The sequence below is a fragment of the Diplotaxodon limnothrissa genome, linkage group LG18 (genome assembly GCF_057381915.1).
Source record: "Diplotaxodon limnothrissa isolate DT_005_m linkage group LG18, D_limnothrissa_male_GT1.1, whole genome shotgun sequence".
In the NCBI taxonomy this organism is placed as follows: domain Eukaryota; kingdom Metazoa; phylum Chordata; class Actinopteri; order Cichliformes; family Cichlidae; genus Diplotaxodon; species Diplotaxodon limnothrissa.
Window position 1 is genome coordinate 22266270 of NC_140613.1, and position 71607 is coordinate 22337876.

General features: G+C 41.6%; 4 protein-coding genes across 9 annotated transcripts in view; 2 read left to right on the top strand and 2 right to left on the bottom strand.

Moving 5' to 3' along the window:
• Positions 1 to 3028: 3028 nt before the first annotated feature.
• LOC146613586 (nuclear receptor ROR-beta-like) lies at positions 3029 to 14685 on the bottom strand. 2 transcript variants are annotated; one of them, XM_085378936.1, is made up of 10 exons: positions 14216 to 14685; positions 8609 to 8694; positions 8356 to 8497; positions 7152 to 7676; positions 5999 to 6120; positions 5404 to 5536; positions 4805 to 4912; positions 3979 to 4089; positions 3356 to 3468; positions 3029 to 3270 (listed from the first exon to the last, which is right to left on the bottom strand). In XM_085378936.1, exons 1-10 carry the CDS (start codon positions 14220 to 14222, stop codon positions 3109 to 3111), a joined length of 1509 nt encoding a protein of 502 aa, XP_085235062.1. In that variant the 5' UTR covers positions 14223 to 14685; the 3' UTR covers positions 3029 to 3108. The 2 variants fall into 2 exon arrangements, with proteins under 2 accessions (XP_085235062.1, XP_085235061.1); XM_085378935.1 differs by lacking the exon at positions 14216 to 14685 and having other exon boundaries at positions 8609 to 13561.
• A 12695-nt stretch (positions 14686 to 27380) lies between these two features.
• On the top strand, positions 27381 to 28271 carry LOC146613587 (G protein-coupled receptor 35). Its single transcript, XM_085378564.1, has one exon. The coding sequence runs from the start codon at positions 27381 to 27383 to the stop codon at positions 28269 to 28271; it is 891 nt and encodes a 296-aa protein (XP_085234690.1).
• A 5654-nt stretch (positions 28272 to 33925) lies between these two features.
• sema6ba (sema domain, transmembrane domain (TM), and cytoplasmic domain, (semaphorin) 6Ba) lies at positions 33926 to 49418 on the bottom strand. 3 transcript variants are annotated; one of them, XM_085379087.1, is made up of 17 exons: positions 49304 to 49409; positions 48274 to 48385; positions 46649 to 46709; positions 46485 to 46547; positions 43797 to 43895; positions 43621 to 43711; positions 43249 to 43368; positions 42585 to 42673; positions 42287 to 42504; positions 42072 to 42203; positions 41686 to 41835; positions 41349 to 41525; positions 38384 to 38524; positions 37711 to 37788; positions 36261 to 36322; positions 34115 to 34908; positions 33926 to 34057 (listed from the first exon to the last, which is right to left on the bottom strand). In XM_085379087.1, the coding sequence occupies exons 1-17, from the start codon at positions 49407 to 49409 to the stop codon at positions 33926 to 33928; spliced, it is 2625 nt and encodes an 874-aa protein (XP_085235213.1). The 3 variants fall into 3 exon arrangements, with proteins under 3 accessions (XP_085235213.1, XP_085235214.1, XP_085235215.1); XM_085379088.1 differs by having other exon boundaries at positions 33926 to 34005; positions 34081 to 34908; XM_085379089.1 differs by having other exon boundaries at positions 33926 to 34908; positions 49304 to 49418.
• Positions 49419 to 68593: 19175 nt separating this feature from the next.
• Positions 68594 to 71607, top strand: part of LOC146613589 (alpha/beta hydrolase domain-containing protein 17A-like) — a 4908-nt gene continuing 1894 nt past the window's right edge. Inside the window, exons 1-3 of one of the 3 annotated variants that reach the window (XM_085377862.1) lie at positions 68594 to 68754; positions 70299 to 70780; positions 70953 to 71147. In XM_085377862.1, coding sequence (XP_085233988.1) covers positions 68662 to 68754; positions 70299 to 70780; positions 70953 to 71147 — 770 coding nt within the window. In that variant the 5' untranslated portion in view covers positions 68594 to 68661. Of the gene's footprint in view, positions 68755 to 69495; positions 69552 to 70298; positions 70781 to 70952; positions 71148 to 71607 lie in introns of those variants that run through there. The other 2 variants (XM_085377860.1, XM_085377861.1) reach the window with 2 other exon arrangements.

The following is a 71607-nucleotide window of genomic DNA, read 5'->3' on the forward strand; positions in this document are numbered from 1 at the left end:
AATTCTAGCAAATCGATTTTTGTTGTAGATCTATGGTTAATGGCATGTGGAAACTTTAGAGTGTACAGTGTACAAGATCAAGTACAACAATGCTCTTGGCTTTTCACGTTTGGTTTTAGCCCACACCGAACGGTAACCATATGCAAGAACTTTTTTCATGCAGCACTGTGAATTTTCTTTAGGTTCTAGTCAGAATGTATTTATCAATTATAGTGCATGAATTATTTTTTTTAAGTGGCAAATTACACTTTTTTTTATATACGCAAATTAACCTTACACCAGCACATTCTTGCATCTTGGTGAGCTCACCAGTGGATTTAGGCTGTCTGGATTGCTTCTTTACATTCATGTAATCCCAGTCTGTCTCCATTATATGGTGATCAAGGGTCCGTGGGGATCAGACCATCTGCTGCAACACTCCTAACTCTTCCAGCGGCTGAAGATAGCGCTTCACAACTCCCACTGTCTGGCATTGGGAGGGAAGGTTCACAGAAGCATGAATTTGGGACCAGTCTGAAGCCTCCCTGATAATGCTGTACAGTGGAAAACCGCCTATACATTTGCCTATATTCTTGTGCATTGACCTGTATAAATTGACACAAAAGCAAATAAATTACACAAACACTTCAAAAGAAAAAGAAACAATTTATTACATTCTTAAAACCACATATAATGTATCCCATTGGACAACAATATACTGTATATCGAGCTGTGTGACTCTTGGACTAGTAATATACCTCTTGTACATTTTGTCATACAGGGAAAGAGAAGGGAGACAAACATTTTTTTGTTTGAAGTTTTCTTTCTTCAATTAAAAAAAAATAGATCACTGACTTTACAAGACGAAAGTGGAGACACGTAAAGAAAAAAAAAAGTGGAGAACAGACAAATAAATGAAAATCACAGCAAAAGAAACATTAAACCCAATAACGAAATTCATCCTGAACTCTAACTTATTTACTTTATTTATTTTTTGTAATCCTATGCATCTTAAATTTAAAGTTACAATATTAGGACAAACGGGAAGGGCTTTGACACTTTGTGAGTAACATTCACAAAAATAACTTACGTCCACAGTGATTATGGTTATGCGTTTCATCTTAGGTGCAAAGGTGTGAGGAGTACAAGGCTAAAAGACGACACTGGTAATAAAGGGACAGGAGATCACAGCTAGCTCCCTGAGCAGCAGGCAGCAGGTCCTTGGACTCTGCTCGACAACCATCGCCCATCGTAAGACATTTATCCCCATCTCTATGCTAAAATAGAACCTTTAGAACGTGTGTTATTTATGTACATCAAAAAATGTAAACAGTTATGGGTGACTTTTGTGTGACAGGCTTCTAACAAAAGATACAAATAGCTCAACAGATTAAATGAAGTCTTAACTGGCATTGAAGCCCAACTCAGGGGGGCAGCTGGTAGCTCTGTCTGGCCTTAGACTAGTGTCCAATGAGAACGAGGAAAAGTATAAGTGCTTCGTAATAAGACAAGTGTCGGGTTTGGGACTACAGGAGGAGAGAGGAACAGCAAATGTACAAAATAATACAGTTGCACCAACCAGCAAAGAAGGTTAATGATACATATTATGGACCATCGTTATCCCGGCATTTAACCACCTGAAACACTGTGAGTGAAGACAGTTTAGCTGTGTACTGACTGCTGGTTAGAAACAGGTGGGCAGTCCTGGTCTGTCCGCTTGTGTTATGCAGTTCCTGAAGTCGTCAGTTGCCTTTTTGCATTCTCGTTTCCTTACTGTTTATCCTCTTGTCTTTTTAGGCAGAGGGGAGGGCGGAGGGACGGGACGCCACAGTGCAAACCGAAAGCTGACAGTTCAAATTCAAAACAATGTTTGTTTCGTTAAGTTCGAGAACACCGGCTCCGCTGCTGTGTTGCATCTGCAGCAAATGTCCAAACCGTCGCTTGGGGTGACGGCCGCGCCTTTGCCCGGTTGGGGTTGTTGGTTGCCGTGCAAACCTGAGAGTATTGTCAGGAGAGGAAAAATCATCCAGGCAAAAAAAATAAAATAAAAAAATTCCAGTCCAAATATCAGTTCTCCTCACGTATCCATCCGTTAAAAAAAAAAATCCTCCTCTCACGTCTTGCTATCCTCTTCTCTCTCCCTCTCATGCCAAACGGAACTCACACATTCTAACTCTCTCCATACACTTATATACTATTATCTATTTACATTCTTATTTAAAATATTTCTTTTATAAATGTGTATATAAATTAAAGATAATTTCATCATGTCCTGTCACTAAGTGGCATTTACAAGGAAGGGGGTGCGTGGGACTGAGGTTTGTCATTGCATTACAAGAGCCTACAAAAAGGCAGCACCAAACACTGTCTAAATAAGTGAGTGAAACTGGTACTTAGCTTTTTGAGTTCAGCCGAAGTTGTGAGTCATGGAGAAAAACCCCCACAAATTTTGACTCATGATCTTGGTCCCTAAGTGATGGTCAGTACAAGGATGCTGTCTGTATGAATACGCGGACGTACCATACTGAGATGCATGAATATCGACTAAGAGCTGCAAGAACAGGGAGACTTGTTACTTGATGCAACTTTATACAAACGCTATTTGTAAAACTCTGTCTCGAAAGTGGCAGGGTTGTACATTCTCTGTTGTTTGTTTCTCGCTTGTGCACTGGTGCTTATTGATTTTTTTTTTTTTTTTTTTTTTTTTTTTTTTTTGTGCTTATTGATGAGGTACATTCATAAATGGTTGGGTGATCCGCAGTGGATCACATGCTGAACATGTGTTAGAGCTTGCAGCTGTTACATGCTCAGTGGGCTGCTGTGGTATTATTATCATTATTATTATTACTACTACACCCATATGTGTGTTGTCAATGCTACAATATGCAGAGGACCGTGAGCATGTGTGGTCTGTAGTGTAAGGTGCTTTTGCCTGCTGGGAAAGTGGAGGACTACTTTGGGATCATGGGAGACGGAAAATTTAAAGTCCTGGATTGTCTCTTAACTGCTGGTTGTGGATCTTAAAAATCCTTACCCTTCTCTGTCTCTCTCTCTTCTTTTTTTTTTTGCTTCCCTACATCTTAATGCACTTTCTCTCTCTTTCTCTCTGTCTTTTGCCTAACTGCCTGTCTAGCTGTCAGTGGAGTCCGGCAGAGATATCTCGCTGCCAAACACTTCCCGGTACAGTGGTGGGAAACTGTAGGCTGTCTCTGGGTGGACCAAACGGAAAAACTCCAGTTTATCAATGTGGAGGTTACAGATGGACTTCATTACAGGCAGCCTGGACAGCATCTGTGGGGATGAAAAAAATACAAGGGTAAACATGTGAATGCGTAACTGTGCGTGTTTAAAAAGGGCAACGTTTGCTTAACCTTACATTGTCCAGTTTCTCGTCAGATGCGCCACTCTTTTGTAGACTGTGCTGCAGAGCCAGATAGACTTTCTCCTGGAGTTTCTGAACCTTCTGCCCTTCTGTCAGCCAGGGTCGGTCTACAGAGATGACATTTAGATATTAGCCACCTACAGTGTAAGTTCTAAAGATGAGATTTTAAACGAAAGCCTTGATAGAGATGTGAGGGCTAGCTGACACCATCCAATCGAATAGAAACATCAAGTGTCAGGATTTCTACACCTTCTCTCCCAGCCTGATACTGTATATATCCCCAGGAAACGATAAATAAGGTAGAGTAAAGCTTCATTTATGCAATTATGTCATGAAACTGATCTACGCTTTTGTCATCCGAGCAACCCACAAATGTGATGCTGAAGCTGATACACGGATGCAAGAAAACAAATTAAGGTTTTTTACTGCAAGTTAGCTTAATAATCAGTATTGCATTTAGAATAAACATCTAAAGCAAAACTAATACATGAATGTAAGTGTAACCTGTTTTCTGATTATCACTATTATTTTGCAGTCAAATGTGTAGCTCTTCTCAAGCTTGTTTGCTTTTATAAGTGTGTATGAGCGACAAGGAGATGTGCATGAAAGATAATCACCCGGCGTTAGAAGGACAGCAGCGCTAAAGAGAGCCATCTCGTCGTCGGACAGCTGTAGACGGCAGAGTCCTTTCCCCAGGTCAAACACTGCACTGACGAGATCATCACAGCCTGCACACATGCATTGTGTTTGATAAGTTAATTGTCAGAAATAATAATCATAAAGGTAGCACTGCTTAGAGAAACAGGACATGCATAGAGATTGAAGATCTCGGTCTCTCTTCCTGATTTGGAAATTTCATAACAGTTAAATGAGCTGCTTTCTTACTCAGATTACTGTGTATCTGATTTCTTAGAAGTATTTAAGAAAAGGGAAAATCCTTCCCCACTGACCAATCTGTCTTTTAAAATGAGACCTGAGCAGCATTCCTTTAAATGAGTTTAAATGTTTTTAAAGCTGATTTTTCTTCTGTTAGAGCGCACCGGTGATATCGCAGAGGCAAAAATGAGGCAAAAACTGGAAAATCCATCTGCAGGGTTTCAATTAGCCCTAATTAACGTTAATATCTGTTCTCGTTGTGACGAACTGCTGCTGATAAGAATAAAAGAGAAATAACTATCTTAGAGAAAAAGCATTACAGTGACATTTATGACTGTTATGTCATTTATAATAATGATTTGTGTTGATCAATGTAGGGTTTAGGTAACAGGTATAGAGGTGTTGGCTGTATTTCTTACAGTGGGATCACTGGCAGTTTTGAATGCACTAATGGTAGATTTGCATATTGCATTTAGAACAGATGTTTGATTATAAACCTTGCATAAAGAAAAAGAAATGTGATATTTCCGACATTTATTGTATTGTTTTTAATGCTCTGATACTCACCTAGTGCTTTGAAGAACTGAGCTGAAGCAAATTTTCCATTGAAGAAAATGGTGTTGTTGCTGCTGTTGAACGCTTGGCACATACGTATAAGGAGGACCTCCAGGCAACCTAAAAACGGAGCCACAGATAGAGCAAAAAAGATGGAGACAGAAGAAAGAAGGAGGGGAGGATAGAAAAAGCCCAAGATACTCCAACACGTACAAAACAAACAACAAGATGTAAGCAATTTTGACCCAGATTGAAGGACGGCATATATAAGACATTTTTGAACAGTTTTAAAGTGTTTTAAAAAGTTCAAAACATTTACAGAAATGCATTGTCAGATATATGCAGGTATTCAGGTAACATAAAATTATGTTTTGGGTTTTTTTCCCACCAGGATTGCGCAATTTGATGTGTTCGGTACAGTGTTCAGATCAGGAGCGTATAGTTTATTCAAACAAACGAACGGGTAGTTAAAACAAAAGGGAAAGGTAGAGTTGGAGACAAAAAAAAACAAAGCAGAAGGAATCACAGTTAGCAAGTTTCAGCCTTTGTTTACTTACGAAGAACAAACTCAGTGAACAGAGTATTTGCGCTTTCATAGACTGTGCACTAACCTGCTTTCAGCAAAATGATCTGATCGTTCTGACACAGATCCATGAAGCCTGCAATACGTTTGGCAAACTCCACAACGTATTGGATTGCGTTGGTAATGTGGTGTGCACACTGCTGCCACATCCACTCAGCAGACTGAAAAGCAAAGTGTGCAAGAAAGAAGAGATTTAAGTTCTAAAAGTTCATCAATGTCACAATGATAATGTGATGGACAGCATCCTGATGCCTAGCCTCCCATTAAAAAGAAATACGATCATTGATGCCCAAATATTAATATAGATGTAAATAGTTTTGTTTTTCTGTTAAGTATAGAAAAACTTGCATATTACAGTACATCTTATGGACACATGTGTCTTTCTAATTTTCCGACTGACTCAAAAAACCACAATATGGATGTTCATGGTTAAGAACATGCCAAGCAATAGTGTGGCTTACTGTGAGTTTTAGATGAGGACTGGAGGTGTATGCCACTAAAGAATAAGCTCCATCATGCTTTGACTATATAACCCATGCTCACTAATAGGATCAGTCTTCTTGGTTTAGGTCTTTTTTTCCTTTTCCTTATGATCCTCAGGAGGGCACGTGCGGATTATTTACCTTGTTCTGAAAAGTACGCATTTCTTCAGGTGTATATTGTACATAGTTGAATCTCTTCATATCTTCGGCGCTGTACTGACACGTTTCCAAGTGCGACTTAACAATACTCTGAGTGATGTGCTCTGTAAGACAAAACAGGTATATACACACACAATCAGTGCTGTTTATTTGCGGTAGCACCGATTTTGCGCTTTGGAAAGACAGCATTGAGCTCAGCAGAGTTACAGTGTAACACTGGTATTGTTTACACATCTACAGACCATGGCCATGTGACCTTGAATTACTAGATGCTTTGCACCACTCTGCTGTTACTGCTGACTGACCCTGACAGGAGTGTTAATGGCTCATTTCCTCACCTTATTTCCACAGCCGTTTGTCATTTTACCACCTCCTGCATTTATTATTCACAAGTGGTTTTTTTGGTTGATTTAAAAGTTCAAAAACCAAAACCCCATTCAATTCCTCACAGTCTGTTGTTGCAACACCTGTAAAGTGAAATGTGTTCACGCTCAAGATCTCCAGAGACCCGAAACACACCCATCCCTTCATCTGTTGCCGTTTTTGGAGAGATGATGTACTATATAGTTTGACTATTATTATTTTTTTGTGTTCTTTATAAAACTTGCCAACGTTCTTTGCTTTTAGATTTAGCATGTATGACTCAGATTCCTTTTATTAAATCAACCTTTTGATGAACCATGTCCTTGTCCTTGAATTGAATATGATTTCTTTTTTTGCTGTTAACTTTTTTTCATGTAGTATATTATACTTATTGCTCAACCCTTTTGCTTGTTGACAAAGAAATACTTTTAGCATTTCACTGTAAATTCTCAAAGCAAAGCCTGCATATTTTACTTGAAATAATGATCCAGACTGACTCTGCTTTGCTTAACCAGAATCAGTCATAAGCTTCACGAACCATTAAGAGTGACTATGTCAAACGGCTGAAAGAAATATTAACGTTGCATGAAAAGCATGCACTAGGAAAATACGGACTTCTAAATCACTCTTCTCTTTTATTATATCCTGTCAAATAAAGTCCTGTTACACATCAGCCACTGCTATTTGACATTTTGAGGTACTCCTGTACACACGGGTTTACGGGTGAAGAACAAGAACTTTTTTTTTGTTGTTTATTATATTAAGCACTCACCAAGGTCTGTTATTGAGCAGTCATCAGGCAGCTGGTCCAGCAGTGCATGTGTGTGTCCCAGAAGCGAATGTGTGTGAGAGTGCAGGAGCTGGATGCCATTACTGTCCGCGCCATCCAGCATGGTCTGCTGTGGGGAATTCTGATTGGACATAGACGAGGAAGTGGAAGAAGAAGACGATGAGTTGGAGGTGTTCCCGGCACTGGCTCCTCCGCCTCCGAGCAGCTCCAGGCTGCAGTATTCGCTGGCCTCCTCGGGTGTCAACGGCAGGTCAAACAGATCAGGCAGCGCGGCGATGTCATCCAGGTCACTGAGGGTGGAGCTGGAGCCGCCGCTGCTGTAGGACCTGCTCAAACCCTCTTCGCCATCTTCCCCACCGCTGCCACAGACTCCATCTTCCCTGGGTAAGGACAGAGTGGCAGAGCCCCCGCTTCCAGACCCCACACACTCTTGGGACTTCTGGTGCTTCTGAACCTCAGCGTAGAGGCTGTCGCGCTGCTTCTTTGACATACGGCCAAACTTCACCGCTGCAAAACAGAAATACTTTCATTATAGTAGACAAACAAATACATTTTATTTATTAAATGTACAGTATGTGATTGACTGTCACGTTTAAGCTAAGATACAGATAAAGATTATTTTATGTTGCTGCACAGTGAAAATGGAGTTCAACTCATTCATTCCACAGAATAAAATAAGTATAATATAAAATAGCAAATATAAAAGCTTAAATAAAGTTCTGCTGAAAAGATAAAAGGATATTGCACTTTCAAATTTTTTTTTAGGTTAATTCAAGAGCTTGTGTAAACATTTCTTCCTCAGTCTAATTGTAGGATATCTTACCTCACTTTGAATCCCCTATTTCTATATATGAGCACTGTATTACCCAGCCCTGGGTAGCAGACACATAATATTTGTCTTCTTTCTGCAGCCCACAGAACAGGTCTATATGTGACCAACCCTCTTACAACAGCTGATCTCGATCTTTACTGGTGAGGTCTTCAAATTCCTCTGGCATCAGCTTTGAAACCGATGACACCCACACGCCTTACGTGTCACTGAATACACACATATCTCTTTACTTCCCTTATTTAAGCAAGTCTCAGATTAACCAAATAGGTTGTGATAACTGTTAAAAGTTTAAAGACTGAGGAAGTTGGTAAGGTGGATAAAGTGCATGGTTTTTGCGTGTATTTTGTTTTTTACCATCTCGGCTCATGCCCAAAGCCAGACATTTCTGTAGGCGGCAGTGCTGGCAGCGGTTACGGTTGGTTCGGTCAATCAGGCAGTTCCTCTGACGGGAACAAGAGTACATGGCATTGTTCTGCTGGCTGCGACGGAAGAAACCCTAAACACACACAAGAAGACAAAATACAGACACTGCGAATGAGATGCAAACGTTCGATAAAACAGCTCGGTTAAAGTGAGATTTGATACCAAGGCGTTACTCTGGGCTCACCTTGCAGCCTTCACAGGTGATGACTCCGTAGTGGATTCCTGAGGACTTGTCCCCGCAGATCTTACAGGGGATGACCTCGATCTGAGCTGCATTGATGAAAAGAAACATGGAGGAGAGGTCAGAAAACTGCTCCTTAATGTGTCTCAAAATTAAGAGGAAAGCCGTGCTTCACATTAGGCTTTCAGACTACATATTCAGTCATACTTTGGCTTTAACATCCAAACACACAACACAAAAACAGGAAGAAAAATATTTAGTAAGACTTGCAAAAATAGTTTCATACAAGTCCATATTTGGCAAAGAAATGCTGTTTTGCGCTGGCTTTCCTTTCTCCTAAATAAGGAGTCCAACATCTGTTGTCCACACAGCCCTACAACTGTTCAAAATCTGGAAAAGTTTTAGTTTCACTCCCAAATTCAATCAGCTTAATACAATTAAAGCTATTCCTACATCTCTGTTCCCTGAGCCAGGCACAAATTTAGCCTTTAGACCGCGCTATCCCGATTTCTCTCCCAAACGCACCACTTTTACGCCTTCTGATCTCTGAACTTCTTTGTGTTGTAAACTGCTCGGTACACCATATGATTAACTGAAAACAATGCACCTCAGGCCTTTTCATTGGTATTGGTAAGAAATTATTACCGTATTTTGACGTTGACCCAGACCACTCAAAAACACATCTTGTAATTAGTCCACTGAGTGATCTCCACTATGTAGCACTGGCATCGATTATTTAATGTCAACAACCCCATAAACAAACCGTCCCGCAATTAGCACACAGTGTATATGAGAACTTGCCATAAACTGTGTTTGTCTGCGCCCTGTAAATGGCCCCCATGAGGCAACAGAGTTCACAACCACATATGAAATCACATGACACTTGCACATATGACACATACACAAAGACTCGTTCTCTTTAGGTCGCGGTAGAGACGACAAGCTCTATATCATATGATAGTTACAGCAGAGGTTTTCTGCCTGTACTATCCTAGATTGATTTACAAAATCACCCTTTGTGCCGCGAGGATCACGTATGGAAAAGCACTTAGGGATTGAGAAGGAATTGTTGCACTCTTAGGTACTGGAAAACACAACTTTCCACTTCTTTTTCTAATGACACAGTCGGCTGTCTCTTCTCTAAAACTGTTGACTGAAATACTCCAACTGATCAAGGCAGCTGCAGACATGCAATGGAAAAATATCACCCTCCCTCCCTCCCTTCCTTCTTCTCTTTCTCTCAGGTTCCCCTCCACCCCTCCCTCATCTCACGATTATATAACTCCTGTCTGTGAGCATTCCTAACAACACTCATTCAGCACGCTCACTCTAGCAACACTGACAACCCGCCCTGCTCAGCCTCTCTTTCTCCCACTGGCTGAGCTGCATTAGCAGCTTCTTGGTATTGGCTGAGTCATACGTCACTCGGGCGATGTAGCCTGTCAGCCCATGTGGACGGTCTGTCCTACTGACACACTTTCCCACTGCAGGGGGAGAGGGAGGCGAGCGCGATCCCGGCGCTGCGGAGCAGTTTTAAGGTGGAGCTGAACAATGCTCAGACTTCACCATAAAACATTTCCCTGAAGGCTTGTGGCCTGCATTAGCAAACTGGCTTGGTTACATAACAGCCAAATTTAACAAGAAAGGCAACGATAGCAGGCCTAGACAAACTGCACATTACCTAATATCCAACACAGGCCTTCACAGTTTTCTCCTACTTCTGTATAGATTAATTAGGGCTTCACCTTGCTTTTATATTAAAGATAAACTACATTTGCTAGAACTGTGACTGCCCTCTCTTCCTGTCCCTGGCTGCTGTCCATGCAAACCATACCATTTCTGAACTTGAATGTCAGTTATTCAGCCCCCACTCCTCTCCCAGGTCTTTGACATTGAGCTTCTGCTTCTATTCCTGTCCTGTGCTGAGAGCCAGAATAACACAGATGCCCAGCCAGCCACCCCTGTTGCTACAACCACACATACATACTTTCATGGGCCTCTTTTCTGAATCTGTGCAGACATCCAAGAAAAACCAGAGACAGAAACAGATGCATCTACTCTGTTCCCCTGTTTTAAAGTCGCTCTGAATAAGGAACAGCCATGCAGTTAAACTGATTAGATAGAAAACAAAATCTATACAGAAAATTAAGAGGTATGCCTTAAAAAAGAAGCAGTCAGTGGCAAAATAGATTTTCAAATAGCAGCTATTTTAATTACCGGTTAACTTTCTTCTGATTGGCTGGTTAATGTTTGACGTAAAAACACCACTAGTGATAGGATGGTGAAAAATGCCCCCTCAAATTGACGCATTTAGATTTTGGACCAACACTGTAAAAGTATTATTTTAACCATTATTAAAGACTATGAAGCCCATGCATGTATTAGAAGCCATTTTGTCCTAATTTTTGCAGACTTTTGTGCCTTTAGTGATTAAGGGATATTCAGATGTCAGATATTTGGCTAATCTTTACAGAATTATTGCTGTTAGCTAACTACCTGATAAAAATTCAGCTGCTTGAAATGCTGATAGCGACACAGCAACAGTGGCCACACTAAACTGCAAAAAAAACCAAACATGTACCTTTAACCCTGAAAACTAGTCTGAAGTATGTGACCTTTAGCACTCTTCAGACAGCCAGCTCTCCAAAAGGATCAAGGTAGTTCTTCTTCTCGCTAACATAGCTCATATATCCTGTAGCTTTATTACTGGGTGACACATTAACTTAGTAACAAATGATGAGAAATGACGCAAATGGCAAACGCAGAGTATTGTTTGAGTACGGCAGGTGTTTCGTCTGTAGGACTTTGGCGCACCCAAACCTTTTGCACAAAATAAACAGGGAACAGGCTCTTTAACGGTTCAGGCAAACACGTTGGCCTCACAGTGTTTATCAGGCAGCTAAATGTGTAACCTTGTTATCTCTAAAGAGGCTAATTCACTAGGGGTGGGGTATGGAGAGGCAAAGACAGAAACAGGAAATAAAATCACTGACTTTGAGCTTCCAGCAGTTCACTTCTCTGCATCTAACGAGGAACAAACAGTCAGTAATTCACCCAGGAGCCACCTGACTTATGGGTCAAATGGTCAGTATGTCAGTGTGTCAGTAGCTTAATAAAAGAGAAAGCTGAATTTTTACCTTCCACATGTTCCCTGAGACATACGTGCAAGAACACACGCACACATGCCACTTCTCGATGATATAATCATAAAAACTAAATTATAAGGAGGACAATTTGTTTGTGTCGGTTTATTAAAAGGGTTAAAATAACAAGTGATACACTAAGATTGATCCTAGTCTTTATAAAAGGCGGCGTGCCTTTAATTCTTTGCTACCTACTCATAATGACTGGCAGAAAATACCTTCAACAAAAGGTGGAGGCCTTGTGCTGGAGCTCTATACTGTACATACTGGAAACACTGAAGTGCTTGTTGTATCATGCTTTCTAATTGGGTGTAGGCTTACAGTGTTTCACAGAGCTGTATAACAACAGTCCACTGTGACTGTTCCTTGTTGCATTGGAACTACATTACATTGGAACCGTCTTAAACAACCTATGTGCTCAATTATATCTCTGATATATATTTATATTTATTAACTCTCTTAGAATAATACAACTTAAAACACAAGAACTTGAGACTGCAGCATGCATTAAATTAACATATACAATCTGGCCACCCGTGCATTTAGCTTACTTTATTTAAAAAGATGCAAAAACAAGCAAGTGGAGGCCCAAGTTGAGGCCCCACTTGGGAGAGATTAGAACAGAGCTAAGAAAGTCACGGACTTCCTACACTGGCTGTCAGCTTATGACACGAGTCTTGTGATCTTTCACTGTCTGCTAGGTTATAAATAAGTGGAACACATTTTGTAGAAGTGCTGTCTAGTGCAGCAAACGAGGGGAAGTGTCAGAAGCCCAGACATCACAACAGGCCAGAGCCCATCTGCATGCCTAAACATTTGGAATGACTCAACACTCTGAAATCAAAACGATTCAAGATGGGATAAAATAGCAAAAAATGCTGATGTGCTTTTCCAGTGAGGACACGACAGGTTGTGTGACTAAACTACATTTTGAGTGCAGCCAACTAAGAAAGGGCTGTGGATTGTTTACATTTGAATATCCTGCCAGAAAGGGAAACTCCCTCCACCAGATACCCCCCTTCCCTACCTCCCCACCTCTCTATCTTTTAAGTACAAGAGAAAAAAAAACGATCTTTCTTCCCCTGCCAAAAAACCCCCAAACTCCTTGCAGGTAATCTCCTTTCCTGTACATGATAGATAGTAATCCTTGCTCTGGCCAAAACTCCCAAATTGCCAAACAAACAGATCCAACCATCAGAACACTATCAGCCTCTTTAAAACCGCTGTAATTGGAGGGGGTTGTCTTATATGCTGCCTCTTTCCAACAAGTAAAAAGATTTCATATGAAAGTGATTTGCATTTTTTGCAAATCTGAGGACTAGTTTGATTTCATGTGAAATCGTATCTATCTTTAGTATTTCATTATAAAAGCCCCTTCCCTTTATCACTTGGAGCTGCCCTCTTCCCAGGCCAAGTTCAAGTTCAGCCTGTGTCAGGGAGCGACACCGTGAACATCGAGCCTGTAATCGCACATGAAGCCGCACGTCCGGGCGGCACGACGCTTCCCGGAGCCGCTTCCCCTCCTTCCGCTGTGTGTGCTGTATAACGTTGGGTGACATAACTAGGTCAGTGGAACAGCCAGGTCCGTCTCCCTCTGTAGACTCACACAGTCGGCCATGCTGCCACAGCCACCGCATCACAACAATAACACAACTACACAAACTGCTGCTCAGATCCGTGTTGTAACATCAGCTGCAAAAAAAAAAAAAAAAAAAAAAACCCACGAAAACACGCGCATTTGAAGGGCTCTTATTTTTCAAATATATGGAAATATTAACAAAATATATGGTTATAAGTTTACAAATTCAAGATTATATCTTAATTTATAATTATTATGATGTTCGATTGCGTGATTATTGCTAAATGTGGCCTATTTAAGCTTTAGTTTAGCCGATTAGACACCTGATAAGGTCAAATAACATCTCGATTACATAATTCTAGTTTTGGTTAACAACATCCTCCTTCCACGCCCCTCCCTCTCCTCATTGCATAACCCCAACATGGACGCCCTGGCAAAATTTACAGGAGTCTCAGGTGAGATCGCGCTCACACTTCTAAGTTTTCTTATTTATTTATTTAAAAAGGTAGGTTTGTAAGGTCTGTCACTGCACAAGTTACAAAGCACAAATGCGCATGTGTGCATTTAGGACTTGGTCTGATGTTATCATAATAAGCAGATGCATAGGAAAAAAGAAAGAAAGAAAAGTAAACATGTATAACATTTAGCATTTGTCACGAGTGAACGCCATGCCTCCAGCGCTGCGTCCTTTAGCTTTTGGCGTGCAGCTCTGTGCGCCTATAATCCAGTCATGAGGGATTAACGCGAACTGAGAGGAAAACAGGCGCACTCCTAAATCCCTGTGTGCACACATGTGGCTGTTCCTTACATAACCACAAAATACAAAGTTCACCCCCAAAAAACACACGCATTTATTGTGACATTTAAAAAAAAAAAAAGTAAACTTACCTCTCATTTTGGTGTTTTCTTATTTCTGGAAAGAACGACGAAGACTGGACTACATGGGTTTACTGTAAGTGACAGTGGGGAGAGAGGGGAATACGGCGCTGGAGCCAGAGTCAATTTACTCTGTAAATATTAACTTCGTCCCAGCTGCAGGCAGCTTTCGCAAACCACGGCAGGGGAAAGAAAAAAAAGCTATCCGAAACTCTTCTTTTTTATCGCTCGGTAAAGTCCGGGGAAAATAAAAGAGTGTACGAAGTCGCTTTGGTTCGCATCGTAACTGTCTCCGCGCACTGGTGAATAGATTTGGATCAACTTTTTTTTTTCCTCCTTCTTCTTGACAGAATAGTCCCACGGTGGAAGAGCGGTGCTCGGACCCCCCCTTTTTGCCTCTGTGACTTCTCCGCCTGCTTTCCTCTCAGTCTACCCTGCTAACCTACTTTCTCCAAGCGTGGACTCTCACATGATCTCACTGCCGACAGCTCCTCTCTCAGCTCTCGCGGGGACGCGCAGTCGGGAGCGCGTTTAAGGTGGCTTGGCGTTTGATTCACTAGTTGTTTCCCCCCCCCACCCCGACTCCTGACAGCACACAGTTATAGTGTGAGAAATAAATATTATTACCATCCAGCAGGGAAAAGGAAGGCAATTAAACCTGCAGTCAGTTCTGCTTTAACACACTGTTTCCCCTCATTTAAGACATAATTTACTGTAACAGCACAGGTTGGGACCTATAAATCAATGTAAATTTAATACCTGTCTAATCAGGCTCTTGCTGAAGATGTAAACAAGCGTCATGATGCTATCAAAAGGCTGTTGTTTACCAGAGAGTACTCCCCCCCTACACACACACACCATTTGTTGCATATTTTCCAGATTTGCATTAATGGTGTATGGAAATGTGGCCTCAATGAAATGCAAAAATGAAAGGCTCAAAATGAATATTTCTCCTGGAAACAAGCTTGACATTCAAGCTGATAAACTAATAATCAGTTGGGTGCTCATTGAAGAATAAAGTAAGTGACTCCAGCTCCTCAAATATTGGTTTCACGGTTTAAAGCATGAATAAAATCGCGCTATTTCTCCACTGACTCAACTTTTCCTAATTGTACAATGCCTCTTCTATTCAGCCTCTGTGCTTATGTCACCTTTTGCAGTTCTCGTCCCATTCCTGAACATTTATGAGCGACCTTTCTCCTCAAAGAGAGGGGGGGAGAGGGGGGGGGGGGGGGACAGAGGGGTAAAGTGGATTTAGATTATTGTGACAAGGACTGATAGACTTTGTGGGTCTGTAAAGTATTTATTTCAGCTTGTGCACTCAGATGAGCTTTGTTCCTCAGTGGTGTTCATCTGGATTTGGAAGAATAGATGGGAAAATATTCCTGGCTGTTTTCCCGGTGATTGCTCACCATCTCTCAGTGTATTCTCGGTGGAACTGAGCAAAGTTTAGACTCAGTAACCTCAGGTTTGCTTTGCAAAAGTCTGGTTCCTGTTTCGTGTTCATATTTCTGCACTGCACATGCAAGGGCATGCAATAGAAACCCTGTTATCGCATTTGCGTCTCATTTATTTAATCTCACTATCATGTCTCAACATCGCAACAATTTTTGTTGCAGATGCATGTGTTATTCTGTTGCTCTTGTGAATTGTTTGTTTTCATGGATTCTTTGTGTGGTTGTTATAGCAAATCTCTGTCTTTAACTGATTAATAACAATAAAAGGGATTTGAACTCTGATGAATATGTGTGCTTGGGAAAGTATGAGCCTGTGGGTGTTAATGAGGATCTGGGAGGGTAGAGGGGCAGGAGGAGTGTGTGTGTGTTGCCGTAGCGGGTGGCCTTATGATGCAATGCGCTGGCATCACTGTTATGAAACAGCATGAAGGCAGAGATTACTCAAACTAGGTTAGTGGAGCAGCTGAGCACAGAACACCTACAGCAACAGATTTTTTTTTATTTTGTTTCCTTGCTTTCCTCTATACACAGACACACACGCACAAACACACACATACAGATGTCCAGAGTCATTTATTTTTTCCTCCAGAGATCCTTTTCCTCTTCCCCTTCCTTGTTTTTCGTATGTTATCTTTTTTATTTATACACTTCCTCGTACTCATCGGTATCAGCCAGCGTGAAATAAATTCAAACTCCTCAGTATTTTTAATCCTTCACTCACGATAAATATCCTCTTCTTTGTGGCACAGTTTTTCTTTTTTCGTGTTTTTCATCGTGCGTGCATCTCCTCCGAAGCCCCCCTGTTCTGTGTTTCCCTTGACAACCGCAGCAACACTTTGACCTTAGCTCTTACGTAACGGCTGTGCTGCTCAGTTAGACAGCAGAGGAAGCAGAAAGAGAGACAAAAAGAGGGAGAGAGAGGGAGTTAGTGGGAGGCGAAGGGGGGCTTCGGCATTGGCTCTTATGTGGCAGACATTTTGTTGATAAAGTAAGAGGTGAAGAGGGAAGAGGCACGGAAGAAGAAGAAGAGCTTAGAGCTGGAGAAGACTTTGGAAGGTTGCCAGGAGAAGCATAACAGGATGAGGGAGCAGATGGGGAGGCCGGCAGAAGTCATATATAAATGGATGGATATTTATATCAGAGAGGTATAGAAAGGAGGTATGCAGAAAAATTGGCTCTCTGAGATGAAACAGGCTGTGAAAGAGCCCTTTGAATAATGTGTATAAGAACGTGTAGGATGGGGAACTGTAGCTAAACACATGGAAAAGCACAGTGTAGCTGCTTTTAGTTCAGAGTAATTGATTTTTCACATTTTTCCACCACCTACTGAATCTGCGCTTGCCACTGAATCTTTGAATCTCAGGCAAGCAAGCCTTTTTTGTCATACACAAGGTCTTGTTGTGAGGAATGGAATAAGGTTTCTCCTGACTGCCATCAAAGCCGGTATAACCTCGTGCCTGCCCAGGGTTGAATTTAAAGTCCTCTCACATCAAAGAGTCTTTGTAGGGACGAGGGACCAACTGTAACTGATTGGCTGCACATGGTTTCAATGGGGCCCCATGGGCGATCTCGCTCTCTTTCTCTCTCCTTGTGTTAGCAGCATCACCTCCCGTCGTTCGCGTCTAGCTCCTCATACACATTTATATGCAAACAGGGGTCAGTTTAACCAACATTTTTCATGCACCACATTCACCGTTTCATGCCCTTTCATTTCCTAATTTGTACAGAAATGCTTTCACCCTCAAGAAGGTTGAAATTTAAACACACACACATGCACACACTCAGTGTGTGCTGGGCTGTGCCAGTCAGTTGGCTGGGATTATTTCAGGTTCTGAGCTGTAATCCCTACTTCCCTCATTCAGTTAAGCTCCCTGTTTTCTTCTGTTTCGAGGCTCCGTTAATCCCCCCTCCCCTCCGCTCTAAAAAGCCACGGCTCTGTAATCTGGACTGTGAGCTTTGCTGCGTCACTAGGTCAATGTGTCAGAGAGAGTGCAAGCGCTGTTCTCTCCTGTCACAATCTACTTTTTTCTCCATGTTTCATACATATCATTCTCAGTTCTTTTTTTTCATCCTTTCAGCTCCTGTTACAGCTTTACACGTGTGCACCTGCTTCGTTACGCTTGATAGACCAAGATAATGGATGGGTAGGCTGGTGGTCTGCTTTGGCGTAGCTTTCTCTTCATATCTGTCTGTGGCTGGTTCTAAGTAGAGGCCCTCTTCGCTGCACTTTCCTGTGGTGTGCTGCAAGGTTTACTGTTTCTGTTATGTCTGTCCCCCCTTCAAAACATTTTGAGCCCTTTTAATGCCATTTCATGCCATCTTATTTGCAGATGACATTCCGTTATATCTATCTATCTATCTATCTATCTATCTATCTATCTATCTATCTATCTATCTATCTATCTATCTATCTATCTATCTATCTATCTATCTATCTATCTATCTATCTATCTATCTATCTATCTATCTATCTATCTATCTATCTATGTATGTCTTGTAAGCTGTCTTGTAAGCATCAGGATGTTTCAGAGTTAAAGATCTTGTGTGTGTGAGACTCTAATAAACGTTAATAATGAAAACACAGAAGTCTTTGTTCATGCCCTCGATAAATTTGTCGCTTGCGTAATAGAAACTCGAGCCTTTTGCTAAATCCACCATCACCTCGGGGTAACTTTCGATTCAGCTTTTACTTTGGATGCTCATGGTTAATCTCTGGTTTATTCTTCTTTTTAATCATTTATGAAATATTGCCAAACTGAGTTTCACTGTGTCACATAGTGAAGTGGAAATTGTTATTCATGCTTCAAGCTTCTTCTTGCTGGTAATTTGATCAGTTGATGCTTTTTTTGTGTGCCTTCATAATTATTCATAAAATAAAGAAAAGACCAAGAAAAACCAAAGTGTTTTACTTGAAGCATTCATGCAACAAGTGTGGAGTAAGGGGGCACAGTGGTGCAGTGGTTAGCAGCACTGGTTTGAGTGCAGCAGCTGGGTGCGGCCTTTCTGTATGGAGTCTGTATCTATATCCATGTTGGTCCTTTCCAGGTACTCCGGCTTACGCCAGAGTCCAAAGGCCTGCGTGTTAGGTAAACTGGTGATTTGCTTGTGTAAATGGTTATCTGTCTATCTGTGTTAGGCCTGTAATAAACTGGAGACCTGAACAGGGTGAACCTAGCCCCTCACCAGATGACAGCTGTGATAGACTCCAGCCTATCCAAGAAAGGCTCCAAGAAAATCGATGGATGGATGAACAGACATTTGCAATACATTATGATCTCATTTGTTGGAACATTTGGTCACTTCCAATGAAACGTGCTGTCACCTAGAGGGGAAAAAAAGCAGACTTAATATAGAAGAGATTAGATGAGGTTATGCCGAGTATATTTCCTCAAGAAAAACAAACAAATAACAACAACATAATAGCCTAGCTTATTTAGTTGTAAATATCTTATGTTCTAATATTAAATTGCATTTCCTGGTGACTCTAAACAAGCAAATCCAAACTTGTTTACTGTACTTTCACAGGCATTTGTCTTATTTTCCACATATCTATTCAGTTACTGGATTTCTAGATATTGTCCCAGCAGTTTTCATCTTTCTAAAAAAAAAACATCCTGAGATTTTCTCAGTGGATCAGAATTTCATTATTGACCCACATAAACACTCACCAGCAAACGTGGCATGTGCAGCATACCAGCGTGTTTGCTAAACAGGACGCGTCTTTCTTTCGTGTTGCTAAATTCAGACATGTCTTCATGGAGAGGTTCTCTATCGTTATTTGAGTTTGTAAACGATTTAACCACACACGCACACACACGCGCGCACAAGCCTATATTTAAATTTCTCCAGTATGTCTGAACTTGTCTTGACAAACACAATCAGCAGCAAAGCTCTCGTTCTGTCACTCACTGCCTTTTCCTCCACCCTTCCACGTTTCTCTCCTCTTTGTTCTTCACAAAAGCAGGTTCACGTCCACACCCACGAATGCTTGAATAGAGCGAGAACTCTGTGGTGTTGACGCACTCGGACTACTCATGGAACCTCTGATTTAGAGAAGACATCATCCAAACAGTCGACAGCCGTGATTGATTGCATTCGTTCAGAGCCACAACTGATAACAGTGGGATTTGGTGGGACGTCACACACTGTCCTGAATCTGTAGCTTGTGTATGTGTTAACAATACAGCTGAGATCTGATGCAAATACAAATGTATAGCATGCAAAGTTGTGGGAAGAGGGAAGACATGTTACTATGGCAACAAGGTTGTGTTTATCTCCAGCATGAAACAACGTGCTTTGCCATGTGAACTTGACCCAGTTACACCCAGCTCATTGTGACTGCGCACACACTGAGACACACACCAAATGCACCTGGATTAGCACATGTAATAGCACATGGACGCTGACAACAGTGTGATATTTCCACCCATGCTAATTAAGGCCAGGGAGTTCAGTGAATAGAAAGAAGCTACTTCTTTTCTCTTCTCTGTTTTCTTTTCCACCTCACAGTGATGTGTTTCCTCAATCACCGATGACCTAAATCTGCTGTGTGCCAACAGGCAGGGCACTACTGGACAACCGCACTCTGCTGCTTTATCTCAGTGTTGTCCTCCCATTTTCTTTCATCATCCCATACTCCCATCAGGTCCTTGCTTCCTTTTCTCTTAAATCCAGCTTCTCTAAGCGCCTCAAATGATCTAATCAGGGGAGAGCGATGCTTTTGTCACTCCATATTATGGCTAAAAAAAAATCTGTGAATTAATCTTTTTTTTTATTTTGCAGCTCATTTATGGTTGTTGGCTGGAGTTTGTGATATTTTCTTGCTTGTGAGATCAGCTCTACACCTACAGATAGCAGGATCTATTTCCTGGTTGTTGTTTACCAAAATACATTTAGGAATCAGGCATGAGTGACATTGATAATTCAGTTCATATATAACCTCCCAGATGACTCATCGCAGCACAGCAAGCAGAAACGGAGACATCCAGTGTCGGGATTGTGCCATAACAGGCTGGACTTATGTAACACATGGAGTTAGCACTTGTGCTTATTTTGTGATTTCCAGTCCAAACTGTTCGAAGAACGTGTCAGACACATCGCAAGTAACAGGCCGAATATGTTATGGGTTTCACAAGTTGCAGATAAATGCATTCATTTCTATCTGCTATATCACTGGTGTGCACCAGCTGACTTTCTATAAGAGGATGTTGTTCCCAAAGCAAACAACCCTTTATGGCGGCCGCACTGTTCCTCCAAATGTGCAAAAGGCTGATCACAGATTGACAACCCCCACAAACATTATGCAATGCCGGACCATTATGTAATCTGTAATCACAACAAGAAGCCAGGCGAAATCATTGAAACTTTGGCCGATTAGAAGGTCCACATGGTGCAGCTGATTCATCTTGCCCGGGTTGGCATCTATGAAAGTTGTTTTTTGTGTGGCTGTTTTGTTGGATGTGTCAGTCAGTTAATGAAATGGAAGACTGTGCTGTGTTTTTCAGCTTCGGGAGGTTTGCAGAAAGTCTGCATTGCGTCACAGCAGGGAGCAGAGGAAAAAGGAAAGGAGACAAGCAGGAGGGGGAGAGGAACAGGGGCACAGCCAGGGTAGAAAGGGGTGTGTCTTCATTGACCTAGTTAGAGCTGTGGAAACCCCCACCTCCCTGCACCACCCGCCTCACTACTGACGTGTAAAGGGCACTTTCAAACAGTACCAGACAGACAGAAACGAATGCAGGGAGTCAGAGCGAGAGAGACAGGTAGGAGCGGATCAACAGACAGGCCCGTGTGAGTCAAGCAAAATGAGACTAGTGGAGCAAATATATCCACAAAATATATCAGATCAAAGTAGATCTGGGAAATATCTTTGTGAAAACAGGATAGGCCTTAAAGGGATTTCAAACGAATTAATGTGAACAACAGACAGCATCTGAAATATCAAACCCCTTCATATCCTGTGCAATATTAGATTTCTCCCGTTGTTCTAGAGAATAATATCTTTAAGGCATAAAGTAGCTTTTAATAAAATCACAAGATTGCCCCCTCCCCCCAAAAAATGTAATAACTGCAAAATGCATACTGTAATTACTGATAAACTACATCTAATCCGACATTTCCTCCGCTTTATAGAGTTCCTCATCTTGTTATGAATGTTAAAGGGTGTTATAATGGGAAATCGTGTGGCTGCACTACATTGATTTGCAGGTATTTTACTTACTTAAGCCACTCTATTTAAAAGAGAGGCCCACAGTCAATGCTCATTTAATTCTGACCTTCAGGCTTTCCCCTAGGATCACAGTTTAGTTCACAGAGGACCCAGACGGATGGAGCCGATTACTCTTTTTTTTTTTTAAAGCGACTGTAAAACTTTCCTGAAACCAAGCTGCAGGGCCTAAAATAGCTTTAACTAGTAAAAGGACAAGCTCACACTTTGAGCCTCTCTGCTCTGTCATCTGTTTTCTCATTATTTCCATTAAGCCCGTCAAAAAAAACCCTTTCCAGATTACATTTTCAGTCACTCCATATAAAATCAGTTGATCACTTTCAGTAGTTTTCGTCAGTAATTCCCTTACGTTGGATGAACTTTCAGCCCGCTCCAACTTTTTTTTGTGGAAGTCCAAGTCTAACGCAAAAAATCTAACATTCTTCTAGTTCTAGTTTTCTAGTATTTCGTGCTTTGTCATCATAGTCCCTGAAAAATCATTGACAGGAAGTATAAGCTTAAAACCCACATTATGAATCAGTCACTCACACCATGACGGTTTTGTATAAAATGTTGCCAGGAGCCAGAATGACTAACATCCTGGCTCTTGCGTGTGTTGCCTGCTGCTAACTAGCACTTCACTGCCCATCGCTGTCTGGGCTTGTGCACTAAAACTTGAACTCACTGTGGGACCACAGCTGTATAAAGAATTATAATGATGATTATTACATGCATTATTATGGTTACGGTGACAAAAACACAAACACAAGCACACATATTCTGTGACCAATCTGTGGCCCTGTCTAGTTAAATTCCCATTGACTGTGCGGAGTCTGGCTTACATGAGTGTCACCCTCAGAAACATGTCCTCATCATAGAAACACTTTGATGAGGACGTGTTAACAAAATAACTCATGAGCCTGAAGCTGTTTCATCAGGCAGAATAAAGGTAGAAAAAGTCCCGCAGATGTCTTGGTGAGCTCTCAGTCTGTTTCAATGATCTGTGCATGCTCATAAACAGATGTTGAATCCTGGAGTCTTCGGCTGTTGTGCTGTGACTGTCTGCTTTTGACAGCATTTGGAGAAATCATAGGTGGTTTCTGGTTCATCTGCTGACAACAGAAAATGACTTAAACATTTTCACAATCAGGGCTGACACACTGACACATATTTTCCAAGGATCGTCGCTTTCCTGTTTGCGCTTGGTGAAATTTGCTGCCTCCTCTGGTGCATTTTATCTTTACAATCTACTGTCAAGTGAAAAGGAAAGTTTACACCCCGTGATTCAATAGCTTGTAGAAACACTACTAGCAGCAATAATGGGAATTAATAATGGGAATTAACTGTTTTCTGTATGATTTCATCACTCTTCTCTAAAATGTTGCTACAGTTCATTGAGGTTTGTGGGTATTTGTTTATGCAGAGCTTTCTCAAGGTCTTGACACAGCATTTCGGCGGAGTTGAAGTCTTGACTTTTACCAGGTAATTGCAACACTCCAAGTTTTTTCTTTTTCAGGCATTCTTTGTTAAATTTGCTGCTGTGCTTTGGATATTTTTTGGGTTGCACAACCCAGTTTATCTGTCAGACAGATGGTCTCACATTTGACTCTAGAATACTTCAGTATACAGAGGATTTCACTACCAGTTCAATTACTGCAAAACAAGCCCAAATCATCAACCCTCCTGTCATGAACTTTTAACATGCTGACTGAGGCCTGGACAGTTCTCTTTGAGAAATGAGCGGTTTGACCTTGGGGTGAAATTGTTCACACGTCCACTTCTGGGAAGATTGGACACTGTTTTAAATGTTTTCAAGTTGTGATTAATTTCTCACGCTGCAGTCAAGAGAGTGGAATACTGAGTCGGGACTTTAAAGTAGGGAATATAACTGGCGAAGAGAGCGAGCTTTCTGAAATAATGCACAAAATGAAGGTAGATTTATCATTTTTGCAGGAGACAAGGTGGAAGGGGAGCAAGAGCTCAGCATTAGAGGGGGATTCAGTGTGTTCTACCATCGTGTAGATGGGGAGAGAAATGGAGTAAAGATAATTTTGAAGGAAAAGCATGTAAATAGTGTTGTGGAGGTGCAGAAAGTCTCATACCGTATCATGAGTTTGAAACTGGAAATTGAAGGGGTGATTTTAAATGTCTGTAGGGCATATACCCCACAGCCTGGATGTCAGGCAGAAGACAAAGAGGAATTTTGGAATAAACTGGAATAGAGTGTTCTCAGGGGAGAGCGACCAGTGATTGGAACATTTTGAGTTCAGTGGACACACTGGTGAAGCGAACAGAGGTCTTGAGGAGGTGTTGGTAGATGTGGTGTTAAGAAGGGAAATGCAGAAGGACAGATGGTAGTGGATTTGGGGGAAAAAAGGATGGAAGTAGCCATAGCCATCAAGATATATTTCACAAGGTGACATAGTATTGGGTGGACTACATCGTATCCAGGAAGTGCAACCGGAAAGAGAAAGGAGATGTCAGGGGAGAATGTAGTTAGGTAGCACTGGATGGTAGTATGTATGATTTTAGAAATCAAGAAGAGAAAGCCAGTGAAGTAGACGCTAGGACAAAATGGTGGAAGTTGAAGTAGGACGAATGTTGCACAGAGTTCAGGGAGGGGTTGAGACAATCTCTGAAAGCTGAAGTGGAAAGGAAAACGGCCAAGAAGGTTTTTGGTTTATCCTCCAGACAGAGGAAAAAGGAGACTTGATGGCTAGGTGTACAGCTAGAAAGAGAGGTTACAAAAGCAAATGCAAAGGCTTATAGTGAGCTGTATGTGAGGCTAAACACTAAGGTGGAGAACAGGAGTTGTGTTGATTAGCTAGTTAAACAGACAAACTGAGGTGGAGTGGACGTGCAGTAGTGTGGGGTGATTAAGGATAGATATGAAAATGTGCTAATATGTAAAGAGAGTGAGTTGAGAAGTTGAAAGGAGCCCTTTAAGGAGCTCATGCTTAAAGAAAATGAGTGAGAGAGGAGGATGGGTGGAGGGCAGTTAGTGAATCAGGAAGTGGAGAGGAAGTGAGGGCAGCCAAGAAGAGAATGAAAGCATGCTGGTCCTTAGGCTGCTACCCCTGCGACCTGGCCCCACATAAGCAGAAGAGGATGGATGGATGGATGGATGTTTAACACAATCTTGTAGAGTGAGAGGATGCTTGAGGAATGATTAAGAAGCGTGTTGTTACAGAACAGAACTACGGAGGGATGAAGTTCATCAGCTATACCATGAAGATATGGAAAAGGGCTGTTAAAGCTAGGAGCCCTACAGATGCAATGTCTGTGTGAAGAGTGTTGATGGAGAAGGTCAGAAGAAGTTGACCTGTAGATGTAGAGAAAGCATATAAAGGTGGAACTATGGTGCTGTACGACAGGAGTGGCAGAGAAGTATGTGAAGGTGATGCAGAACATGCATGACAGGAAGACAGTGGTGAGGTTTGCAGTAGGAGTGACTGAGGATGGGGGTAGCATTACATCAGGGATCAGCTCTGAGCCTCTTCTTGTTTGCAATCATGATGAATGGGTTGATAGATGAGGTCTGGCAAGTCTCTGTGAAGTTTGCAGACGACATTGCTATCTGTAGTGAGAATAGGCAGCAAATGGAAAAGTGCTTGGAAAGGTGGAGGTATGCTCTGGAGAGAAACCTGTAGAAACAAGACAGAATATGTGTGTGGATGGATGGGAGGCAGGTGTAGCAGTGAAAGTGCAAGGTGTAGTGGCAGTTAAAGTAGATGATTTTGAATTCCTGTGGTCAACCATTTAAAGTAAAAGATGGCGCAAAAGAAAGTTGAAGAAGAGAGTGAAGAGAGGATAGCAGAAAGAGCCATGCAGGAGGAGAACAAAAGACCACAATGAGGGAGGAGATGCAGACGGTTGGTGTGACAGAGGATTATAGCAGAAATAGGATGAGACAGAAGCAAATGATCTACAACGGTGATCCCTAAAGAGAGCAGTTGAAAGAAGAAGACTGTGGAATAATGGACTTATAATCTTTGCCCAGACTGATCAGCAGCAATAATTGCTTAAGTAAGATCAGTGCCGATGTCTTTTATCCACTGCTTTGTGTTAACACACACCAGCAAACTGGAAAAACTTCTACATAACTAGAACTCCTGCACAAGGACAAAACTACACCTTTTTAAAAATGTCTTTGAAATGTTACTATACTGCCCTGACTTGGTTCTCTGGTTCCAACCTATTTTAGATCTTTCTTGGATTGCAATGTATTGATTAAAAAATGTAAGAACTTTACAAACATTTTCTCGTATTGCATGCGAACAGCAAGTACTACAGATTCAAAGTGTAGTCATAAAAATCTGCACCAGTTTCATTTTCTCACCACACATCTTTCTGTGTGGCAGGTAGTCTGAAAATAGATACTGTTAGCCTGCCATGAAACCGGCATGATGTGGTGTATCACCATATAGCTCGTGGCTCGTGCTGCTGGACGTTTCTCATGAAATTTATAAACCGAAATGAACAAAGAAGGAAATGAGGCAACCTAACAGCAGATTTGAATTCCGGGCGTTTGTTACTGACACAGAAACATGCTGGTGCAGCAGTACGATAAATCACTTCAGCGAGCTTTATGAAGAAGAGTGCATCTCAGCCGGTGAGTTTTGGTTTCTGATGGTTGACTTTAATCAGGAACTCAAAGTTTATCAGATTTTTCTTCTAGTTTTGACAAATTTCAGCGCTATCAGGAAGTTAGACACGTTACTTTGTTACAGTTACTGTTTCTCACAGTTTTTCTTAGCTGATACTTTACTGGCTGATGTCACTTGGCTGTGAATTGAGTTTCCCTCTTGGGGATGAAGAAGACAGACAGAAGCTCGTGTTGCATGTTTGGAAATGATTAGCTGAAAAGGCAGACTTAATTTCATTTTTTTGTTCTGTTGAACACAATATTGTGAGGCAGTCCTGTAGTTATTGGTGTACAATAGTTGTCTTTGTTATGTATTGCCTGCTTGATAGTTTATACACTTGTTTCACTGTTTAAAAAGGGGAAGATTTTGAATAATGGTTACATCTGATTTTATTTATATACGACCATTTCACTGGAATTTATATTGCAAGGTATTTATATTTAGTCTTACCAGACAGTTATTTTCAAATAATGATGAAACTTGTTAACTGCTGCGCTAATATTTCTGAGTACATATGCAGAGGACATGACTGTAGCAACTCTAAGCAAAGTCAAGCGAGTGCCTTCTACGTTTTCACTTCTTCTAATCACTTCACTGTTTCCCACACTTGCTGAACTCCAGGGTAGATACAGTAACACGTGAGGACCTTTTGTGCTAAAAAGTAAGAGTTAACAGTTACTCCAAGGCAGCATTGTACACTTTAATGTACATATGTCATGAAAATATTCCCTGAAGAGTTGAAAATATATACAGTACACACGCTTTAATGAGTAACATGTGGATTATTATGACTGATTTGCTCGCTTATCTAGACAAGTAATTAACGTATTACTCTGTTTGATTCTAACGCAGGGCCGCAGATACTGAACAATATGTCTGCAAATGAGACCGTTTGCAACATTACCACCAACTGTGCCACGAATTGCACAGTGGATTATCTTCAGGGTCTGGGTTATGCAACTTTGTTTCTTCTGGGTTTCCTGATAAATGCTGCTGCTCTGTATGCCTTCATTACCGTACGGCGCTCGTGGACAGACACGCACATCTATATGTTGAACCTGAACATTGCAGATTTTTCCCTCATCCTTTTCCTGAGCTTCAGGATTTACGATGCCTTCTCCTGCCTGCCTGTAACTTACTTTTGTACCTTTCTCATGTATGTACATTATATCAACATGTATGCCAGCATCTTCACAACAGCAGCCATCAGTGTCCAACGCTACCTGAGTATAAGATTCCCACTGCGTGCCAGATCGTGGAGATGGAAGAAACAGATAGCTTTTGCAGTGTGTTTGGTCATTTGGGTAGTTGTGATAACAGCATGCATTATAGTCCGCAAGGACAACTATCCTGAAAAACTCTGGACATGTTTTGAACGATGTAAAAATATTCCACATCGTACATGGAGTATGACGTCAGTGATATTTATAGGTTTTCTCATCCCACTCCTGATCATCGTTTTCTGCTCCACTCGGATCATCCGTATGTTTTTAAAGGAGGCCGACAAGTCAGAGGAGAAGAAAAACATTGTTGGCATAGTCACAGCCAATATGATTGTGTTTATCGTCTGTTACACGCCGATCCATATCGCCTTTGTTGCTGGCCTCTTTGACGAGCCACAGGAAGACTGGATATGCAAAAGCACTACTGTGCACAAGTATTTACTCTGGTCTGAATGGATTGCTGGCACAAATTGCTGTTTCGATTCCATCAGCTATTGTTTTTTATTGAAAGGCTTTTATTCAAAAGCACGTAACTCTTAAGGCAGCATTTGAGTGTGTTATTTAAAGAGGCAAAATACCGTAAAGTTCAGTTATATTTGAAGTCAAAAGTTAAACTAGAAGAAGATCTTAAAGCCTGAGGCTTTGATAAATATGTAGAACACATGGGCAAAAATACAGGTCAAATGACCACAATGAATCAGAGCTGCTGTTTAACTTAGGTAAATGTTTGTTCAGTCACAGATATCAGACAACAAGATGTATGCTAACTTAAATGTATTTCATTTAGGTGCTGTTTTGTCATCTCCACACACATTTTTAAGAAAATCTAATAGACCATAAAAACAAGAAAAGACAAATACTTTAGAAATCTGTCAAAAACATCCATCCCTCATGCATAATTTAAGTGAATAATCTGTGACTCGTATGGATGATTTTTTCTGACAGCTTAGATATATCTGACTGTTCCCTTGGTTGCCACGAACTGTTTGTAGTCTGCAACAGCAAAAGCTGATTACCATGCCTACCAATGCTTAACAAAACCAATCTAAGGACTTAAAGAATATTAACGTAAAACTCACATTTACTGCACATGTAGGCATGCTGGGAGTGGGTGTCCCATTCTCCACACTGATGGCACAATGCATGAAGGGGCTTTCTAGTAAATTTCACCTGCTCTGATTGACATTTGCTGAAGACAAGTACCTGAAATCTCTGAGAATTAAAGTGAAGAAGCTGTGGTACACTGTGAGAATCACAGGAATCCACTTGATACATTTGGTTTTCACAAAAAGTTGGAATACCGCTGCTACTCTTTGACCATTTTAAAAATGTCTCTTGCTCTCTCAAGACATTTTTTGACTTTTAAAACATTGGTTCCATTTGAGTTACTTAGCAATGGAGCAGCTGATTGACTTATTGCATTAAAATAAATATTTGACTGTTTTTTGTGATTTGTTCTTTTTTATGTATTATGACATATGATTCCTTTTTCGCAGAGGCAATTTTATAGTCTATGAAGTACACAAATATTCCTGGTTAGCTATGGAAATTTGTATTAGTTGCACAGCAAGATTAGTAGTGTTGACGCAAAGCAAGAAGGTCCTGGGTTTGAATCAACTGTCTGTGCGGAGTTTGCATGTTGTCTGTGGGTACTCTGGCTTCCTTCCTTCTAGTCCATGGTGATTTAAATTGCCCATAAGTGTGAATGGTTGTCTGTTTCTCTTTTAGGCCTGTGACAGGTTGTTGGCCTGTCCAGGCAGCTCATATGGTAAATGGCATCAACCCCTGTAAACCTGAATTGGATAAGTGGAAGAGAATGGATTTCTTTTTTTCCTTTTTTTTATTATCTGTGTTTATTTCCCAGTGACTCATTGGTATATATCAGTTGTCTTTAACACCTGGCTTGGACTGACTCAATAAATTGCTGTATTAAGTCTTAGTTAATGTGTGTTATGTATGTTTTATATTTGTCTTAAGCTATAAATATCTGTATTTTTTTTAAAACCCATTATGTCTTCTGTGCTGTCTGTGTGATGTTCATAGCAAAACAGGAAAGGAGATAACAAAGGCTTTGCTTTGCCAGCTTTGCTACACACCTCTCATCAAAACATCAGTCTGTCTCAGGCGTATAGCAGCACAGACAGACAATGTGCACTTAACAGAAGCGGGCCCATGGGAGTTTGTGTCCTTCACTCCTTCCTGTGTGAAACCCAGGAGCACATGAATGCAGGCCAGTGTCCAGCTCCCTCTAGTGGCAAGAAAAGCACATGCTTGAAAGATTTTCCACTTCCTCTGCTCTGAATCTGTCTGCTCTGAAGCCTAAAGCTGCCAGTTTCGAGACAAATATGTCTCATTTAAAGAAAATAAACTGCGATAATGATATACACATCACTCTAGACGGCAGCGAAGCAATCATGCTGCATTAGTGACTGTGCATTTGTGTGTGCACTGTGTGCGTGGGCACGTGTATAATGACATGCATTTATTTTAATGAGTGCATTCAAAACCACACGCGACAACATTAGCAGTCAATTATATAATGCCATTTAATAGCAGTACTCCAAAGATTGATGATTATTATATCAGCAGTGGCTTAGCGACTGCAAAACTTGGCAGGCATCAGTCAAATGAGACGGCTCAGCTCAGACTGAGGTCAGGCCTGCGACTCTACTCTAACGACAGGAAGGAAACTGCTGAAGTCTGCGTTCAGCCAATAGTCACGTAAATACTGTACATACGTCTTATTCACAGTATCGTCACCGAAAAAATAGCCTCGCACTTCAGCAACCGCGCTGCCTTAGAAGAGCACGGATCCCCCCCTCCCAATTTCCACACCCCCATCCCTGAAACCACACAGGTACACAATACATTCAGGATGGTTATTTACATTATTCACAAATGTTATGGAGAACAGCTCCCTTTTAGAAAGAAAAGGAAAGAAACCCCCACACAGTTTGTGCTTTTCCTTATTTCTGCACATTGTAATGGTGCCAAACAAAAGTGATTACATTCATTCACTCGGGATGCTGACGAGCGGTTTTCAAGATCCTCCAGTATGGCAGTTGGTTGACGATGACAGACAGACAATCACCAGACTACAGACTACACAACGAAACGTCCATAATCAGGAAATGAGCTACACAGTGTTCCCTCAATGCACTTCAGTCCATTTGAGGGTTTGCTTATGAACTACTTATAAAACATTATTATTATTGTTAGATATCTGCTATTCAGTTCATGTCACGGCACCAGCGAAAACATTAATAGTGTTGAAAGGGCATGACAGAGTATGTAATGTATGCTTACATATGTACAGTATATGGCGTGATGTATTAAACCTAAGATCAGGGTTTTTTTTCCCGGTCTGCTGCGCTTTCTATCTAAAACGTGTTGGAGATACATCAGCTGTAGAAAAGTCAGCCTTCTCTTGAATATAATGGAAGCACATTGCAGTTGCCTTGTGGCGCACAAAGTGCTGAAACACTACATTTGAAAGATTCAGCTGCAATATTTCTACAAAAAGTGTTACTTGGATAAAAAAAAAAACAGCCCACAAACCTTGATGTAGGCAGTTTCATGGAGGAACCAAACTACATCAGCCACATATGTCACTATGCAGAAGGAAGCATCAGGCTCCTTCTCACCAATGATTAAACGTTACGGAGAAAATAGTTCCAATGACAAGCTGCTTACAGCAAGCTTTGTTGTTTTTCCGGGTTTTTTTGAGCAACTGCATCATGATGTGTGGAAAGGGACAAAACTGCTGAGTTTTTATTTTTATTTTTGAAAAGCACAAGGAAATGGTCATCTCTTTCCATTATATTCAAGAGCGGACAAGTATTTCTACAGCTGATGTCTCTAAAGGAGCAACTCACACTATGGATAAAATAAAATAAAGCAAAGCAGACCAGAGGAAGAATACATACATTTCATTTCAGAGGTGAACCGTCCCTTTAAGTAAAAGTAATTTACAAACAGACCCTCAAATAGTGTTTTTAACATTCAGCATCAGGAGCGTCACATGAAGAGAGCTGAAAAAAGTGTATTTTAACAGCAGTACAAGTCGGCATCGCAATGAAAAAAAGAAGAAACATTCATCGCGTTACGTCAAAGGCAGAATTATAAGAAGTATACTGCAATAAGTGAGTTCTTCAACACCACAGTACGTGAGGAAGGTGCACTGCTGACCTAAACTATGTTTTCATGGCACTTTTAAAGTTTCTCCCACTCTTTTTTTTTGCTTCATTAATCAGGCATCAGTAAATCATTCTTCATTTGGGTTTGGCACATTGAAGTAAAGAAAAGAAAAAAAAAGACACCGGCGATGCGTAGTGTCTTGGACATTTCCATCTTGGAGCAGGTCACTGTGAGAATTTTCCACGTTACTCTTATAATGAGACAGTAAAATGCATATTTTTGTTTCCAAGCTGATGCCTGTCTATATTTTTTCTAAGTTACTGTTTGTCTAACATTATGGTCTCACCTAAATTAAAGTTTACTATGTACATATAAACCATATATTGCTGCTCGCTTCGGATTCAGCGCAAACCAGCGTTCATTTGTCGTCTAGTAGACCGGAGGGTTGACCGTCAAGTCACCCAGTCAGCTGTAACAGATTCTCATTGTTTCCCACAGTAGTTTTAGTTCTTGCACCTTCATATGATCGTGTTTTTATTTCCTTTTTTCCATCTGCCCTCTTTATCTGGTCTCTGTTTTACTGCTGCAACACGTTTAAACCGTGTTGTGTTGATCTAAAGGCCGACCATTTCGTGGCACCGCGGACACTTTGATGGGGTGAATATATAGTCCCATTTGCCAGCTGAGAACATTTCCCCTCACCCCTGTTGGCTCTAAGATGAGCCAGAGGTTTCAATCATCCCCACTGTAACTGCCACTGTGCTCTGTATTACATCTGTGGGACCTTGACCCACTGTGAGCCTAAGGGGAAATCTTCCCCCGTAAAACTGGACTGCGTTCTATAATGCAGACCTAATGAATGTGTGTGTGTGTGTGTGTGTGTGTGTGTGTGTGTGTGTGTGTGTGTGTGTGTGTGTAAGCAGAAAAAACCATAAGGTGACAGTGAAGGACAAGGTGTTCTTACACTGCAGTTCTTGTACGTTATATTCTCCATAACGCCTCCTGCCTTTCTGTCTATCTTTCTGTCATTTGTGATTTTTCTGTCAGTCCAGTGCTGTGGTACAATCCCACCTGATGTCCTTGTGGAATTATTGGTTGTTAAAGAGTACATAGAGTGGAAGCAAGAAACGAATTGAGTGATGGACAGCTGAGATGCCGTCATTACAGAGAGCATGCATTTGGCAGGAATAGTGCTGACGTTCCAGTCCTGCGCCCTGCACTCCAAAGACGTGAGTTATGGTCCCATATCCCCACGAGACAGGTTAGAGGCATCTGGCACACAAGTCATGCTCCTTCGTATACACAGAATACTAAATACCCACCTGTACAAATACATGTACTTGTATGTGTGCAGCAAGGAGAAAGAGTGGGGAAAAAACTGAAGGACTTATAGGTTCAATATCTGTCTTGAGAGAATGACCATTTTTTTTTCACCTGGAGCTTCAGATACTTTAAAGATGTTCAGAATTTCCAATTTCACTTCAAGTACCCAGTTGGCAATCACACCAACAGGTAATGCAGTGGGGAACAGATGGCTAGCAGTCTTGTTAATGCTATCCATGAAGGGAAAAGCATCCCACTATTGCAGGAGCATTCGACTGGCTCTGCAGTCAATCTGCACAGTGAACGCAGTATCTAAGTGCCACGTCCATTTTCATCCTCGTCCTCTCTGCTGCCCCCCTTCTGCTCTCTTTCCATCTTCTTTGCTCCCCTCTAGTCTCTCTCTCTCTCCCTGCTGCCACTAAGATCAGGAGAGGGAGGCAACTCTGCAATGCAGACACAGCAACAACCTCAGTCCATCTGACCAATTAATGTGAGCCAGGATATGAGCGGCAGACCCAGCAGCCAGTCATAAGGAGAGGCTCATCACGGGGTGAAAGAGGGGTTGCCCGAGAGACTGACAGAGAAGATTATGGAGTGGGGTAGTGGGCCGAAATGACAATGAAATAAAGATGTGGGGAAAAGAGAAGGGAGAGAGTGACAGGCAGAATAAAGAGTAAGGACATTTATGTAAACAAAACAAAGAGCCCTGGAAACAGAATTGGTTTCCTCCACAGTCACTGGCCAGCCTGAGTCCTGTCACTGCAGTTCTTCTTACCCATCAGCTGGCTGAGATCCACCAGCTCACCCAGCTCCCCTCGCTCCAGGGCCCCTCTCAGGAGAGCCCTGCTCAGCCCGGGGGTGTGTTGCTGGGACACATAAGCTTGGCTGCTGGGAGCGGGCATTGATGGGGGAGGCAGGGGGACGGGAACCATCCCGTGGCTGCTGAGGATGTATCCTTCCTGGGCTGGCCAACGCAAAGGCAGTGGCTCGCTGTATTCCATTGGTGCGCTGGGTGCTGAGACCACCCTCCGACGCTCAGGTGAGTCCTGGGGGGTCATGGGGTAAACATATTCTACTGCAGACTTCCTGAGGGGGGCTTTGGGCGTCCCCTTCGCTTTTTCTTGCTTGCTCAGACAGACATAGTGCTGGCGTGGCGTGTCATTCCCTCGGCTGTCGCCGCTGTGTCTTCCACCTCCGCCTTGCTGGAAGAGTCTGGTGGTCAGGTAAACAGAGGGGGGCATGCGACAGGGTGAACCCAGACCTACAGAACCTCCCCCGAGGTAGGTCTGACTTGTGTCCCACCCTCCAGAGTTGGAGTCGGACAGCCGCAGGCCTCTGCGTTTCTGCTGGGGTGTGTGCTCCGGAGTGGGCAGGAAACCGGGGTCTAGCTCTCCCGACTTCACCCAGCCGTTGGGCATGACAAACAAGGTCTCCCCGCCCTGAGAGCAGGGGCGCTCCCCTCCTCCCTGCCGTGTCACGCTCAACACAGAGCCTTCCATCCCTCCGCCGCTACTCAGCAGGCCTCTTTCACGCCGCTGGATGGAGGCCTGGGAAGTGGTGCCATGGCGACGGTTTGCAGGCTTGTGGGCCATGATCCAACACACAGCAAGGCCCGAGAGCGCCGCCCCTATGGTGAATGCAGAGACTGCAGATGCCACGAGCAGGTTGAGCGAGACCAGGCTCTCCGGTTCAATGAGCAAACTCTGTTGGAGAATTCCTGAAGATTAAAAGACACAGTTACAAAGATGACATTCAGTAGAACTCTCCAATGACCGTCCTGTCTCAATGTGTGACCGGAGGCTGTAGTTTAAAATGATTATTATTACATATAGTCCTATTCTGTTACTTAGCACTTTCCCGTCTCGTATCATGATAGATCAAAAACTACAATACACTCCTAAGTGGTGATCATCATCTGCAGCATTATAGGATTTTCTTTCTGTGATGATTATGTTTCAGAGTAACTTCTCTCCAGTTTGGCCTTGAGGCTCCACGAGCTCTGTTTCAGAGAGGCCTGCACTTGTCATCAGCACAGCTAAGACTACAGCAGCTCCCTTTCTCCCTCTCCTCACACTTTCCATCCTGCTGCCTGGCCAGAGAGTTGCCCCTTTGCAGCAAGGCCTTACCTCAGTGTTTCCACCCAGCTCTAATAGCTCCCATCTGCAGACACAGCACCACATGCCTGTCTCTGGCTCAGCCTCTCCGACGTTTTCACCGCTTGGATTACAGTCTGACAGATGTGCAGCTGGGTATCACTGACTTCCAGTGCTATCTGTTGTCATATGTTATTTCAAGACAAATGAGTGTGGTGAGGGCTTGGAATGTGCTGCGTATCCCTTTTCTGTTGTTTTGTTGGAAATTCCGAACCAGCTAAATGGATTTTATGCTGCTGAATCTGGGTTACAGCAAACGGAACACCTCGTAAAAAAAGAAAATGCTGTAGAGGAAATGCCTTTTTTTGGTGTTTTCCACTGACTCTGTGGATTTCAAAGCACGGTTCAAAGAGGGCCTCTGTGGTACTGCTGCAGTGACATCTGAGCCTCTCAACAGAAGCGGGATGTAGTGACATTATGCTCAGCCGTTTCCTGCTCGCGTACCAGCCGAACCCATTCCTCGCTATCAGATATATGACAAAACAAAACCTCATATGCTGAATGATAGTGCATTTCCAGTATTATCTACACACAGTTGCACAACTTTCACAACTTTCACAACCTCCCTAATTAAAATGTCACTCTGGGATATGTTTTGACCTGAAGGAAGTGAGACCGAAACCAGAATCTCACTTCTTCTTCTTCTTCTTCCAGCTCTCACAAAAATACTAAAGTATTCAGTTTCCATGCTGAATGGATCTTGCTGAGCTGCGGAGTAAATCATGTTACATCCTTGATAATTAAAATTAACTTAATTCCAGAAATGACTGTCTGTACTCTCTCACTTGGTACTATCAGAACATAATGTTCAGTGACAAATAGGCAGGTGTAATGAGCGATTGAGCCACTAGGTGGAGCCTGCCCTCACTCGACTGCACACAACCAGCAGCATCCATGTCATAGTGCTGCAACCTACCATCACAGTCTCCGAGGTGGGAGGTGGTGTTTCCATACTCCACATCTTGCTGAAAAGGGAGTCTACGAGACAGAGAGATCACAGACAAAATAATCAGAGATTTGTTTTTAATAAAGACAGCACACAGCAGGAAACATGTTTCCTTAATTGTTATATAGACACATGAATACTCATGGAAGAGCGCATTGAATGAATTTTGATGCCTGACTTCACAAATAAATCATTTACAGCTAATCAATGAAAATCCGACCCTTTTCATGCTCACTTTTGTGCAGAAAGTTGTTTGTGAATGATGATGTTTGTTAGTGGGGATCAATAAAAACTGATATTGCACATATGGATCTAAGATTATGACATTTTTGATCCCTTTATGGATTTTCTTTCTTTTTCTTTTCCACCCCTAAGAGGATCAAAGGGTGGGGAGCGTGTGTTGTGATTTACAAGCTGGTGGAAAAAGAGGGGAGAGGGGGAGGGGGGTCGTAACGTGTCCTAATAGCAGTGCTGGACCTCCATATGCTGTCAGAACAGCTTTGATGCCTCTTGGTATTGATTCTACTAGAGAAGACCATCATTCTCCCAAAAGATGCTCCCTAACTTAGTGTTTTGATTATGACGGTGGAGGCTGCTGCCTAACAGTATCTCCTATAGATATTTATTTAGGTCAGGCATACGATCTTCATCATCATCAAACTGTTCGGTGACCCCGGTTACCCTATGGATTGAGACATTGTTACGCTGGAAGTGGTCACTGACATCAGGATAGAAATGTTTCACCATATAATAAAGGTAATCGTACTTCGTATTGATTTGCTGGGTCCCATCCCTCTAGCGGGAGGAGTGGACCCAAACTATGTTGGCAAAATGACCCCCATAGTGTAATAAAGCCAATGGAGTCCCTCTGATCACGGGTTTCAAAGACTTCATCAGTCTGCAGGTTCTGCATTTGATTCAGACACCTGTATTTTTAGTAAGAAATAATAAAAAATAAGCACTGTCTACTGGTCATTACAAAGAAATAACAAAATTAACTTAAACATTTAGAAAGGAAAGCAAACTGTTCACTGGTTTTCCTTTATCAACATGTGTATTGGCACAAACTTGCTAAGGGGTGACAGCCCAGACTTGGAGGTGGGGACAGCGGTTAGCACTGCTGCCTCACAGGAAGTAGGTTTTGGGTTCAAATCTGGGCTGTGGGCCTCTTTCTGTGGAATTTGCATGTTTTCCCTTCCATTTGTGTTAATGGTTGCATCTCCTAGTTTCAGTTGTGTGACCCACTGGTGGTTTATTCATGCTAACATATATATACACACATACATATACATACATAGAGAGAGAGAGAGAGACCATTTAGGTCAAGTAGCCTGTGTAGCTCATACTGATTTTGCAATTACATCATCTTCATTTGGAGGCAGTAAACATTCAGTGTTGTGTGCATGTTTGTTGTCCTCACCGTGTACCGGGTCTTAGAAAGGAGCAAGTGCTGCCTCTGGTCCAGCCACAGTATGGATCCCTGGAGGCCAGACAGCTTCTACTCACACAACAAGCAAACAATCAAAACAACATCATTAAACATCATTAAAATCCTCAAATGTGAAACGTGTCTGTTTTGAAATATGCGGACAACTACTGAGATAATAAATCCTTGCGAGGGATTCATTTTTATACGCCGCAGACACACATATTCTATCAAATGGTTGCTTGTTCACACTATCTAAGTGTGATTTATCTGCTGTGGGAATCAGGTCCATGGCACAGTGTTCAAAACACCTTCCTCATATAGACAGATAAAATACAGGTGCCTCCTTTGTTTTCACAGTCAATCAGCCTCTTGTGTCAATTTAAATATCATTTGCTAGCAAAACAAATTTTCTCAAAATAAATATTAAACCTAAGTAGCCAGCTGTGACATGCATATCCAAAATACAAACATGCAAAAAATGAAAATAGAACTGTACATTTTAATTGGATGATAGCAGTACCAGGAAGTGAGAAAGCAGAGGAGAAATAAAAGTTGGCCAGAAAATAAAGCCTTGGCATATGGCAGCTGCTAAAGTGACCTAATTATTGGCCAAAGAAAGATTGAAGAAAAGGAAAATACTCTGAAAGGCAAAAGTGCCACTCACTTCATGCAGCGTGAGTGAAGGTGGCAGCGAGATGTGGGGACTCGGACCAGGCACGAGGGAAAGGCCAGCAGCAGAGTGTGGCTTGTTCGGTCCAGCGACAGAGACAGGAGCTGACGGGCCTGAGGAGAGTCCTCACCACATCTGGACACAGGGACAGAAAGTCAAGTCAGATGTAACACCTCTGCACTCCTCTTTTGGCTTCACATACAGTGGGATGCAAAAGTTTGGGCAACCTTGTTAATCGCCGTTATTTTCCTGTATAAATCGTTGGTTGTTACAATAAAAAATGTCAGTTAAAAATATCATATAGGAGACACACACAGTGTTATTTGAGAAGTGAAATGAAGTTCATTGGATTTACAGAAAGTGTGCAATAATTGTTTAAATAAAATCAGGCAGGTGCATAAATTTGGGCACCACAAAAAAAGAAATGAAATCAATATTTAGTAGATCCGCCTTTTGCAGAAATTACAGCCTCTAAACGCTTCCTGTAGGTTCCAATGAGAGTCTGGATTGTGGTTGAAGGTATTTTGGACCATTCCTCTTTACAAAACATCTCTAGTTCATTCAGGTTTGATGGCTTCCGAGCATGGACAGCTCTCTTTAACTCACACCACAGATTTCAATAATATTCAGGTCTGGGGACTGAGATGGTCATTCCAGAACGTTGTACTTGTTCCTCTGCATGAATGCCTTAGTGGATTTTGAGCAGTGTTTCGGGCCGTTGTCTTGTTGAAAGATCCAGCACGGCGCAGCTTCAGCTTTGTCACTGATTCCTGGACATTGAGTGGAATCCATGTGTCCCTCAACTTTGACAAGATTCCCAGTCCCTGCACTGGCCACACAGCCCCACAGCATGATGGAACCACCATATTTTACTGTAGGTAGCAGGTGTTTTTCTTGGAATGCTGTGTTCTTTTTCCTCCATGCATAACGCCCCTTGTTATGCCCAAATAACTCAATTTTAGTTTCATCAGTCCACAGCACCTTATTCCAGAATGAAGCTGGCTTGTCCAAATGTGTTTTAGCAAACCTCAAGCAGCTCTGTTTGTGCTGTGGGCGGAGAAAAGGCTTCCTCTGCATCACTCTCGCATACAGCATCTCCTTGTGTAAAGTGCACCGAATGGTTGAACAGTGACTCCATCTGCTGCAAGATGATGTTGTAGGTCTTTGGTGCTGGTCTGTGGGTTGACTCTGACTCTTCTCACCATTCGTCGCTTCTGTCTGTCTGAGATTTTTGTTCGTCTGCCACTTCGAGCCTTAACTTGAACTGAGCCTGTGGTCTTCCATTTTCTCAATATGTTCCTAACTGTGGAAACAGACAGCTTAAATCTCTGAGACAGCTTTCTGTATCCTTCCCCTAAACAATGATGGTGAACAATCTTTGACTTCAGGTCATTTGAGAGTTGTTTTGAGACCCCCATGTTGCTACTCTTCAGAGAAATTTAAAAGAGGAGGGAAACTTACAATTGACCCCCTTAAATACTCTTTCTCATTATTGGATTCACCTGTGTATGTAGGTCAGGGGTCACTGAGCTTACCGAGCCAATTTGAGTTCCAATAATTAGTTCTAAAGGTTTTGGAATCAATAAAATGACAACAGTGCCCAAATTTATGCACCTGCCTGATTTTGTTTAAACAATTATTGCACACTTTCTGTAAATCCAATAAGCTTCATTTCACTTCTCAAATATCACTGTGTGTGTCTCCTATATGATATATTTAACTGACATTTTTTATTGTAACAGCCAACGATTTATACAGGAAAAACAAGGTTACCCAAACTTTTGCATCCCACTGTAAACACTTAACTATAAAGCTCTGTGCCCTTGCCATCATATAAAGGGTCTCAGCCGAATTTTGCTGTCAACATGAAACAATAGTTAATTTGATTATTTTGGTGCTTCCAAAACAGAACTGGCACATGCACTCACCTGCCACTTTGAGATTCTCATCACGGACCTGCAGCCAACATAACTGCAGCAACCGTGTGATACCATCATGTCAAAATGGACTGAAATCTCTGAGGAATGTCTCAGGCACCTTGTTGAATCTATGCCATGAGTAATTACTGCAGCCGTGAAGGCAAAAGTAGATCCACCCTGAGACCAGCAAGGTGTACCTAATAAAGTGGCCAGTGAGTGTACCTATAAATCACTGGTTCAGCAACGAAACATCATAACATCAAATATCCCTGATACGTTTGGCTGAATGATTTGTTGCTGTCAACCATTTCCATTGTTATTTTTTAATAATAATTTGAAGGTGCAAAAAAAATGTTTTTTTTAATTAACATGTCATATTGGGCATTTTACACAATGCACCAACATTTTTTGGGACAACTAAAACTTAACTGATTAATCGATTGAATAACCTGCAAATCACCTGAAGTCTGTCCTAAATAAACAAATAAACAAACAGTTGAATATTAGATACCTAGGCAATAAAAGTTTTGGCAGCTGAAAACATTTTCTAGTCACCAACTCCCTGTTGCAGCTACATTTTCACACGTAACTGCTGTGGGCAGAGTTGTTTTCAGTCACAGTAATCAGATTAACCAGGTGCTGAGTTGACATGCGTGGACAGTGAGATTATTGGTTTGTTGCATGAGAGATTGATAGGCTGTGTTCCAGTATCCTTCAGCCCAACCGAATTTAATGAGCTGGCGTTGTGAAAGTACCACGGCTAAGACTGCTGTCACTGCTGCTAAGAAAAAAAATGTCACCACACTGCTTTAATTATATAGTCTATATGACTATACCTGTGATAGATACGGTCAAAGGCATGAAAGAATAGGCTTTTACTGTGAAATGGACTTCAGAAATGTAGAAAATCTAATATTTAATTAAGTATAAATGATGAAAGTTATTGGGTGAAAAGCACTGCTGCTCTGCAGTTATCAGCCAGAAGCAGTTACAGTGACTCGATATATGCCAAGGACAAAGATATCCTGCCTCATACTCACTTATCTGGGTTGAATCCCTCCACCTCCTCCAGAAAGACGCTGCTATGAGAGACAGAATCTCCACTGGGAATCATTAGGAACTTGAGAATGGTCCCACGGGTTGAACCCAGGAACAAGACTGTACGGTTCTTATGGGGGCCAGCTTCTGTGTCCACCACCATAGACGTCAACTGGTACCTAGAAACAGAGATCATTAAAAAGAAAAAAGGTGAATCGACTACATTTCCTATCCTATCCTGGCTGTTATTTTTCAGTTTATCCTTCCCTTTTTTTTTTTTCTTTTTTAGTTCTATAGAGCTACATGGATGCTGTTAAACAACTGAGTCACTCTGTGTACCGTCCCATAGTCTTGACCACCCAGGGTCTATGTCCCAGCAGCGGAACTGTCTCATCCATGAGCGGGTGGGTCTTGACAAAATTCAGCACCTCATCTGGCAGTGTGGTCGAGGAGCTAAATCTGGATCCCTGCACTGCACATCCTCCTGGCCTGCAGACAGAGGGAGAAGTTGAAAAGCAGTCCGAGAGAAAAGCCAGAGGAGATTCTTTTTTTTTCATTTGCTGGAGGCAGTATTAGAATATTTGGTGAATAGTTGTGAAATAGAAGTAAAACTGACAGTTGGAGCTTATAGGAGGACTTTACTGAATGTGAGACAGATGCTTAGACAGCAGCACTGCAGTACTCTGCTTACAAGTCCTGCTTACATACACTTTGCATAATAATACCTTGGTTTAGGCACGGCTTCATCTGGTACAGGTGTCCAAATAGACTCGGGGGATTTTTGCTCCTTAAAGCGTCCCTCAAAGACATGAGCGAGCTGCTGCATGTCAAACACACACACCGCAGATCCCGGGATGCTACCAAACACAGGGGGAGAGGACGGTGATGAGAAAACAAGAGCAACATTACATTTATTTGGGTATTATGTGTCCCGTGGTACCTGTTGGGTGGCGTGGAGAAGAGACCCAGAATGACATCTCGTCCCTGCATGCGGATGATGCCACTCGTGGCGTGCAGGAGGTTGAAGTAAAAGTGCGAGTCTCCGGGGACGGAGCAGTTGAGCCGCGCCTTTAGAAACGTGGTCCACTGTTTCTCCAGGACGCGCTGGGAGCCACCCAGGTCTGATTTACACACACGGGCCACGCGGGACACCATCACCTAGAATAAGAAGGGAAAGTTTAACAAAAACCCTTCAGACTAAGCAAGAAGAAGGAAGGAGAAAAAGGGAAGGAGAGCACCTTCTCCAGATGATGAAACTCCATGGCCATCTCTCTGAAGAAGAAGTAAATATGAGGCCCCCACTCCATGGCACTCACAAAGTAGGGCTCTGAGAAATTCAAATGAGAAAAACACCACAATCACAGTTACAGCACAGTCCCTGGAGTCAAACAAGGCTCCGCAACCCCTGATATGGGGCTGCAGTGAGAGTCGCATCAACATGGACCGCTGCTGTCCACCAGCCTCACTCATTAAATATACATGTCCTCTTTAATTTATCGTTGTGGGTTAAGATTATACACATTACCTATCATTTATTCATCCAGCACTGTGCCAGCTTTGACCTGCCCCGGCTTGTTTTCTTCTCCATGGAAAACAGGCGCTTCGCTGCTTGGTCCAAGGCTTGTTAAAACCTCGAATCTGTGGAGTCTGACTAACCTCAATACATCACTCTGCCCGGACATGTTCCACTTATGATAAAAATCGATAAAACGAGAGCCTAATCGTGTCTGGTTTTGCCAAATTTAGCTTGCTATTTAACTCGCCCAAACTGTCTTGTGCACCTGCGAGCCACTTACAAAAAGATAGCAATGACAGTTTTTCAATTCTCTCTTATTTGTTTTGTGATTGTCTCTTTGTCTGACTCTGGAGGGACATTTTCAATATGTCTGTTTCTAAAAGTACCTCGGAACCATTTGGAGTCGTGCTTGACTGTGCGGAGGGCAGGGCTGTCGCCGAGGCTGCGATAGATCACTGCGTCGATGGCCAGGAAGTCTGTCACGGTGCCGGTAAAGAGACTTCCATCTGACGGAGAAACGCAGGGAGAGAGAGAAGGAGGAGAAGAAGAAAAGAAGGTGAAGATACAGATAGAGCGATAGCACAAGGTCGGGAAGATTAAAACCAAACAAGCAATGCAGCGAGAGGTCTGACTATAAATCATTTGCAAAGGTAAACACAAGGGCACAGACGTTTCACTGTCTGGAGCTGGAAACTGAGTCTGATGTCGGCAACAAAAGCGACATTTTTCATCTTTACAGAGCAAAGCCGAGATGCTACCTGCAAATAAAGCCACATTGGCATGTCGTGGATCATATGGGCACCGTGCCATCCCACTGATAGGCTCTCCCACCATTTCTAGACTGTCTCTCTGCAGGAGGAATAAAAAAAAAAAAAGATAAACCAACTGGCAGATACACAAAGAAAGGGTGGATGACAGATAGACGGATACTAACAGTGTAGTTGGCACACAGAGGGTTGAAGGCATTTGTTCCGCATACAAACAGTCCACCGTCCTGCTTGAGTAAAACCTTGATGAAATTACGACACTCTCCCTGTAGAAAAAACAAACAGACCAAACAAAAGGAAATTATTATTACAGAAGGAAGGGGGGTAAACCTACAGGGCACTCAAGGTGACAAAGAGGGTTTTGAACAAAGCCGCTACAAGACTGTCAGCGTGAAGTATGAAGAATGCAGCTTAAAAACAGCCCTGAGAGGAAATAACACTCTCAACCCCACTCCATCTGGAAGAACAACAGGATGGGCACTTTATAGTAGTCTTCAAAGTGGAGGCTGCTGATTGAAGTTTAAAGATGCTACCAGAGAGTCGGAAACTTGATGATCCTTTCCTCCCTCTGTGATAGTATTTTACCACAATGTCTGATGGCGTGAACTTGAAAACACAGAAAAAATACCTGTGCAGGTAGACGATTAACACTTGTGCTTTTCGGCAGCTCCGTATTTATTCGTCAGATTGGAAATAATTGACAGGATCGCTTCCCTTGAAATCACTTTCTTGTCAAGAGTCTCATGCCAGCTACATTGGATTGGATTGGCTTAAAGACTGAGAACAGGAGAGCACAGCTATTCCAGCACTGTCCAAGATCAGTTGCATCCACCTACCACCACCACCTCTATAACACCGTTCATATACCTCATTTGCTTAATCTCAAAACTCAGAACTACCAGAGATAGATAGATAGATAGATAGATAGATAGATAGATAGATAGATAGATAGATGTTTCAGTGAATTGTTGAGGCTTTTACCCATTTTCCTAGAAAATACAAAGAAATGAAAGTTGGCACAAGAGTTTTACACAAGCCCGTAAAAAGAAAAAAAAGAAGCTTTATCCAGAAAATGATTTAATTCCTTCTTTTGTAATTACAAAAATATTACCAGGAGCAAACTACAGTAATTGCTGTTAAATTGTCCATAAAGATTATGTGTGTGTCACAAATTATAGCTAATCTGCAAGGATGCATTTGTGTGTAAGATAGGAAGAGGACAGATGGTAATGAATTATTTAAATTAAACTTCTAAAGGGAAAGGAGAGAAGTTTAATACTTATCAAGAGCTACCCCTTTATATAAATAGAAACAAAAAATACAACCTAAACTTTATACAGGCTGTCTACATTGGCATAGCTGTAGATATGTGTACAAAACAATGATAAAGGAAAATAGCTGCACCCAGACAACCCGAGTGAGTCAAGAAAACAGAAAAGCCTAAGCCACTTATTTACTGAGCCAATTTTTTCTCACATTCACATCGTTTCTTGTTTTTATACAGCCGTGTGAACTTCTGCAGTGACAAACAGGCTTTCATTGCCTCTGTGCAGTTATTCCACAGCGTTACTCCCTTGACTGTAATTCTGTGATATTTACTCTTGGTTCTTATTGCCGGTTTATTAAACATATAGCTCCTCTCAGTGCATGATGTTTTTGTCTTCCTTCAAACAAATATTCGAAAGACTTGGGGATAATGTATGTTGTCTTGCTTGCTTTGTACATAATTTGGACTCAAGCTTAAGCTCAGCTGGGCAATTACATTTCTGTGAAAACTGCTGGCATAATGCAAATGAATGTAAAGTCCAAAACATCAAACTGGTTCTTTTAATACAGCTGCTTCATTAGTGCCTGCTTACTATTAATGTTCAAAGAGCATTGAAGGTTTTATTAAATGTAATGAAAGTGGGGCAATGCTGCACACTTACCTACTGCTTCAGTGTTGATGGGGGTTTAAAATCCAATCTTATAACATGAATTAAAGAATTTTAATTAACGCAGTTCACTTGTCTGTCCTTTGTCTCACATTCTCACCACTCTCCAGTGTTTATCCTCTTGACTTTCTTTGTTTCTCCTTTTATCACAGCGTTACTTCTTGTTTTTTTTTTCTCACTCCTACATCATCTCCTCTTTCATCTGTGGTGTTTGAAGCAACACCTTTTCCCTTTTCTCATCCCTCCACCTCATTCTTACTACCTGGTGGCTGCACTGTGCTCCTAATGTCTTTCCTCCTCAGTTCTCCTCCACCTACATGCGTCCCATTGCCATCTATACATGCCTTCCTCAACTCATTTCAATTACCGTTTCCTCCCTGAGGCTGTGTCACTCTCCTTGCTCACTTTGCTCTATAATGTCTCCCCCTGCCTTTTTGGCTTAGATTGTATTTTGCTGGTGGCATTGCTACATTTATACAGTGTACCCCCCCCATCAGATACTTATCCTAAATTTGATCAGGTTCCCTTCATACTTCACAGAACTGTCACCTTTCACTTTATATATACACTTAAAATTGTCCCACTTTCTCTGTCTTACCCCACAGGCTGAAAATGATATATGACTAGAAAACTAGCACAATGCAGATGCTGAAGAAAAAAAAAACCCCCAACAGCTTTGAAGCTCCATGAACATCTCTTGGCCCGGGTAATGTGTCACCGAGCTTGTGTGATTAAGCGATGTGCTGATTCTGTATCAACAAGATCAAATTTGTGTAAATACCGTATGCAGGTGCGCCCAAAGGGAATAAGGTTTCTGTAACAGCTGTTGTGTCTGTCCATGCGTGTGATGGTGTAGATAGCGCTGGTGCGTGCACTAGTGGATCTCAAAGTCAGTCAAAGTGCTGTGAGCGATTATTTTACCTCGTGCTTGCCCTTCATCCGACACACTCGAATATCGTTCTTATTGGATTCCCAAGTCCTTTTCTGGAAGGGGATAAACCACAGTCAGACCTCCCTGCACGCTTGTTATGTGTGTATGCGCACATGATTATGTTTTTTTGTTTTAGTGCATGTGTGAGTCTTACCTTGCTGTAAAACATCTCATCGCCTGCCATGTTATCCAGCTCCACTCTGTACAAGTCATCTCTGGAAACACACAGCAAGACAATCGAAAGCATCAGTTAAGCAATATGATGCAAATTGACACAGTGAACCCGCGTTTTTTTTTTCTTCAACAGATTTGAAATCATTTTCAGTTCGCTTAGGAAACTGTGAGTCTTCCCGTGCTCCGTTGTCTCATGGAGTACCACAGGGTTCCATTCTGGGCCCTATCCTGTTTTCACTTTATTTACTTCCATTGGGCTCAATTCTTAGAAAGCACAGACTCTCTTTTCACTGTTATGCAAATGACTGCCAGATTTATGTTCCTCTTAAAAAGAAAGATGGGTCATCTGTAAATTGTTTGCAAACATGTCTGGAGGACGTCAAGTCGTGGTTGGCGCTAAACTTTCTTTGTTTTAATGATTCTAAAACTGAAATAATGGTGTTTAGACCTGCCTCCACTGCTGTTCCGTGTGTTGATCTGCAATCCCTGAAATCATTCTGTAAACCAGAGATTGTTAATCTGGGTTTTAAAATGGATCCTGAACTTAAGCTTGAAAGCCACATCGGGTTGGTTGTAAGGTCTAGTTTCTTTCATCTGAGGCAACTGGCCAAAATTAAGCACTTTCTTACGAGACAGCAATTTGAAACAGTAATCCACGCTTTTGTAACCGTTCGGCTGGATTACTGTAATTCTCTTTATTATGGGGTGAGTCGATCTTCTGTTTTTCGACTGCAGCTAGTCCAGAATGCTGCTGCACGCCTTTTAACTGGCACTCGTAGATACGAGCACATCACCCCAGTTTTATATTCACTTCATTGGCTGCCCGTGCATTTTAGGATCCATTTTAAACTGCTTTTATTTGTTTTTAAATGTTTGTCCAATGCTGCCCCTCTGTACCTCTCTGAGCTTCTTCATCCATACATACCTTCCTGGTCCCTCAGGTCGGCAGACCAGCTCCTCCTGAGTGTGCCCAGGACTAATCGTAAGCTCAGAGGGGATCAGGTGTTTGCTGTGGCAGCACCAAAATTGTGGAATGAGTTGCCTTTACATGTTAGACAGGCACCTTCCTTATCTGTTTTTAAATCGCGTCTTAAAACATATTTATTTACCTTGGCTTTTAGCACAGCAGGACTTGTTGATGTCTCTTAATATATTTTCTTATTAATTATATTATTTTTAATTTTAAGATATTTTATATGTAATTTAAACTGTTTCCTCTCTGTTTTATATTTGTAGCACTTTGGTCAACATTGTTGGATGTAAAGTGCGTTATAAATAAAGATGCTATGCTATGCTAATTCATGATTGTTAATCAATACGCCGATGGTGGGTCAAAGCACTGATGCATTCAGAGTGAGAAGTGTTTGGACTGCCGCTGGAGTAAGGCGATTCATATTTTTCCATCTGTAAGTGTAATGTGAATGAGCAGCTTTTCACTTGACATTTAACAGCAAAGCTGAATACATCGCCACTCCAGCAAACTGCTGAAAACGTCCTCCACAAAGTGACAGCAGATGGAAGCCGTGGCATCAAAGCGAAAGCAGAAAAACATATCAGTGCGAACGCATCAGTAACGCACAGTCGGAGGTGGTTGCTGTTGGTTACCTGGCTCCTATGTACAGCGTGCGGTTGATTTGGAGGACCGTCTGGATGTGCAGCTCCTGTCTTTGTGCTGAACGATGAGCTCGGCCCAGGAACACTGGATACCTCCTCACCACTGGCGTGAACGCACAGACAAAAAGACACAGACTAAAAAACTGAGAATTAAAATCCTTGCTCAATGATTCTCTGACAGCTGAGGACAGAGTGGCTACTTTTCCCATCTATATATACCCAAAGTACTCAGGCAAGCCATCAAACAGCTTCTCTAACCTTCACTTTAATAGTGTCCTCACTCATTCTTGATGTTTTTGTTTCCAAAAACAAAGATAATGGGCAGAGACGAATTATGCAGCGGTTCAAGCGTGCTGAAACGCTGTTATCCTCTAAGTGGGGTTTTTTGTGCTTTTTTGCGCTGTTGTTGATGCGTGCAGCTCCACAATGAGAAAAACTGTGTTTAATCACTCTTGCTGTTATTTTATGATGATAAAAGGCGCTTCTTCCCTGTCTCCTCTTACCTTTGAGACAAATGAGGGAGTAAAAGATGAGGTTGAGAGAGAAGGTGGGAGTATCAGGCTACAAGAAAGTTTGGGAGAGGTCTCCATAGGGAGCCCTCATCATCAGGAGACAGATTGGGAAAGCGCGTCTCTCGCTGTCCTTGACTGCAGGGGAGGGAAAGAGGACGTAGCGATCCATCTCCACCTGTCTCCTCCCCCTCTCTCCCATCTACATCACCTCATCCAATCCAACTACCCCCCCACCTTTTCATCTTTCTCCACCTTTCAAGCTCTATTATGATCATTTCTCACACGCCACTGTGTTTATTTCGTGCCCTCTCTCATGCTTATTAATCTATTGCTGCCATGGAAAGATGAGGTGAGGCTTCTTTGTATTTGTATGCCTGGGTAGTTCGAAAGTAGCTTCACGCCAAGGCTTTGACCCTTGACCTCCAATTTCCACATCCACCGCAGAGCCATTCATCAGTGCTGCACTTATACTGGTGCACAACACGTACACAAAGGCGAAGGACACGTACCCTCCACAGGGACGTAGCTGAGTGGACTGGGTTCCTCTGGGAATGAGCCATCAGCCAGTTGAAGCAGCAGGAGAAGAAATGCGAGGGGTGGAGCCACAGTTGCCATGGCAGCAACACAGATGCACTGTTAACAAAGCGAAAAGGAGAGAGAAAAATTTCATTGCGCACTGTCTGTGTGTGTGTGTTCATGGCTGGGAGTGCACACGGGTATGCGTATTGGTATTCTGACAATATTTCTCAGTGCAGAGGAACAGGTGTGTGTGTGTGTGTGTGTGTGTGTGTGTGTGAGACAGGGTCAGAAGTGCAGCGGGGTGACTGCTGCTGCAAACCTGGATTCAGCAGGGAGCAAATGTGTTTCTATTGTCTGCCTTAGAGGTGTAACAGGGACCTATTGTCAGAAATGTCACTCCATTGTCGAAGAGTCTGAATGGAAGGGGATTCTCACAAAACGTTCACACAGAGACAAAACACTCTTGGGTGGCAATGCTTTTCTGACTAATTGTGTTTCTCTATGTACATATAAAGGCAATAAAATGGGTAATTAGCCACAAAACAGAAAAGACTAGATGGCCTTTAGAAGTAGAATGAAGAGAGCAGAAGGTAGCGACCAGGGTAAGCTGGACATTGTCTTTCTGGTTGAAAAGACGCCCTAAATCAAAGTGGAGGAAACAGATTTTGGCCTTTAAAAAGTTAAGAGGCCACATAAGGATCACACTGGTGCTAGATGCATGAAATACAGATGCAAAAATTAGTGACCAGCTTACTGCTTTAGCATGTTAGCTTTCAAACATTTGTTGATTTGCTGAGAAGAAAGTGCAGATCTTCTGCAGGAATTTGGTCACCAGCCAAAGTAAAGATCATATATAAACTCTGACCTGTTTATGTCTCTATAACATCTCGGGCTGTTCATCATCTGTGAATTAACCAGTTGGTTCATTAAATGTGAGCGTCTTCAGAACAGACCAGGACTTAAGGTACTAAAGGGAAAGAGGAATATTAAGAATTAAATTGTTTATCGTGCTATGGTTTTACTGGTCTGGCCCACTTAAGACCCACTTCAGAGTAATGTGGATGTCTCTAATCAGATTTCAGGACAATTCATTTATTATTATTGAGAGATTTCACATGCAACCATACCAGTAAATGCTAACCTCCCGGCACCCGAGGTAGCATCAGGAGATCACTAAAATTGTTAGCATTCATCCCTTTGGGTCCAGAAATGACTGCTTAAAGTTTAATTTCCATTAAATACTTGGATATTTTAATTTGAATGGCAACAATGGACCAACAGACACACTGGAATTTATACAGCCTGAAGGGTGGGTTACAACAAAGAGTTCAAACTCTTGCAGAGACAGTGGAACAATACTGCTGCACATAAAATGTTAGGGATAAAATGTGGTAGCCAAACCATCCAGCACATGTTTGAATTCAAAAGCTTTATTAGTACGCCTTTACTCAAAATGTCTATGGCTCACACTGTTAAAAAAAACATCTTAAAAAAACGGTAATATTCCGGCAGCTTGGGCACCAACATACTACCTTAAAATAACAGAAAATAACTTCCTCATAAAAATACTGTTATTTCCAGTAATGACAATACAGTTTGTTGCGCTAATTTTACATGGGATTCTGCCTTTTCCAAGTGCTTTTAAACGTTAAATTAGAAACATTTTAACGTGATCAAACAATGAAATTAACGATAAACAAGGTGAATGTGGCAATATGAATCGTAATACGTAAATATGCAGTTAACAGTTGGTTAACAATCGATTGCATGCCCTGGGACAGACTGACAAAGGTGAGGCTGCCATATCGCACCATCGGCCCCTCTGGCCATCACTAGTAGCTGAAGACACGGACACAATACCGAGAGTGTCCGAGCCGGGGCTCGAACCGGCAACCCTCTGATCACAAGGCGAACTGCCAACTCTTGAGCCAAGATCGCCCTAAATAGCAATGATAATAATACTTATGTGATGTAACCAGAGATGGGCATCCGATTACTTTTTTCAAGTAACGAGTAAAGTAAGGGATTACTATTGCAAAAACGGTCATTAGATTACCGTTACTTTCCTGTAGGAACGCTGCGTTACTGCGTTACTAAAACCGTGATTTTTTTTGTGAGAATGTCTCATGACAGTGACGTTCGTGACAACAGCTGTCTGCAGATCAACAGTGCATCATATATCGAGTGTGGGAGAGAGTATGAGCGTGCAGCGTTTAAAGCGTGGAAGTACTGACCTTACTTTGAGTTTAATTCCATAAAAAGTGACAAAAACATTAGTGTCCGTTCTTACAGCGAAAAAACCCCCCCTAAACTTCCAAGCAAGCACCGAGTGCGCTATGACGTAATGGGAAACTCACAGAGAAACTCGCAGATTCTTCCACTGACCGCAGCGGCACATCTGCACCAGAGCAAACCTCCGCCTACCCCACTCCTGCTTTACAGGTGAAAATAGAGCAACAGGGCCGCTAGTCTTTGACTTTATTTATTTTCTGCTGTGTTTTACTTGCATCTATTTGAAAGAGTGAGTGTAAACACCCACAAAAAAAAAAAAAAAAAAAAAAAAGTGCTGGAATGTGCAGAAAATAGGTTTAAATATTAAACAAATTTCTTCCAGTCAGAGAATGTTGCATATAATAAAATTTTTGCTTGATGCATAAAGTTAAAAGATTAAAACTAATAAAACAAGTTTTAAAAAGGGATCTTTCCATTTGATTACATTTTGTATGATGGATTATGTAGAAAAAGTAGAATTGGGCTGAAAGATCTATCGCTTTATCACCTATTCGGGTTGTAAATCGTGTTTTTAAAAAGTAACTAAGTAATTAATTACTTTTGAAAATAAGTAATCAGTAAAGTAACGGGATTACTTTTTGGGGAAGTAATCAGTAACTAGTTACTGATTACTTTTTTCAAGTAACTTGACCAACACTAGACAAAGGAGCTTGCAAAGAAAACACTAGATGTAACACAAGCTTATAGAATAGAATAGAATAGAATAGAATAGAATAGAATAGAATTCAACTTTATTGTCATTGCACATGCACATGCACAGGGCAACGAAATGCAGTTTGCATCCATCCAGAATTGCTTTAGTGATATAGATATATTACAATAAATATTAGCAATAATATAGATATGTAAATATATTACAGAAATGGGTCTATTATGGTATGTTATAATGTACACGGTATGAAGTATGTTGTGAATATTCTATAACTATAGGTATGTACAGGCTGTAGTGAGTACAAGCTATGTACAGGCTATGAACAGGATATAAATATGAAAAACTATACAGAATATGAAATAAATAAATTTACAGAATCTGAGATATACAGCTATACAGAAATGGGAACTGTGCAAGTTGTAAACAGTTGTAGGGTTAAAAATTATCGTATGTACAGAATGATTATTACAGAGCTATACAGTAGTGCAGTTAAGATAAGTGAGATATGTGGATAATTCTACAGAGGCTATATAAAGTGCTGGTGGTTGTGGTGGTTATAGGAATCATGTTATATGCTTTTCCATAGCATTACATTTGAATTCAACAGTTTGATCTTTCAAATAACGGACAGATATTTGTGAAATCATGATGCATTTGTGAATGTATTTTAACAATCTAAATATGCATGTGTACAGACAGATACATTTAATAATCATGAAAATTATGTTTTATTACATTACAGTGATTTAACGTTCATTTACATTTGAAATGTCTATCACAGTCTATTTACGCAACGTTAATGATATTCTCGAAGAACAGAACAAAACTGTAAAATGCAGTAAAATACTTTTATATTAGGATTTTTTCCTACAGTGCAGCCATACCCGCAACCTTGTGGTTGTTAGTTCACATTCATTGGCCGATGCTTAGCGTCATGTTATTATGTCTCCCAACGTCACATTGTTTTCATGGCCACACCCCAGGTGCAGAGACCTATTTCTGTTCAGGAATGTTGTGAATACTTCGAGATTTATATTAATTGCAATTCCTACCTTTACATTTATTTTTTAAAATATATAATTAGCACAACGTGGCCGTGCAATGTTTTATATGGGGTTTTTTTGTTTTTATTCCTATTAATTATATTTTCACTTGTTACCTCTGAATTATTGAGTCAGACCTAGATGACATGAAATTTTCAGCAAAATTATAATTCAAATACTCCTTTAATTATTGATTATTCTCATTAATTTTCGATCATTTTATATACTTTTCCATAGTATTACATTTAAATTTAACAGATCATTCTCTCACATAACAGACAAATATTTGTGAGATTATGATACATTTCTGAATGTATTTTTACAATCTAAATATGCACATGTACAAAAAAATATATTTAAAAAACAAGTAAATTGTGTTTTACTATATTTACAGTGATGTTGTGTTATTTTACCTTTGACATGTAAAATCACAGTCTACTTATGTAAATGTAATGATATTCTAGAAAGACAGTACAAAACTGTAAAATATACAGTAAGATACTTTGACATTACTATTTTTTGGAACAGTGCAGCTGTAGCCGCCTGCGAGGTAGCACAAACTGTCTTTGATGTGGAAAATACTTTGAAAGAGGAGAGGCGATATAACGAGGAGAGAAGAAAAAAGACAAACTGGGGAGAGCATAAAGGGCGGAGTACTTGGGCTTTGTCTTGGGTTTCTAACAGAGCTGCTGTAATACTGGGAAATGTGAAGAATGACACAATGTAAATGAAAAGAGAGGTTGGAAACGGAAGAAGAGATCTGAGCAATATCAATGCTGCTCCCATCAAATCAACCCGAATACCATGTTCCATGTTTCCCCAACCCCGAGCCGCTTATTTCCTTTCTTCCTCCATCTCTCTTCCTCCATTGCACACCACCCCCCTTCGTTTCTCTACCTCTCATCTAGTCTGTACCCACTTAAAAAAAACCTCTTACAGTTGTTTTCGGTGATAGAAAACCAGTTTGAGAGGTAAATGTGTTCGTTTCTAAGGAGATGACAACTGCTATTTGAGGCGCACAGATGTAGGGCACATATATTCGTACATACTTAAGTACAAATCAAATCAAATCAAATCAAATCAAATCAAATCACTTTTTATTGTCACATCACATGTGCAGGCACACTGGCACAGCACATGCGAGTGAAATTCTTGTGTGCGAGCCCCACAAGCAACAGAGATGTGCAAACACACAGTAACCTGTGTTGCCAGTACTTCAGACTTTGTGTAAGATTGAGAGACATGCTGTTTGAAGACATCTGTGAGCTGATGTGGGCTAGAGGCTATACTCTGGGGCCACTTCAAATGTAATTCTAACCCAGAGATTGTAGGTTTGACATCTCTAAGCCTGCTGCTCATCAGATGCATTGGATGAGGCCTGAGGGGGAGTGGAGGGTTTGTTTAATCTGAAACTCCTTTGGGATACCCTAGACTAAAACAGATGGAGTCAGGTTTAGGGTCAGCCTCGTTTCATTATGACCACAACACGAGGAGGGTCCACACGTGATGCTTAAGTCTACGATGAAATTCTGTTGTTGTCCGTGGATTTGAAAGATGGATAGATGGAATTAAATGAAGTGTGTGTTCCAGTGAGATTAGCTATCATACGCCTGAACACACTGCCGCTAAACAATTGTGCTCCTTCTGTTTATCTTAAGTTTGGTGACTTACACTGCGTTTCTAAATAGACGTGCATAAATCGTAATATATATCACTGAAAGGACACGCTTTGTTTCACTCTGAGCCTGCTTGAGAATCGTCATGTTTTTTTCGCTGTGAATAAATTCACTTATAGGTTTTTGTATATTTATGAGCTCATTACGAACAGGAAGCAGTAACCACTCTCAAGTGTTAGATGTTGCTAAATATCCAAAAATAAAAACAAATACAAACTTGAACTACTCTAGTGGTGTTTGCTTTATGTGGTTATGATTCCTGTTTACATCAAAAGTTCAACTGGATTTGCGTTCAAGAAATACAAAATGAAACAAATAACTACGCGCGTCAAAATATCTTTTGCATAAAGAATTGACAAACACATTTGAATACTTTTAATAGTATTACAAATCTGAAAGCCCCATCGACAATGATCTTATATTTCTGAACCACAGGAGCTTTTTCCTTTCAAATACACCAGCAGTAGTGATTCCCAGTGGGGTAAAAAAAAATACCCCAGGGGCTACTTCTGCAATTGCCAGGGGGTGCCATGACAGATCAGCTCAGTGACATCTAAGAACAGGTTTGTGCAGAAAAGTTAACAGTTCAGCAATAAACAGATACATAAATAAACTGATGATTCAAGCGGACAATTGATGATCGAGAGGTGAAAACAATAGTTACATCTATAATAAAAACTAAGACTACTAAGCAATGTGAGTCATCAAGTAAAATCAAACCAGCTAAACCCCGTATCTCTCTGGTGTACGGCGATGTTGGTTCAGCTGTGGCGCCTTTAAAATATCAGCCTATAAGACCATTTAACAATGTGACTGGGTGAGTTTCTGTTCTTTACAGATATGTTTCCAAACCATGACACAGAGAAAAAGGATACGAAAAGATTCAATCAAAGCATGATCAAATAAAATCATCCTGGTTTTATCACTATGGAAATGCGAGCATTTTAGACACCAATACCTTTTTTTTTGCCTCACAGTTGCTTCTAAGTTCAGCTTTTAATCAATAATTATTTCAAGACATTTATGAGACTGAAGATGCTCCACTGTCCGATCCTTAATGGACATGACCTCTTGTGTATGAATACATTTTCTAAAATCAATGATCATATCTTTTGTCTTAGACATGTTTAATGATGAATGCGGTTGTTGGTGCCAGACGGATAGCCTGGGTATTTCAGAAACTGCTGATCTACTGGGATTTTCCCACACAACCATCTCTAGTGTTTACAGAGAATACGCCAAAACAGAGAAAACATCACGTGAGCTGCAGTTCAAATGGCTTGTTTATGTTAGAGGAGAATGGCCAGACTGCTTTGAACTGATGAGAAGGAAACAGTAAGTCAAACAAATATTCATTTCAGCCAAAGTATGCAGAGGAGCCTCTCTGAACACACATATCAGACCTTGAAGCAGATGGGCTGCAGCAGCAGAAGACCACACTTGGACCCACTCCTGTCAGCTAAGAACAGGAAACTAAGGTAAAACAGCTAAAACAAAATTGGACAGAAGAAGATTTTGGCTGCATCATTCTAATGGTACAACAACGCAAATGCATGGATCCATCCTGCCTTATATTAACGACTCAGGCTTCTGGTAGTTGTGTTCTGGTTTGAAGGATATTCCCTTGACTCCATCTCTTTATAACCATTGTGTATCCATCATCTTATGGCTGCTTCCAGCAGGCTAACATACTCTGTCACAAAGCTCAGATCCTCTCAAACTGGTTTCTTGAACATGACAATAAGTTCATTGCACTCAAATGTCCTCCACAGTCACCAGATCTCAATCCAATAGAGCAGCTTTGCGGTGTGGTGGAATGGTAGAGTCATATCATTTATGTGCAGCTTACAGATCTGCAGCCATTGTGTGTTAATATAATCATGTCAATATGGACTAAAATCTCCCAGGAATGTTTCCAGCACCTTGTTGAATCACTGCCATGAAGAATTAAAGCAGCTCTGAAGGCAAAAACCAAAATAATTTTAACTTGCACAAAAATCTTGTGCTGCATAAAGGTGTTCTATATAATGATTGTTCTGAAAGCCTGTAAAGGCTAAAAACACACACTCCCAAACATACTAAAACCCTCTGGTAAAAGATTAATTAAGCCTGCTCATTAGAGAGTGTATTGATTACGGTTATTGATCCATAAGATAAGCAATACGATCTGGGCCAAGCCAACTTATTAAACCTTTGCCGCTATCCAGTGCAAAGACAAAGGTACTGTTTTTTTAATGATCTGAGTTATAAAAAAAAGAGGTTTGGGGCAACTCTTTGATTATCAAGGGCTCTGATTTTTCCCAGCTGAGCCAAAATCCTGAATAAAGAAGTGAAAGATGAAAGACAAAAAGGGAGGAAGAGCGATGCCACTTGCGACTGCCTTCCAGCTCATCAAGCTATAAAAACCAGACTGGTGACAGGATGAGTATCAGGAAATCAGGAGAGGAGAGGTGAGCAAGTGGAGCAGAAGAAAGGATGTTATGCTATTTGTGTCAGATCATGTTGGTGTGATAGGATTAAATGGTGTGACACTGACACTCGTATCATGGGACGCATGTAATGACGACGACAGCCGCACGGTGCAATCTAGCCTCATCAGGCAGCTCATTAGCAAATCACCTGCTAACACCCACATAATTAGCAAATCAGCGGGTCATCTAAAGGAGCGCACACACCGGCTTTCACTTCTTATCAGTTTGACCATATGTTTGGTACTCGTCATTTGTGACTGAGCTTCATTTGACAGTGAGTCTTCTTCTCTGAGGTCTCGCCTGCCACAGCTGATCTGACAGGAACCAGAGGGGGTGAGCAGCATGCTGGGGACTTCTATACAACCTCCAGTATGTCAACAAGCTACGTGAAGGACATCTAGTTCGAGGATCAACTATTCAATATTTACCAATGATCCTGTCCCTAAATGCCTCATTGGCCTTGAATACACGCTGCACATGCTCATATTTGCATGACATCTCAGCTATTAAAGCTACCGAGTGAGATCAATACACTCTCATCCTGCTAAATAGGGAGTAAAGAGCACCATCCCTATTCACACTGATGAGCTTTGGCCATGAGCAAAGCCTGAGCAACACCCTCTAGCCCCCCCACCCAGGCACACGAGGCCGCCAACGCACACCCACACATCTACACATACAGGCAGACATCAACTCAATGCTATGACCTGTGCTGCACCCAGCTACACTACAGCCATTAATTAATCCTTTGACACACACACAGACACACACACACACAGACACACAGACACACATATATATAAAGATATTATGGATGAATAAAATCCAAACCTATCTTTTCATGGTGTTGACATTTTACTCATGACTGTTACCAAGCTGTGTTTTATGGTGCGATGCACCGAATCTGTTGTTGTGATTAGGTCTTACAGGCAGAATCTTTTTTTTTTTTTCCTCTCAGTCTCTCGCTCACTGTTTGGCTGCGGCAACCACTCCACTCTGTGCCTTTGTTACCGTAGCAACCAATAGCAAAGCTAGGGAGAGATGTTTTATTGCAGTAGATGTAAACGTGAGGAGGGCGGGTCTGCCCTCTAACTCATACGTTACCCACATATGTGGGCGCAGTCAAACAAACAACACACACTGATGCGTACACACTTAAGCAGGAACACAAGTACACGCACAGTCGTGTACATGGACACAGATGTAAGGAGGTGTGGGTCCCCGCATGGAGGGGGATGGGGATGGGAGACAAGCATATATATATATATATATATATATATATATATATATATAACAAAAAACAAATATATATATATATTTATATATATATATATATATATATATATATATATATATATATATATATATATATATATATATATATATATATGCATATATATATATGCTGGACATAGTTTAAACTCTGAGTCCACAATTTTGGCCTTAAAGAACTATGTGTAGTGCTTTCAATGCTTTTCCCCAGTGAGCTTCTGAGACCTCCTCTGCTGTATTATTATGACAGACTGACTTTTACTAATATGCGATATACAATATACTTACAAGGATAACTGGACTGTAGAGTTTTCATGCTGGCTATGGCAGTATTAAAGACTCAGCTGAGAGAGAATCCTTTAGACCTTGTTCTCATTTGTAACACACTTGCTCCTTGAGGACAGTATGCAGGTTAAAGCCCGGAATAAAGCAAGATGGCCTAAGGGTAGAAACACAGACACGGGCTAAAATGGGAGAAGTGGGTCACCTTCAGACTTCAGTTTTCCGCGCTACAATCAGTATCGTTTCATTAATAGGATTCAATCAGATATGAGCTGAAAATGAAAAGGGTGCACTGGAAGGGTAAAAAATAGTGAAAAAAATCCAGAATCCTTCTTTGGTATGTGCTGCTACTGTACAGTAGACTCAATTCAGGCAAAATGTGATGAGCTGTGTTTGTAGCTGACCAGGGTGTTTGTCATGATGAATTTTAATTTTGTCCATTAATAGAGTGATACCAGTTAAATAGTTAGATCAAACTGTGATGTGGTAGCCTTCATGCACAAATCTGTTTCGACACTAAAAACAGAATCAACATGAGCTTTATATTTCAAAAGAGAAGCTGAGAATTCTTGGAGTCATCGCTCCAAGATCCAAAGACTCTGAAGGTGGGTTACAGCTCCTGTCTTTATCGTACACGTTGAGGATGCCATCTCTGTTAATGGGCAGTTCAACATTTTGTTTCCTCTTTTCTGCTCTGGAAATTAAATGTAAAGAGCTGAAAGTTAGCTCTTTGCAGAGACTGGAAAAAGCAAAAACAAGGTGTTTTATCACTGTTTTACATGTGTTATGTACAAGACTCTTTCTATGGCTGGGAGCTTCATGGAGAAGTCTTTAAAAACTTCCTGTAAAAGTGTGAATGAATGTTTTTACACTTCGGTTATAAGGTGTAATATGGGATTTTTCTTTCAATTTTTTGACAGAGCTAAGTTTCACCTGCTTTCGGGTTTGGTATTTAGCTAAATGAACTTGTCTTTTAATCCCAGAAGGAAAGTAAATGAGCATGGATCCCTAAAATGTTAATTTGACATGGCTCATTGGGTAAATTCCCACACATTGCTCTATAGATAACTCGGATTTTATGAATGACATGTGTCTTTGTTGTAAATCCGGGACTGGGTCTGTGACGCAAGTTCAGAATGGTTAATGTGAAAATCTCTCAAAACAGGTGGCTAGACTACATGGTGTCAAAGGAAGCAGGTTGGGAAGAAGCTAAATTAAAACACAGATATTTGATGTGTTTACATGCGCTCATATTCAATGACAGGACAGAGCAAATGTCTATGACGGACACAGTCACGCGCTCCTCAGAAGTGGAAGTGTCGCGGTCTTTATCTTTATTGAGGTGGAGGCGATATTCCCTCAAGTGGCTGCTTGTCTCCTTAGAACGGGTCTAATCAGAGTTAAAGGAATCTGTCTCCTGCTGTTAAATATCCTAAAATACTATTCAATCTATAGGGTCATTTATATGCTAATGCAAAGGTTACCTCTGCGTATAGCTCTGACGCAGCTGTGTGCTGTTAGTTTATGGGTGAAAGCGGAAAAAGGTAAAAACTGCGAAAGAGATAATGAGGCTCAAGGAGATGAAAAGAGACGGTGCTAGCAAAAAAAGAAAAAAGAGACAGAAGGGAGATGAGGAAAAGGGTGGAGAAGACACAGAGAGGAAGTGATGTTCCCCTGGGTGAGTGCCATAGGTAATTAAAATAGGATGGACAGAGCTGGAGTCTAGCCAGAGAGGGTTTCATCTCCCCTCAGACATCTTCTCCAACAGGCCCTTTGCCTAAAGCTAAATTGCTGGTAGTGACAGACACACAGCATGCAGGGAGCTATCAGTGTCTGGGTGACAGGCAGGTTTGTGCAGAAAAGTAGAGAGGATGCATCTAAACATGCAAATAACAACAATTTGTGGGCTAAAAAACAGGCAAATGTATGTACTTTTTATTGCTACTGTGGGATAGAAATGCATATGAAAACGTCTGAAACAGCACACGCACACACGCAGACAGACACACACATAGACTTGCACGCACAGAAAACATTTACCGTGCTGTACAAAGCTGCAGCAAGGGCAAACGTTGCTAACCAGAGTTTGACTGCAGTAAGCACATATACATTCACTGCACAGCTCCGAGCTGGAGGCAGGCACATGAGTATGCAGTGCACACACTCAGACACACACTATGAGCACAGAGTCAAGCGCACGCACACCCCTGTGCGTACGACGCCAGTGAAGATGCAGTCTAATTACACAACAGCGACAGGGGTTTTTCGCCTATGAATTTGACCTGGTTTTATACAGTCATTATCCTGTTTAGTCACACAGTCTTAATGGTGTCCATGACATCTGTCTCCAGGCAGAATCTTTTTTTTTACTCCCTTCTTATCAATTTCTGAAGCAAAGCCTCGTTATTTTTTAACATTCATTACAAGGAAAGAAATCATCTTACTGCTTGGTAACTGGTTCTCTTTTGACAAAAATAAACTGTGGATTTTGCAGCCAAAAATAATCGTTGCATTTGTTGTATTTTTTCTTTCTTTTTTTACCTTGTGTTTTTCACTGACCAGCACTCGTCATCCACCTGCCTATTCATTTTTCTACCTCAACAAAGACTATGCTAAATAGGCTGTGCTAATGTCCCTGCGCGGCATCCATTACCATACATCTCACACTCTGTTAGTGGCTTCTCTTATGCCGGTGTAGAAGGGGCTGAAAGGTAGCTCATTTTCATGACATGCTGTTCTTTGTGTGCTGTGATCACCGGCAGCAGTAAATATAGCTCTTTTGGCAGAGGCCTGCTAAGAGGATCATAGCCCACAATAGGTGGTCTTCTCACTGCAGATATCAAAAATGCCAAAGAATCTGCTTGTACACATGTACATGATGCATGCTTGCACAGACACACACTCCCACAGCAGCAGCAGCAGCAGCAGCAGCGTATAAACACCCATACACTGACACCTCCCCTGAGAAGGTTCTCTCCTCCTCGCAGGTATAATTGTGTTTCTGCTATGCTTTGCTCCTCTCCGTTCAGTTGTGACTGGGTCCCCAGAAGAAAAGCCATAATTAAAAGAGAAAAGTTGTGTTTGCCGCGAAGATGGGATGGGTGCAGGCGAGGACAGAGAGGGGAGAGAAAGATTAGCCACAACAAAGCTTCACCAGGCCACAAAACAGTCTCAAGTAGCTGGAAAGACAAAGGACTCCAATGCTTTTATCTCCCAATAAAAAAAAAAAAAAAGTCCTCCAAATCCCTCCGGCTAAGCTGCCATAACTAAAGCTTGCTTTTTGGCATAGGTGCTCACTGAATGTGTTGGACAACAAAAGCAGCAAAATATGAGAAGATAGACCAAGCTCCCAAGAAATATATATATATATATAAAGCCCCATTCATTTTGTGCAGAGAAGTAAAAAGTCAAGTGCCTTAGTGGTGGCATTTGAGAAAAGGTTACTGGTTATTTGCTTATCTTGTTTGTGTGCGCGCGTAGATGTGTGCGAGTGCTTCAGTGAAAGCATGGAGTGGATGGTCATTTTCTCCCTTTTGCAATTTTGCGATGTAAATGAGATCACAGAATGAAGGAGATTAGGCGGTCTCTATCTGTCTGAGTTGAAACAGCTGTGATAACGCTCCAAACCAATTTCTAGCCACTTAAACGGGAATACGAGTTACGTGCAAAGGAGAGGGTTGATTTGCGAGACATACTTCCTTTTTTCAAGCTCATGTGCGACACACGCACGTGTAGTACGCGCACATGAAATATGTGCGTACACCTTCCCACTCCTCACCTCTGGGTGAGGGAGTAATGGGAGGTGCTGATGAGGTAAGACAGTGGATAGAACAATACAATAAGAACACATGTATTTGAGTAATCTAACATGCTCATGTATCAAGTTATCCAAAACTACTCAGATTATGTTTGATGTCATTTACTATTTCAAAAGCTTGCAGGTAGCTTGTATTTGGCAGCTGATTACATTTCATAATAGTATGATCCATCCCTGCATGCGAGGCCTTTATAGCGTGTGAAGAATGTGCACAGGCATACATAAAAAGAGCAGCACCCTCAGGGAGGAATCACTGAAAGAAGAGTCATAAAACTGAAGATGTATGGCCACTCTGAAGGGATTTTAACATGGAAATAACTGCACGGTATTATTACACGGCGCATGTGGCTGATGCAACAACTAAATCCACATGCTTCAGCCACCTTGGCCACCTGAACATCATTTATCTTGCAGTGTGCACTTTATGGTGTTGTGGACAATTTACAGCAGTTTTCCACAGGTAACGCTCCTCTGTTTGCAGGGGTACTTGCTATCTTGCTTCTTTCCGTCTAAAACATCTGGAGGGGCTTGCTGGGGGGGGGGGGGGGGGGGGGGGGGCAGTAAAACTCCTGAAAGCCTCTCACATCAACACAGAGAAGCTTTGCGTAAAGGAGTATATTTTAAACACCTATCTCAGCATAGGGAACAAAGTTCTGCCAAGGAAAGAAAGCACGCCTGCATGACTCCTGACCCTCTGGCCCCCTTTAATCCTGCAGAATGACTCCCTGAGGTCCATGCACCGAGGGCCCAGCGGGAATAGGTCACCCAGCAGATGCCTGCCTGCTTAAACTCTTCTGATTTCATTGCCCCGAGGTCTGAGAACTCCATCGCCCCTTTGAAGTGTCAATTTTGTTCTGAAGAATCCCACCAAACCCTGCCACCCGATAAATATGGCTCCCTGTATGAAACTGGAGCCTCGTAATATGCTGGCTCCTTTTGAGGAAAATAAGCATTTCTTCAAATCTCTTGATACTAGACGCAGCTTTGTTTTGTTTTACAATCAGATTAGTGGATAATCCTGTCTCCGCTTTGACACAGAAATTACTGTTAGGGCAGGTGGGAGTTCATTCATCAAGTCTGGAAAGTAAAGTTCATCCAAACACTGTAAGAGCGTATGTTACCATTACTTGAGTGGGTGGTAGGCATGTCCAGGCTGTGTGAGAACAAGGCAATCTACAGTGAGCAACTTACGGGTTAAATGTAATGAGAAAATTAGAAAAGGACAAAAAACAAACAAAAAACCCCCAGAAAGCATTAACTTATTTCACAAAAATCTGCTCACCCAACCGAGTTTATTGAGTATAAAAGATCTTCGGGGCTGGCAAATAAAGAAACAAGTAAATCTGATAAGAAAGCGACTGGTTTTGCAGCAGCTTGCAGCCTCCCAGTGTTAAACCAGGGGTGTCTGACTGTTCCTTTCTGTGTACCAGAGGTAAAGAGGAGCAATTTGTCGCCAATTGCTTGACGTATTCTCTTGGCAATAGGAACAGAGAAGCTGTTAGGTAACATCTCTTTCCTTCCAACATCTTCTGTCTGTTTCATCTCACTCTGCTTAACACACAGGATCTGAGACTGTCATTCTACACATTTTTAGAAATGTGGTACTTAACAACCCCATCACAGTAATCTGCCTTTGATTTACTCTCTTTGTGTTGGGCTGTATTACTCTGGAATCCAATCTCTTTCTCTGTTTTTTCCCTCCAAGACTGAATTTCTCCGTTTGTGGCTTAGCATATGTGATTGAATAGAGTCCTATGTGATCAATAGAGTTCATTAAATGTCCCTATGGGAAGCTATCTCAACCTGAAGCTTTCTACATTGTGTTTACCTGCAGCTCGCTTTGCTTTATCAATTCAAGTAGTTTCACTTTTGCTTATGGCATAATAGATTTTATAATTAAATTCCTCATTCCTGGCCATCCTCTGCTATTTTCCTAAATGTACACTGAAGTATCCATTTGGTTCCCTTCAGTATGGGCTGTGGGCTTTGGGGTGGGGATGTTAGAAAGGTTTGGTGTAGCTGTATGTTTTTGATGGGTAGGTGTTAGATGGATTTCCAAAGGAAGGCTGAAGGAAAGAGTGGCTGCACCTGTTGTTCCCTGCGGTTGCTGTGTGGTGGGGTTAGCACCTGCTCGCACGGCTGCTGTGTGGATGTCTGTGTGGGCAGCAGGGATAACAGGGAAACCATTCACACCCGCTCCAAGTGCTGTCTGCAGCCCCTCTCCCTCAACACTTGTGCTTTCTGCTCCATCATTTCTTTTTCTGTGTTTTTTTTTACCCCCCCTGTAGTTTATGCCAGGACTGCTTCATCCTTTGCATTGTTAGCCTGTCTGTCTTTTTCTGTCTGTCACCAACCATCTCTTTTTGCCTTTCAGCTCGCACAGAAAAACAAACACAAATTACAGCAGCTGGAAGCTGTAATAGTCCTTCTGTGGAACTTGATAGCTTTTAGTATGAAGGGTGAAGTTGTAAACAGTGAACTACATGTAACTGTTAAATCACTTCAGTAGAAGCTGGGACAGCGGTGACTGAGCACTTAACTTTGGCTATAGAGGTTGTGAGTGCGCAGGCTGGTTATGGACTATTCGGGTGTCAGTTCTTGTAACTGTAAAAGGCACATTTAGGAGAAAAGACATAAAGTGACTTCAGTTTGTGTCACTCTGTGACTGAACCTATGCGATGAAAATATTGAGGCACATGTGTCTATGTGTAAATTCACAACAATTTTCCATTTCTTCAATTTCATTTCATTTATCAACTGTTTTCTTTGCGCATTCACCCTGTAACCACACAAGTGAGTAATGACATAATCAATCGACTTTATGGCTTCTAAATGATCACATCTGACCTTTTCTCTTGTTAAAGAAATAAAAAAAAAAACACTTGCAAACACTAAAGAAAACCATCATAAATGTACACAGAGGGGCAGTAAAATATGTCACCGGGGAGCAATGGGCACAAATCACGACCTATGATCCAATCCAAATGAAAATGTTAATTAAGCCGTATCCGTCGTTTTAATGTTACATGGTAATGTGCATTGTGAGTCTTTATTTATTTAAATATTTAGTTATTTTGCTGAGACATCACTCAAGCCTATAAAGAATAAGCATTTCAAAACCATATGCAACACGTGAAAGCAAAATGATGAAGATTTGCACGTCATACGCAAATAACACCAAACTTGCACAGCAGACACAAAGAGCAGCTCGTGCCCACAAAGGTCCAGACGGTACCACATCCAAGCCGGAGGACTGTAATAATGCAGCATGGCGTTTAGTGGCAGTAATAAAATTGCACACTTATACACTACCTGTTCACCCCAACCACCCTCCGTTTCCCTCAAAGCATCTGTTCATCTATCCATCTCCAAACCCCACCATCATTTGGCATACTCACCGCGCCAGATGGCCAGGTATTGGAGGGTGAGGCAGGTGCCAATCGCCAACTCGCCCTCGCCGGTCGATCTTCTTCTTTTCTATGATGAAACCGGGGTTGGGTAGCACAGCTCGGGGGTATTCAAAGCCTCTCTAAAATTGCGCTCCTCAGCCGCACCTCACCTGTCCCTTCCCTCTGTTGTGCGTCGCCGTAGCATCACTGCGCGTCCAAAACGCCCAGTCAACTAAACGTTTGGGTTTTTTTCTCCTCCCTGAAGGAAAAGAGTCCGTAGTGTAATTGCGTAAAATCTACTGAGGTTTCTGTGATCTCGAATGCGTTTTGCGTCCCGTTAGGTTTGTTCCGATCCTTGCAAATTCCCCAAATCCTGCAATTGCGGGGCAGTATGAAGTCTTCTTTCAAGAGGTACCGTGCAGTTTTCTGCACTTGGTCGAGCTGCGGCTTTGAAATCAGTTGTCAGCAAAATCTAATCCCCTTTTTAAATTTACAGTGGCGAGGTGAAACGTCCAACGCAGAGCAGGCACAGTGACAACAGGGGCCCATAATTCACACCCCCATGAAACACAGTCCTGCAGTGGATCAATGATGAATGGAGGACCTCTCTCTCTCTCTCTCTCTCTCTCTCTCTCTCTCACACACACACACACGCGCACGCGCACGCGCACGCGCACAAACACATACAGGTCTATACGTACTGCATGTTGTGAGTTACAGAACATAAACATAAAGCTGCAGAGTGAACTAGCACATTAACAATATTTTGCCAAATAATAGAAATACCCGAATAAAGCTTATGACTAAATACATAACTGGCAGACGCCTTCACCTTAATGAATACAAAGAGGGTTTAAAGACAAAGACATGCACCTCTACTTCTTATTTAGGAAAATGGTGAAATAATAAGTAGACAGATGTAGGGCCGGATCTATACCAAAATATCACCAAATAACACTTGTTTTAATTGTAAACGACATCAGCAAAAAGACATGAAAATATATGGATATATATCTGTTATTCATTGCATAAAAGCAAACTCAAACAAACAAACACACAAACAAGCAAAAAGTGTTAATCAGATAAAATAAAATAATTAATAAAAATATCCTTGCTCTCAAATTCATTATAAGGTTAGTTTAGCATACTGTATTTATATTATTTCTTTTTCTTTTTCCTGCCATGTTCTTTTACTAACCTTATTTGAGGTATTGTATTATTACATTTATCTCTCTTTTATAGTTCTCTGTCTCATATTACCTACAGACATATGCATTTCATCACATGTAGGTATCAGGACATTGGTTGTCCACCCTGTTTCCCACCACATAGTTATACAAATAGTTTTACATATGCATATACACAGATATGTCTGGATCAATGCAAACTAAGTCAGTAAGGAATTTTGAAGGGCTGCTATGCCACATTGGTCTCTGTTTTTAAGTCCTTCATCACATAATTGGGCATAATGCGAAGAGTGGGTTGAGAGGGTTATTAGTGTGAGTGGTGAGTGCTAAGAATGCAGTGGATCTGAGAGCTTGGGATGGGGGTGCAAATAATTGTGGAGGCAGTAAACAAAGACAAGATTTTGCATTCAGAAAGCTAGGACTTCCTAAAAACTAAGAATAAATAAAATAACTGATATCTAGTTGGTCTCATTTTGTTTTGTTTTTACTCCATGTTATTGAAATAATAGAGCGTGCACACACACACGCACATAAATCCATTCTGCTGCATAATAAGCACCTTCAAGCTCGACACAGCTGCATTTTGCAGTACTTCTGGGCTTATAATTAAGATTTTAAATGCAGCATATTTACTACTGATTGAGTATTTTCTGCACTGTGGCATTGGCTCATCCTCACTGCTGTTCCAACAAATAGCACATTTTCAAATACATTTTGTCTCCAGTGAATATGAAAAAAAAAACAAACCCTTACTTCTGTGACCTGCTGTTCGAGCTATTTTAATTTAATCTCCCAGATTCACGGATTTGATTAAATATGCTCTATTATTATTATTATTATTACTATTATTATTATTACTATTATTATTATTAGTAGTATTAGCATTAGTACTAGTATTATTATTTTGTTAAAATTTTGAAGAACTTTGTAAACCCCTCCACCTATTTTGTCCTTTGTAATTACACTGGTGTTACCCATATAACTGACACTATATAGAAAAGATTGACAGTGTGCAATAATAAACAATGATAAATAAAATGATAACTGAATGTCACTGTTTAAATTTACTTGCGGACAATATCTATTAAAAAATAAATTTCAAGATAATAAATTATTGCTGTCACATTATAATAAAGCTTTAAAAGGGATTACGTTCTTACGTCACTTCCGGTTGTCGTAAGACAGTAGTAGAAAAAAAAATCTGTTTGCCATGAATATCAGCTAGCTAGCCACCGACAGCTGTTAGTACACTTGAGTAAAATCATCCATGTCAAGGCAAAAGAGGGAATATCGAAGTCTTGTGCTGCTTCTGTGTACAAATAGGGGCACACCTTCCTGCCTCCAAGCCTACTGTGAATCGGTAAGCAGCTCGCATTTAGGATACCTTGCTAACGAGCTAGCCGCCGCTAGCTGCTTGCCTCGCTAACGCTAAGTGATGATCTATTCGACTCGGAGCTGATATTAACGTGTGCACCGGCTAGTGTGCAGCAGCAGCGTGGCCCTTATCTAGCTCATCGGTCGCATGCATTGCTATGCCAGCAGTCTGCTGCAGTTATACAGCCAACATCGATGGCTAACACTAGAGGTTATTATCGTTAACCATGTAGCTACCGTTAGCATATCGCTCTGTGTGACTGTCTGCTGAGGGGGTGTTGAATTTAAGCACTCTTGTCCACCCGTTTCAAGGGTATCTAAATAACCTTAATCTCCCCCTGAGAGGTTAGGAGCTACAGTCCACACCTGAAGTTAAATATTTCATATTTACTTAAGATTATGGGTCGTGTGCAATGATGTCAACAACAGCAGACAAATAATGGGTTGTCACATACTTTCCACAAAGCTGATCTCATCCTCAGACGATTCCAGGATGCTATTGACTTTTATAATTGTATATGACCTAAATGTAATCCAAAGCAGCGGCGACTGTTTTAGACTGAGACTCATAAAGCGGCCACGCCTTTGTAACTGTATATTGCCATGTATAATTTTGTCGTGTTGCGCGACGCAAAACCATTTTAAACATTTCTTTCTTTCTTCATCTTCTTCTTTTTCTTCCTAAAAAAAAAAAAAGATCCAGCTGGCTCAGTGACAAGACCAGAGGACGTTGGCACCATTGTGTGCCAGTAGATTTCAAGATACTGGGATTTTTGAATCCAGGTACGTCCATAACAGGACATAGCAGGGTTTCCCCAAGGCAGCTGGTTAGCAGAGGTGGTTAAACTATTTGTGTGTAGCCATCCACCCAAAACCGAATTTTTTATTCACTTTGAAAAACACTCTTCACCAATCAGTCTGTTTAAATTAACTTATAGTTCTTTTGGCATCACATCTCATCTTCAGTGTAGTTAGCAGATGGCAGTTTAAATCTTTGCCTCACTGATTAAATATTTTTCCTTTGCTGAATGATGTGATACCACTACTCTTCTCATAAGCTAAATCATCTTTCCATCCATCTTTTACTTATCCAAATTAAGGTTGGTGGGGTGTGGGTGGCTGGAGCTAGTCCAGATAAGAGGCAGGGTACACCCTGGACAGGTTACCAATTTTTGCAGGGTTATTGCATAGAGACAGAACAACCATTCGCTAATCACTAATTAATCTGACCCCATTCATGACTTTGGCATGTGGGAGGAAGCTGGAGTACCTGGAGAACCCACAAAGACATAGAAATAACATGTAAAGGAAAGACAACAGTTCTATCAACTGCACCATTGTAGCGTTGTAAGCTTAATCAGCCAAACAATAATAAATATGTAAAAAAAAAAAAAATTTTAAACAAAGAAAGAAACTGTGGGAAACCCTGTTGTGAACTAGTGGTTAAAGGCTTTGCTTGTAGCATGTTGTTTTTGTTCTGTTTTTCCTGACTCCTAATTATTCTGTCTGCTATATCTGTATTTCCACCAGAAGATGAACGGTCTGTCCATACGAGAGCTATGCTGCCTCTTCTGCTGCCCCCCATGCCCAAGCCGCATTGCAGCCAAACTGGCTTTCCTCCCCCCAGAGCCCACCTATGCTCTTCTCCCTGACCCAGATCCAGTTTCTGGGGCTGGAGCGGCATCTGGGTCCACGTCTGCGACTGGTCTCCCTTCTCTCGGAGCCCCTGGACTTCGCTCTCGACTCAGCACTGCTAGCGGAGGTGACAGAGGAGGCGGCGGCGGTGGTGTTGGAGGTGGTGGCGGTGGTGGAGGAGGAGGTGGTGGTAGCAGCAGTGGCAGTGGTGGTGGCAGCAGTGTTGGGAGTGAGGGCAGGTGGAAGCTGCATCTCACAGAGAGAGCAGAGTTCCAGTATTCACAGAGAGAGCTGGACGTGACGGATGTATTCCTGACCAGATCTAGCCGAGGAAACAGGGTTGGATGCATGTACATTCGCTGTGCCCCAAATGCCAGGTGAGAGGCACAGCAGCACCTGGAAACCATGAGACATTTTTTGGATAAGTGGATCACAACCTTGTGTGTCTGTATTTAGAATGCAGTTGTTTGTGGGATTTCACACCAACCCTGGGCCGCACAACTCGCTGCCTAACTTCCTTTTTTCCAATTTTTCTGCTTTGTCCCTCAGGTTCACTGTTCTGTTTTCCCACGGTAATGCAGTAGACCTGGGCCAGATGAGCAGTTTCTACATCGGATTAGGGACCCGCATCAACTGCAACATCTTCTCTTATGATTACTCAGGCTACGGCGTTAGCACTGGCAAGCCTTCTGAGAAGAACTTATATGCTGACATTGATGCTGCCTGGCACGCCCTGCGCTCAAGGTAAGAAGGCCCAAATTCAGTCCTTGGTGGGTCCAAACCTAATGGGCAGCAAGCATGAAATGCCATTTAAGTTTTTAAGGGCCACTTACATCACTGACTGGTAACTTTTTGAAAAAAACAAAACCCAAATAAACAAAAAAAACATTTGGTTGGCTCATGAAAGCTTTTTCCCTGCTGACCACAGTGGCTTCTCTCTGTCGTTCAGCCAGTGTAGTCACAGCTAAACAGTGGCTCGCAGTCAAACAGTAGGATGACATACTGTGCTCTACGTGAAGTGGTGCATCTAATATTCTTCTTTCTTACTTGTCCCTCTTGTTTATCTGCTGCCATCATAGTTAATGAGCCTAATGTTGGTAGAAAATTAACATTTCCAGATGGCACCGCAGAGGACGCTGAACAAATAAAACAAGATTCTGGTTTATTTCAACATTTTATTTTTGTGCTTTTCATTGTGGCTTAT

Excerpts from the sequence above, each read along its gene's own strand:
- LOC146613586 (XM_085378935.1), bottom strand. The coding sequence starts at position 8,716 with ATGTTTCTTTTCATCAATGCAGCTCAGATCGAGGTCATCCCCTGTAAG. Across the intron at positions 4,913-5,403 it reads GATCATTTTGCTGAAAGCAG|GTTGCCTGGAGGTCCTCCTT; the intron begins GTTAGTGCACAG and ends CTCCGTTTTTAG. Across the intron at positions 3,469-3,978 it reads TGCTGTCCTTCTAACGCCGG|ACCGACCCTGGCTGACAGAA; the intron begins GTGATTATCTTT and ends TCATCTCTGTAG.
- LOC146613587 (XM_085378564.1), top strand. The coding sequence starts at position 27,381 with ATGTCTGCAAATGAGACCGTTTGCAACATTACCACCAACTGTGCCACG.
- sema6ba (XM_085379089.1), bottom strand. The coding sequence starts at position 49,409 with ATGGCAACTGTGGCTCCACCCCTCGCATTTCTTCTCCTGCTGCTTCAA. Across the intron at positions 37,789-38,383 it reads CTTCACTCACGCTGCATGAA|AAGCTGTCTGGCCTCCAGGG; the intron begins GTGAGTGGCACT and ends TTGTGTGAGTAG. Across the intron at positions 34,909-36,260 it reads CCACCTCGGAGACTGTGATG|GAATTCTCCAACAGAGTTTG; the intron begins GTAGGTTGCAGC and ends TTTAATCTTCAG.